Source organism: Erythrolamprus reginae, chromosome 2, assembly GCF_031021105.1.
Source record: "Erythrolamprus reginae isolate rEryReg1 chromosome 2, rEryReg1.hap1, whole genome shotgun sequence".
Taxonomy (NCBI): domain Eukaryota; kingdom Metazoa; phylum Chordata; class Lepidosauria; order Squamata; family Dipsadidae; genus Erythrolamprus; species Erythrolamprus reginae.
In genome coordinates this window covers 132,157,314-132,229,402 of record NC_091951.1, presented here as the reverse complement: position 1 = coordinate 132,229,402, position 72,089 = coordinate 132,157,314, and positions in this window count along the sequence as shown.

The following is a 72,089-nucleotide window of genomic DNA, read 5'->3' as shown; positions in this document are numbered from 1 at the left end:
CCACCTCCCTGCACCTCAGCAGGTGATTCTCTTGGTGGACTCTGTAGCAGGGCCCACCTGCCACCTTAGATGGGGGGCTTGAAACAAATGAGAGCCACCAGGTGACACACACATGTTGTCTCTCTCTCTCTCTCTCTGTGTGTGTGTAAGTGTGTAAATAATCCTACTTAAATAAATGAAAGTAATTTTCCAAGTTATTGTCCAAATACTGTACATATGAGAGTTCCATGAAGTATATATGAAAGTTTAACATAGAATAACAGGGGTTGAATATAGAGACCTTGGAAGTCTTGTAGTTCAACCTACAGTTAATACAGGAAACTACCCAATCTCTTCTTAAAAAGCTCCAGTGATTAACCACCCAAAACTTCTGAAGCCAAGATATTCCACTGATAGTTCTAATTGTGAAGAAAATTCTCCTTGTTTGTTCTTTCTTTGATAAAATTCCATCCACTGCTTCCTATCTTATCCTATCTTATCTTCCTATCTTATCTTCAGGTATTTTGGAGAATGATTCCTTCTATTTTCAACAACTGGTATTTAATGTTTTAAGGACTCATCTTCTCCAGGTAAGATTAATGTTGACATTAATATTAAATCATAAGAATCATCATTGTTCCGAAACAGTTCCTGCCTTGTAAAACACTCTTTTCCTTGAGTTCTTGAGGGCTTTTAGCCTCACCTAAGCCCAAAAAGAATTGATTATTCTTCCAAGTACTGGAATTGAGTGAGGTTGGAATTCACCCATGATATTGTTGTTTGCATCAGAGAAGATGTGTTGGGACATCAGTTTGGTTTGGTTTGTTCCATTTTTGGCTTTTATTACTATGGTAAGCCACCCAGAGTTGTTTTTCTTAAGATGGATATCTATAAACATCATCTTTCTACGGAGTCTACAGAGTCTACAGAGTCTATGGAGAGGGGCGACATACAAATCTAATAAATAAATAAACAAAATTAAATAAATTTTAACTCTAAACCTTCATTTAACTATTATGATTCCAGGATTAATATGGAGCTGAGCAGCACTAAAATCAGATCAAATCAATAAAATAGAGATAGAGCTGTCCTTAGAGACTCTGTCTAAAGATATCAGAGCTCTAATGCTTTAAGAACACATTTGTCCTTGTGGATCAGGACAAATATCCATCTGTTTCAACAGGTAGAAACATAGGGCCAACCAAATGTGTCTTTTTCCTAGAAGCTGTCCTTTAAGGTCTATTAGCAGTGATTCAATAAGATTAATTGCTGTTAATAATTCGGTCTTCCATAACTTTGTCAAGTCCCCAATCTTTTCTCTATGCATAAAAGACAGTTCTCCTTGTTGCATTTTCCATTCTCTGCATTTCTATAATTTTTACTTCTTTTGTTGTGGATTAGAAAGTCACAATCACTGTAATTTTTCCTTGTAGTGGACATATAGCAGCCTTCTAATCATTTTGTTGTATCTTCTTAAACTCTCAGGCTAGGTAAGTCAGTGTTTTGTAATAGTAAATCCAGAACTTCTTTGGAGAAGTATTTTTAAAAAACAAATTATATACACAAATTTGGGAGTAATCATTACTCTTTCTTGTTCTGTATTTAAACTTAGTCATACAAATACCATTCGTGAACAATGATTAACTTGTTTTTTATGCTCTGTACATTCCCATTTGCTTTTTGATCAAGGTTCTTTCAATTGTCTCATGTGGTTCCTCAGGATTCCTTTCAAGAATTTATGCTATTCCTTTGATTTCTTTATGCAGTGTTCTATGTCCTTGTCAGCAATGCAAGGAGAAAAGCTGTCTTGGAAGATTTTCTAATATGCAGAACCAATTTCACAGCAATCTAAAAAATCTGAAGTCTGCATGAATAGAATAATCTCTCTTAAGCATTTTTTTTAAAGCTGTAAACTTTGGCAAAGCTATTCATTTATCAAAAACATTGATAAAATCTCTTTTACTATTTAAAAGGTGCATTAAGTAAGAATCTTATACTGCTATCAATATACATTGACTTTAGTAAGTGAAATCTCTCACACGTTAATGATCAAACTATTAGAAATTTAACATTTATATAAAAGGAGTCCAACAATTAATTATGATTGGCTGTGATTTACACCTTTTCTCTCATTATTCATTAATGGATTATACAGGGTGCATTCCAAAAGTAATGCAATTAAATTTCCTGCGCTGCTCCTATTGGTCAAAGTGGGACCGAAGCACTTGGAGTAGGTGGGGGACACACTAAGCTTTACCACGAAACTGGTCTCAGTCCTCTCCAAGTCCATAAGGAGTTTGTTCCTCAAGGACAGACAGTTAACGCTGCCTACTACGTGGATGTGCTGGAAAGACTCCGAAAAAGGGTCATCAGGACGAGAAAAGAAATCTTTGCTACCTGGCAACTCCATCATGACAACGCACCTTGCCACAATGTGCTCCGAGTCCGTGAGTTACTGGCCATACACCAGGTGCCAATGCTGCCCCACCTCCCTATAGTCCTGATGTCGCCCCAGCAGACTTATTTTGTTCCCTCAGATTAAGGCAGCCCTGAAAGGAACCCATTTTTCATCCATAGAAGAGACCCAATAAGCTGTGACAAAGACCTTGTGAGAGGTCCCCAAAGACACGTTCCAGGGCATGTAGCGGTCATGGCAGAGTCACTGGAAAAAACGTGTAGAGACCCAAGGACAGTACTTTGAAGAATTTTGTTTCTACAAATCTGTTCAGTAAATTACTTTTTTAAAAAATGGCATTACTTTTGGAATGCACCCTGTATGTCATTTAGATTCCCATATATTTCCAAAATATGAAGGTTTAAAGACTAAAGGAATTTACAGACTAAATAATTTGTTACTGGTATAATTATTTACATTTAAGGACATAAAAACTAATGGCTGAACCTTTGACTGTTGTATAGGACTTGTAGAAGGTAGACACTATTCCATTTGTAATGATCCATATTTAAAGAATTACTCAGATCAGCAGCTGATCTGCTCGGCAGCGCAGCAGCAGCGAGCAGACGAAGATCGGGGTTTCCCCGCCGCCCACGCAAAGGGGAAACCCCGATTCGGCTCCTCGCTGCTGCCGCGCTGCCGAGCAGATCAGCTGCTGGGCGGCCGAAGGAACCTTCCCTGGGTCTTCCTCGCTGATGCCCCCGCTCGCCCGCCCGCCCGCTGCCCGCCGCCCGCCAGCAAGAGGGGGAGAGATAGAGAAAGAGAGAGAAGGAAAGAAAGAGATGAGAGAGGGAGGAAGAGAGCGTGAGAGAGGAAGAAGCAAGAGAGAGAAAGAGAGAGAGAAAGAAAGATGAGAAAGGAAGGGAGAGAGTGACGTCATCGGGTGGGAAAAATCGCGATATAGCGTTTCGCGAAGAACGAGATCGCTAAAATCGAGGGATCACTGTACTATAACTTACTTTCCCTCTTCATCATAACTTTACAGACAATTTTAGTAACTTCTTAAAATCCAGTCAGTTGACTGATGGTCATTTTGCCAACACTGATAGCATTCAAGTGGTGCTCCAGTTGTTTTTGGGATTGCACAGTGCCTATTATTATCGGTACAATCATTGCCTGCTTTTACCACAGTTATTTTCTTCTATTCTGCTGTTTCCAACTTTTTTTTTACTATCTTTCTTGTCAACATTGTTAAGTCTGGAATATTGTGTAGCAAATTTCTATATGTTTGGATTGCAAAGACCCAAAGCAGTTTATCTTCTTTATTTTCCATTACTTCATTTTATGGATCTACCGATTCTTGCTTGCAGGCAAGTAATATTGCTTGTAGATATTCCAATGCACAGTCATTGCTATTTCATCTTGACATTGTTTGTAATTAGTCTGTGCAATCTTCTTGTGGAAGCTGACCAAGGGATCCACAGTTTCTCAGATTCTTTGCAGATATGGTGTTGTCTGTTTCTGTCTTCTCAATTCTGGCTTTGTTGCATTGCATTTGTTATTAAGACTTAGTCTTCTGTAACTAGAATTAATCTCTCTGTCTCTTCAGCTTTTCTACTTTTAGCCTACATCATTTATATATATACAGGGACCAATAGGCAAAAAGGAAGCTGTGTGCTCCCTCCCATATTTGGGTATACCAGGGTGATTTGACAAAGCTGAGCAGAGGAGATCATGTGGTCTTGAGGTTAAAGCTACTGCCTTGCAAGGCAGACCCCACAGATTCAAATCCTAGTAAGGATATGGCTAGCTGAAGAGCTCAAAGGAGCTTGAAATAGATCTATACTTGTCTCCCTTACTTTTCATTATCAGCAAAAATATGTTACACACCCACACATACACATAGTGGCCACATTATGCCTTGTAGCGTCTCTTTTCTATTCTTTATTTGTTTGTTTTTTTATATTGTAGGTATACGAAAGGAGTATGTCCACCTATGCTGCTTGGCAAGTAGGATCTGATAAACATTGCTGCACTATAATAAATTGTCATTCATTATAATTCATTATCTGTGATAATGGAAGAAATTAAATACAAAAATAAAATCACTGTATAATGAAGCTGAACTTTTGTAATGTTTTGTAATTTTATTGGTGATGAAATATGCACGATTTTCATTGCTTTTTTTCTGGAATATTTTTTAAGCTCCCGACTATAGCTAATACCTATTGCATTGCTGAGTTGCATTGCTGAGTTCTACTAACAAAAGTTGATCTAGCTAGTTTTTCAAGTTTCATCAATATTGATTTCATGCTGCAACCTAAGCAAGAGTAGAAACATTTTAAACATCCATATTCAATGTTTTTATCAGAAATATTTTTTAGTGTATTTCCCCCCAATTTTTCACATGTTTGTTACCAGTAACTCACACAAAGCTGGAGTTTGATTTTGTATATATTTTGCAATAACCCTACCTGCACACACAACCTACTAAAATAACTAAATTAATTTCTTATGCTGTAGCAATTTATATGCAGTAAGAAACAGAGACAGTAAATCAACTAAAGGTTTTCACTAGGAAAGATCGTTAGATCATTTTCCAATTTTTCTTTTTTAAATAAAAAATGCAATATTAAAATTGCAGATTCTCAACCCTGGCTAAAGATTAAAATATTGAATAGAGACAGCATAGCTCAGACAGTTTTACAAAACTGAGAAAGCTCCTATTACTATTACTTGGGAATGGAGAAGTGTCAGCTGTCACTACAAATACATCTTTAATACAGCTGACAACAAACAATTGCTTTTATATCTGTGTGGAAAGGTGATGAATGAATATATTTCATCCTTGGGATTAATACTCATATTCATTCTCTCTCTCTCCCTCTCTCACCCCTCTTATATAACTTCAAAGGCGGCGGCGCCTTTGCCTTCTTCCGTGCCCCGCCCCTGCTCGGCAATCGGCCCGGCAAGACCTGCCTCTGACTCATCTTTCTTCCTGAGAGTTCCCTCGCGTACGGTTTGGGATGCCGGCTTTGGCGGTGTTTTCAGGACTTTTCGCCCCACTTTTTCCCTATGCCTCTTCCCTTCTGAGATGTGGGCAGCGCCCCCGGGCAAACTTCTACAAGATTCTTGCAGTTAGCAGCGCTCTCCTCACCTTCGCCTCCTTCTGCGCCCCGCCCCTGCTCAGCAATCGGCCCGGCGGCATTGCCAGCGCTCCAGGCAGGCCGTCCGGCATGAGCACCGGTTTCGTGCCTCTCAGGCCGGGCAGACAAGAGGTGCGGCGCTCCCACGGGGAAAGGAGAAGGCAGCGGCTCAAGCCCTTCCCCGTGCGCCCCTCCGGAGGAGCCTCTCTGGCGGTTGTCCGGGTGGGTGAAGGTGGCTGGGCCGCTGACAGGGACAGGCGGTGAGCGCACAGCCCGGAGCGAGACTTGGCCTCCGCTGCGGCTGCTGCCCGTCTGCTTCTCTCTCCCTCCTTCCCTCTCTCTCCTGATATGCATGGCAAAGGTGCGGGGAGGATCGGGAGGCTCAAGCCTCCTTCGGTGGTGGTGGCCGGTTTCTTATTTTTGGGCTTGCACGCATTAATCGCTTTTCCATTGATTCCTATGGGAAACAAAGTTTCGTCATATGAGCTTTTTGACTTACGAGCCTCCTTCCCACACCAATTAAATTCGTAAGTCGAGGTTCTACTGTATATCATATCAGAAAGATTTTCAACATAGGCTACCTTGTTTCACTCAACTATCAATTTGTGTGGAACATTTTACTGATTGAAACAGTTCTGCATAGTCCATTCTGTCAGAATGCAAAAGCAATGCCGAAATTAGTCTGCTTCTGTTTGTTCTTAATTTTTATCTTCAAAGATGTTCTGGAGAGCTCATTCCAGGTTTGCAATCAAAGTAATTATCAAATGTGCAAACAAAATATTGCACTGGCAAATCATGAGCTATATCAATTTTCTAATGTTCTCCCACGCATACAGCAAAATCCTGTCCACAGAGAGACTTCCTCAGTTAAAGCTGACAAAAAAAGGGGGGGGAAGGGGAGACTTCTCCCACCAGATGACAATCTGTGCAAAGAACTGTGAATTCTTCACCGAAGAATAACAAATGGTTGCAAAAATGCCATCTGAATTTTCTTCCTGCTACTTTTGGGTGGTAGCAAAATTGATGCAGAAGGATTAGGATGTGAACCAGGAAAGCGAATAAACAAATCCCTTAACAATTAGAAAGCAGATTAGGAGAATGTTATCAAGAGAGTGTGCCTTGGGAAAAGGGAATAAACATATTTGGAAGTAAAACATTTCCATAGAGCAATGAATGGCAAAAAGGGCAAGGGAAAGAACAAGAATAAGTTAGAACTAGGATACGTTGTTAAACATTACTGAGCAGATAGCATAACAGCCCATTGAAATGTTTTGTTTCTAGCTTTAGTGAAAAAAGTAGTAATGATGACTAGCAATAAATACCCAATCTTGAGAAAAGTGACTAGACATACATGTTTAGATTTCAATGTGTGGTAGAGAAAATGGTTCCCGGAGAAAACATTTTACTCTGAACAGTTTTTAAAACTGTTTTGCATCTGTTGTTTTTCAAGAGGAAGATACTTTTTCAGCTAAAAAAAGAAACAATAACAATAACAAAGAGCCAGGGTGGCGCAGCAGGTAGAGTGCTGTATTGTAGGCCACTGAAGCTGACTGTAGATCTGAAGGTTAGCGGTTCAAATCTCATCACCAGCTCAAGATTGACTCTACCATGGGTAAAATGAGGACCCGGATTGTGGGGGCAATAGCCTGGCTCTGTTAAGAAGTGCTATTGCTAACATGTTGTAAGCCGCCCTGAGTCTAAGGAGAAGGGCGGCATAAAAATTGAATAAATAAATAAATAATAACAACAACAATAACAACAACCATAGCAATAACAATTTATTATATTTGTATGCCACCCCTCTCCGAAGACTCGGAGCAGCTTACAACAAACAATATATAGTGTACAAATCCAAATCCAAAACCGTTTTAAAAGACCCTTATAATAAAAAGCAATCATACAACCCAAACAAACCATACATAAACCATAATAGATGAGTGGTATATATATTAAAAAAAATTATTTTTATTTTTAAAATAAAAAAATATTTTTAAGCAAGTTGTCCTTGGTGAGCTGGCCATGGCGAGTTGTCTTGCAGCACATTGGCTATGGTGAGTTAGCCATGTTGAGCTAGCCATGGCGAATTGGTCATGGCGAATTAGCTATAGCAAATTGTGATAGATCCTCCAGCATCTGCTGCTCTTGCAAGTGTGGCTGCATGTATGGGTATGCACCAGCCCACCACTCACATGGCCCAGTAGTGGGTCATAACCCACAGGTTGTGGATCTCTGCTTTAAAGCTGTTATTTCCTTCCCCCTATAATTCCTTAAGGTGATTCTATGGTGATAGTGGCAGTTCAGAAGAATTCAAGTCTTATAGAACATATTGCTTTCCTCATCTGATGCTTTTCCCACCCTCATTTAAGTTATGTTTCACTAGATTGCTACCTTTGTTGGGAAATGACAGAGAAATGCAAATGCAAAAGAGAATTAAAAAGTTCTCTTTTTGTCACTATCCAAGTCCAGTGGAATAAAGTTAATATTTCCATAATAGTGGCAAATATTTGTGTGCATACAGTCTAAAATGCAAATCAATTTCAATTTTCCGAAGCCTTTGATATGTTGAGAAGCATAATTTTCTTATTGAAGTAACTTTTGGAAACTAGTTAATATTTATAAAAACTATACACAGGGAACTAATGAAGCACAAGTACAATGAACAAACAAATTAAGCATTTATGAAAGTTCACTATTTCTTTTCCTTCCAGTCAGCTTGAAAATAAATTTTATTTACCCTCAATTCTCTCTCTCTCTTCCTTCCCTTCCCTCCCTCCCTCTCCCTCTCCCTCTCTCTTTCTGTCTTCCTCTGAAAAAAATAGCTATAAATTTACAATGTCAATATTTCCCTTTTGCTCTCAGAAGAGAAAAAAAAAACATTTCCTTGAATTAAAGTAGCTAATCTGGGAAAGATAAGTAAAGCTATGTAAACATTTCATGTAATGTCAAAAAAACTTTATTCCATTGTAACAGCTTTATTTAAAAATAGTTTATTGAATTTTAAATAACTAAAAAAGGGTAGAGAAGAGGAATGGGGGGAAAGGAGAGGGGGTACATAATGAAAAAGAATATTATATTATACATAAAGTAATCTACAGTATATCCATATATTATAAAAACAATTATATATATTTATACATTACAGGAAATGTGAGTCAAATATGCACAATGTATAACCAAATGGTAGAATCATAAGAAAAAAGAGAAACAGTAAGAAAGGAAAGAGAAAGAGGGAAGAGAAAGAAAAATTAGAAGAGGTGGGATAAGGAAAAGAGGGGGGGGTGTCTGCAATGGCAGACATTTTCGTAGTGTACAACTTTATAGTCTAGAGAGGTAGTGGATGTATATGGTTAAACATAGTAAATCAAAGGTAAAAAATTAAGAAAGTAGGTCTTCTTCATATAACGTTATCAATGGTTTAGTATATCAGAGTAGTTAAAGAATTATGTTGCAAGAGTCTATACTTGAATTCAGATTATTTGTAATCGATATTTGGTCATATTCTGTTATTTACTGTTTTCAATTGGAGCGTGAGAAGGGATGAAAAATTTCTTATTTTTTAGGAAAAAATGATAAGTATTTTTTTGTTGTTAGCCATTGATGACATTTCTCCCATACCTTGTAGAAATCCTTCTTATACCTTCTTATTAATTAAATACCTTCTTATTTTGAATTTCCATCGTAATTTTGGACATCTCAATGCATTCCATGATTTTTATAATAATGTTTAGTAAGGTTGGGATTTTATCTTGTTTCCATAATTGGGCATATGTAATTCTGGCTGCTATCAGAATTTGTATGGTTAGGTATCTGTCTTCCCTGTGGGAATTTTTGCCTAAAAATACCTAAAAGGAATAATTCTGGTTTAGGTATTAATCTTTTGCCTTTTGTAACAGCTTTCTAGTGCTATAGAAACTGATAGTCTTATGGAAGAAGAACTTCATGGTGGGGAAATAATCCCATAGAAGATCATTTTTGGTCTGTACTGAAATAATGAATATACCACTCGAGAGATTGAAGAGCAGATTGTGTAGTGGGAGATCAAATCATCTTAAGTATAGAGGGATGAGTTTGTGATGGACATGTTTTGAAGGGCACTGAATAATGATTCATTTGCTTGACATAGTCTATCTAGATTGTCTGGGGAAAAAATGTATATCTCAAGTATAAAAAGTTACTCCAAAACTTACCAGGTAATCTTTTCAGAATATAAGTGACTAGACATACATGTGTTGTAGAGAGGTTTTTAAAACTGTTTTGCATCTGTTTTTTTTAAAAAAGGAAGATACTTTTTCAGCTTTATTCTGTTTTTCCTTTATAAAATGTTTAGAGTTTATGAATGGGAATTTCCATGTTATTAAAATGATTCTGTTAATCTTATACTTCTTTATTCAAACTACTTTTCACAAAAATATATAGAAGCCAATAAAAAACCCAGGTCAAAGAAATCAATTATTTTGTTCAACATACATTGGGATATTATGCAGCGTGGTGTATGAATATGGTTTTTCATTTATTTTAAAAAAGAAATTTAGAAATCATGTAGACTTAAAGGAATATGTAAATAAATAGCTACAGCTATAGGCAAAGACTTTTTGGATGAACATCACATAGAGAAATACTCTGATCAAGTCTGAAAAGAATAAATCTTGAAATGGCTTGACTTGAAATGGTCAGATTGAAAGTTGTACTTCTTGTATTCCCTTGTATATTAGTTGTATTACTATTGTGTGCTTATATCTTATTTGCTGGCATAGAGATAACTAAGCTGTTATTACACTACCTTTATCTCCCACTGACTATGAAGTAACAACTGCTTTTGTCAGGGACCAAAATTACCCTTTAAAATTGTAATATCTACCAGTAGACCAGCTAGAATCATTATTCTAGATTTATATTGCTCTGCCAGTTTAAAAGCTCATCATAACAGTTATGTAAGTTATTTCCCCAGTTTTCTGTCTTTTTAATGGCTACTCTGAGGTAATTATAAGCTATAAAGATTCTAATTAACCAGGGGCTATTTAGTTAAAAGAGACATTGCTGGCAGCTCCTTACAATGAAAATTTTAAAAAAAATGTAGACTTCATTAATGTTGCACCAAAAGAAAATGAATCTTAATTGTACTTAATCCAGTTGTAAATTTCGTCTTATTTGGTGTGCAAAATCCCTTTGGTATGCTCTTCAAAGTTGTTCATAGCATACTCTGCTATCCACTGAAGTTGAAAACTATAAACTCTAGAAGGATATTTTTAACTTATTTTTTTAAGTGTATAACTTAAACATGCTGTTTAAATTAGTATACAATTAATTGTCTTTTTCTCTAGCCTTGGTTTAATACTTAGTTCCACAGTTATGCTTGTTTTAAAGACTGGAATGTTTATTTTTAAAACAACTTCTTGTTATTGATATTTAAAACATTAAAAAATGAAATGGAGAAAGGCTGCTTTAAATAACATACAGCAATTGATAAGTTCAAGGGCATGTTTCTTAGCTGTTTATTCATCTCCAGCATTGTTATTAGGACTCTTTAATCCATATGTTCTTACTGCTTCTGAAGTACCAAACTGATTTGAGGCCATTAACTGTGGTTGTCTATAGAAATTCTCAGTCATCCAGGTCATGGTTGTCCCAAAGGTGCTTTTTCTTTTTTCAAGAGGTAGTTGGACTTTCTGGTTTTTCTTTTTTCTTTTTTTGGATATAAATTTTTTATTATTTTTCCACACCCTACAGAAATTCAAATTCACAAGAATAAGAATAATAGCAGCAGCCCCAAAGAACTGGTGCAGTAAGATGGGACAAAAACTGCTGCGTCCCATAAAATACAAGTACAAATTAAGAGACTGCCCAAAGTCATATTTCTTTGGGCGCTCCACATTCTAGAGATGGAAATTTTATTGTTATTGTTATTGTTACTGTTACTGTTACTAATTAGATTTGTATATCACCCCTCTCCGAAGACTCAGGATGGCTCACAACAACATAAACAGTGTATAAATCCAATTTTTTAAAATACAATTTAAAACCCGTATAATAAAATAATCACACAATCCAATCAAACCATGCACCAACTCTGTGGGACTTGACAATTGGTATGTGCATTAATTTCCCCATGCCTGATGGCAAAAATGAGTTTTTAATAACTTACGAAAGGCGAGGAGGGTGGGGGAAGTCCTAATCTCTGGGGGGAGTTGGTTCCAGAGGGCCGGGGCCACCACAGAGAAGGCTCTTCCCCGGGTCCCGCCAGATGACATAGTCTCACAGAGTTGGCTTACTCCGGGTCCCATCGACTAAACAATGTCGTTTGGTGGGCCCCAGGGGAAGAGCCTTCTCTATGGTGGCCCCAGCCCTCTGGAATCAACTCCCCCCGGAGATTAGAACTGCCCCCACCCTCCTTGTCTTTAGTAAATTACTCAAGACCCACCTATATCACCAGGCATGGGGGAACTGAGACACCTTCCCCAGGCTTTTATATTTTATGTTTGGTATGTATGTGTTGTTTGGTTTAAAATGTATAGGGTTTTATATGTCTTTTTCTCTTTTAATATTAGATTTGTTCCACTGTAACATTGTTTTTATTATTGTTGTGAGCCGCCCCAAGTCTTCGGAGAGGGGCGGCATACAAATCTAATAAATTATTATTATTATTATTATTATTATTATTATTATTATTATTATTATTATTTAGTCAATGGGATCTGGAGAAGGCCAACTCTGTGGGACCTAATCAGCCACTGGGATTTGTACGGCACAAGGCAGTCGCAGAGGTATTCTGGTCTGATGCCATGTAGGGCTTTATAGGTCATAACCAATACTTTGAATTGTGACTGGAAATTGATTGGCAGCCAGTGCAGGCCGTGTAGTGTTGATGAGATCTGGGCATATCGGGGGAGGTCCATGATTGCTCTCGCAGCCGCATTCTGCACGATCTGAAGTTTCCGAAAACTCTTCAAAGGTAGCCCCATGTAGAGAGTATTGCGGTAGTCGAACCTCGAGGCGGTGAGGGCATCAGTGACTGTGACTCCTGGTCCAAATAGGGCCGCAACTGGTACACCAGGTGAACCTGGGCAAATGCCCCCCTCCCACAGCTGAAAGATGGTGCTGTAATGTTAGCTGTGGATTGAGCAGGACACCCAAGTTGCAGACCCTCTCTGAAGGGGTCAGTGATTCCCCCCCCATGGTAATGGATGGAAAGATGGAATTATCCTTAGGAGGCAAAACCCACAGCCACTCCATCTTGTCAGGGTTGAGTTTGAGCCTGTTGACACCCATCCAGACCCCAACAGCCTCCAGCATCGGCACATCACTTCCACTGCTTCGTTGACTGGACATTATGTAGGACTGTACTGCTGTTGTTGATACTGAAGGTACAATATTAATGTTAATATTTGCATTATATTATCAACTAGCTTAAAATAATAGCAGATAGTTCCATCTATGTTCACATAATCAAAATTGAATTTGAAGCCAGTGGTGTATGCCTAGATTGCTTCTGCCCTACCTATTCTCAAACAATATTTTGTTAATTAAAAACAAGCAAACTAACCAAGACAAATTTGCCATGACATTTCTTTATTTTAGTGCTTTTGAACTTTGTAATCTTCACATTTATTTGCAAATGTTTTATGGATGGACAAGCCTCCCATGGCAGTTCTATTGTGAATTCTCATACCAGTTTTTCAAAATTCCAGATGTGCACTCTGTCTAAAAGACTGTCAACTTCTATTTTAATAATGACATAATCTTACATCTTCATCTGGTAATCCTTTCATCTGTTCATTGCTTTATCCTAGACTATATCAGGCTACACTAAACAAATGAACAAATATTGAACTGATTTAGTATATAAATTGCCTGATTGATTTGTAAGGCCATTTTGGAGGAGGGAGGATTCATCACATTATAACTAAATATTTAGTTATTTATGATTGGTATGTTTGAAAGTAAATAATAATAATAATAATAATAATAATAATAATAATAATAATAATAATAATAATCTATGCTAGAAGAAAGCGACGAGATTTAAAGGCAGCACACATTAATGTATCTCCTCCCCTTCTCCAAGTAGTGAAAAATCAACATTCCAGACCATGTTTGTGAATTTAATTTTGGTGCATTATTAAGCTGGGCAAAATGGCAGTCAGCAAAGACTGAAAAAACACTTTCTCATCACATCCCAATGGCTGGCATTAGAATGCTGATTTACAGCCAAAGGCAGTGCCTGGCTGTGAATTTGATTGCCCACTCTTTGATCAATCCTCCACCCTGCCACCATTCCAAACAAAAAGAAACGCAACAATTTCATTGTGCTTCAAAGGTGAAGCTGAAAAGGGGGAACAATAGAGCACTGGCACCGCTCAAGTGAAACCTCGTGAAGTACCACTTACTGTGGCAATGTGATTTGAGCAAGCACTGCAAGAGGATGTGTTTTCATCTTTTCAGGAGATTGGATATTTTAGGGAAAAGTGGAGTGTGGTAAGCAATGAAAAGAATAGCAAAAACACCAGGCTGGAGATTATTGTCCCGTGAAAATAACTGCCCTGTCCCTTTAGTAACAAACAGTCTTAAGATTGTCAGAATAATGGTTGCCCATTAAAGAATTAGCCAGTGGAGGCAAACTGAGTATTTGTTTGAGGCAAAGACTGCTGTTCTGATCCTTTGGGATTTCAGCCATCTTTTCTCCTCTTTTTTCCTTTCTTTCACAAAGAAGACTAAATCAAGATAAGAGCATCAGTCCATTACAGGAGGAGCATCGTTTATTTGGCCAGTAGGAACTGCAGCCATATAATTTGTTCTTTCACTTAATCACCCTCTGCTCTTTGAAAAGGCTTTGTGTGTGTGATTGGAAAGAATAATGCACAAAGATTTTTCTTTCTCCTGTGGCATAAAAATATAACCAGGAACCTAGTCTGGATAAAATTATTTAACATATAAAGGGAAAAATACAACCGACTTTGGCATGAAAGCAGTGTAAAATTTATTTCCTGTTACTGCTCAGTAATTTAGATTATAAAATCTCAGACAGACTTTTTTTTTAAAAAAAACATCAATTTTTAAAATCTTTGTGGCACTAGGAATATGAGTAGATCCTGTTTATTTTCTTTCAGGTAAGTAGGATACCTTTATGAAATGTGTTATATAATATTATATGGGAAAGTGCCCAAGTAAGGTAAGTTTTATGACTCTGTGCTAGCACATTTTAACTGAAGATTTTTCCAAAATGCATGTTGTATGAGTAATGACAATAACCCCATGTAGAAATATAAATGCAACTCAATAAGACATTTAAGCACCAGTTATTTCACATAATTTTTTATCACCAATGTTGTATTTTCACTGCAAGCAAACTTAGTCACATTTACAATATTATCAGATCATAAAAAAGACATTATAATGATAATGTACTAATATGTCCCTAATGAGTGAGTTAAGTAATGATACCTAGAAACAACAGCAACATTTTATTAACTAGTCATTTCACCATATTCCAGATTATCTTCTAGATAATCTGTCCTTCTTCAAAATAGTCTTTTATATGGAAATTGTAGTGTCCCTAAGTTTGTACCTGAAAAATATATCATGTCTTAACCTGGGTATTCCAATATTTCTTAGTTTTTAAGAAAGAATTGAAGTAAATGGTTCTTTGTGCAGAATATCTTTAGATATGTGTGTCATCTTTAGAAGTATTGCACCATCTATATAGTCTTTTTGCAAATGAAACTCCATTGCACATCTTTTATCGTGGAATCAAGTTATTCAAAACATACTGTAAAAGAAGCTGAGCTAAGATATTGAGGCATGCATATTCTATTATTCTGTTCTTTACGGTTTGAATATGCTCAGCTGATTAATTCATAGAATTTATTTTTATTGTTGTTGCTTTAGCAATACAAAATAGCTTTATTGTTATTCCAGTTACAATTGACTTGAGTATATGGTGTTAATTTATCATGAATTTATTTTTACTTCTAGCATGTACATAATTGAAAGAAATAATAACTAAGAATGATGAATAATACAAAGTTCTATGAATATTCATTGATATCCAGCAAAAGTACAGAAACTGAAGTGGGAGAATTTCTAAAAACATATAGATATTTTCAGTTGATTTTGAATCATAATTGAACGGCCAGCCGATTCAGCGGCCGGCTGAAAGTTCCGTCGGGGCTGGAAGAATGTGGCCCCGGCGCATGTGCCAGCTTTGAAATGGGTGATCTCACATTGTGGAGTGAGATCGCCCAATACGCCCCGTGTTCGCGGCACAGGGGTTTGTGGGGGCTGGGGGTGGGCCAGAAAAGCCCTATAAATAGGGCTGCACCCTGGGCCTTCCTCCTTTTGCCTCTGGCTTTTTCCTGAAGCAAACACCCACCTGCCCTCTTCTATCTTGCAGTGTGCCTTCTGGGACCGAGTAGGAATTTTTTTAGGTCTCAACACTTTAATTGCATCTGTTTTTTTGCCTGCTCCACACTGTAGGCTGATGATGGACTGGTTAGGGGGTGCAGTTCAGATTAGTTCTAGATTGATTACAATTGGCTTATCCCTTTGGTCACTGGGGTTGGCAGGTAAGGGGTGGAAATGGACAGCAGTAGCAACTGCATGTTCTCCTTTAGGGTATCTTTTGGAAGATGATGGGCTGACCCTCACCAGGAACTCCAGGCCAGAATGACCTGAGCAACTGGAGAGGGGGTTCCCTTGGGACTCACCTACACCAATACCCAGATGGTGATTGGACGTGATCCTCCCAACATGCTTTGTAGGCATGGCCTTGAACAAGGTGAAGGTATGGTCCCTTCACGCTGCTGGGCAAGGAGCTATGTCCATAGTTGCCCAGGAAGGTTATTGATAGGAATTTCCGCCTCATTTTCTTATGGCCTCTGCAGGTCCTGGTTATTTGTTGATAATCAGTTAAAGTTGATTTATCAGTTAATAAAGTGACCCATTAATCCCAGCTCTTTGGTGTCAGTGTTCTTATTTCCACATCTGACACAACTAAGAATCTACTGCATAAATATCAAGATCTAGATTTTCAAATTGAAATAAATTTGTGTGACTTTAGAGTTCATGTACTGAATCCAAGTTTATGAGATGAAAGGAATGCAACCAGAAAGAGAAAACTATTTATTATAATGAATTATGATAAATTTAAGAATTGGTATTCATAAAGTTAAGCTAAAATGTGAAATTAGGGAAGAAGTGAAGTGGGCAGTCATCACTTGAATATTTGGCCTTAGAGGATATTGTTTAAATTATTCATCAGACCTCTTCTGTTTAATTTAAAATAATTCTTTATATTTTATTTTGACAATATATAAGTGGGTAATTGATATCAGTATGAAATAACTATTCCTTATCTTACTGCTCATGTACAGTGCATCTAGCCATATAAAATGAAAGGAAGCACAATGAATGGTAAAGATAGCGCCGGTGGTATTTACCCCACCGGCGCCTTTTGCAGGAGGGTCCGGGGAGACCGGACACATGGCGTAGCCGCCATGTTGTTTTCAAGTGCATGGCATGGTCTCAGGTGAGGGAGGGGTCCTTCACCTGGACTAGCATGGAGTTTATTTCTACGTCATTTTCCGCCCCGGAAGCAATTGTTTGACCCTGCAGGAACATTGCTAGGGTTATAGTTAATTATGTTGATTATGCTAATTTGTGCTAATAAATTATGCAAATTTATTTTAATAAAATGACCCAATTTTAAATCCAGCTCTTGTGTCCGTATCGTTACTCCGTCTCTTCTGCAAAATATGTTGTGAAAGAAATGTCCCATTCTTCTATTCAAATACTGCTCTTTGTAAACAATTATTTCCTTCCTTTAATTGCTTTTCTGACAATATTATAAAAGGGGGAATGAAAGTTGCTGGCTAGTAAAACATGAACATCTAATTAGATTCTTTCTGTATACAACACTATTATAGCATACCATATCACATATACATTAAGTATTTTTCTGATGTATAGCACAAGCAGGGATAAAACATAGGAGGAACATAGTAAATCCAATTGTGTAAGTAGAAATTGATCCTGGACGGAGTATTTATTTGGTGTAATCTATATCCTGACATTGTTAATCCAGAATTTAGAATAAATACTTGTAAACTCTGGATTTAGTGGCTGCAAGAAGAAAAATATCCTCTTTGGACTATGTGCATTGCTAGAAAGTAAGAAACATTTTGTTATGGAATGTTATTCTATATACTTTATTTACTTTACAGTATGTACTGGATCTACGGTTTCAATTATTTGTTGCTCCTTGATTTATCACTTAGGGGTGCCCTTAATTTCTTCCAAACTTGCCTTTCTAGGCATTCTTTGAACTGCACGTTTTTGTGTGCACTAATGATTACATTTAAAACAGCATAACAGCCCACATGTGAGCAAAAACCTATAGAAAACATAGTCAGGTAACCAAGAAGAATAATCTATGATGGTAATTGGCAAATTCCTTTTAACATTTAATTAACTGAATTTTCAATAGGCCTAAATGTTCAATGCTTCACTGGTAAGTTGTATTAAGAAAAAAAAGTGTCTATTTTTCCATAATTTTACACACAATTTAAAGAAAACAATAGAGCAAAAGAATAAATCATAAGGCCATAAAGTAATCATTATTTACATTTTGGATGTTAGAAGGTAGGGAGAACCAGTTTTCCTAGGAAAAAAATAACCCTTATTGCACATTCACAGATTTGGACACAGTTTTGATTCAATTAAAACTGTCCCTTGAAAAATTTAACATACCTTAACATATACTTCAATGTACTGTTTTCATATGTTATTCTAAACAATACTCTCTTATAGTATTGTTTAGCAAAAGATGTGATACCCAGAAAGAGAAAAAAGTTATTATATTTTGCAGAAATATATTCATCATAGTGGAGATTACTGCTTTTAAGATGCTTCCTTCTGCTAAATGAGTGATCAGAAAACTGCAGGAATTAACACAGTTAAAGCAGACACACCTGTTACAGGAGTAAAAGGGAAGTTTAATATGTTAAATTATCATTTACATGCTTGATTTCTTGATTGAAATTATATGCATATTTTGCTTATTTGGCCTAGATGGTACATACAAAATAGATACGTAGGTTTATTGTACCTTTCTTTTTAAGCCAAGTTAGAGAAATGCTCTATCATTATAATGATTTAGGACTGAGGTCATAAAGACTCCATCTTCACACACAATGCACACTCACACTAGGATATGAAATCAATAATATATTGCTGCTTTGCTTCTAGTTGAAAATTGCAGTCTATAGTTTATTACAAACTATTTGTGTATAATGGATATGTAAAGCTCGAGTTCTCGGAGAGCCTTCAAGTCCTTGGAGAGGGGCAGCATAAAAGTCCAATTAATAAAATAAATAAATAAATAAAACTAAGTTTTATATGAAAAGATAAATATTTTTCTTATATTTTCTAAAATGGTTTCATTGCGGCGCAGGCGGAGTAACAGTCGGACACAAAGGTGTGGGTATAAATAGGGTCACTTTTATTAAACAAATTCAAATTAACTATTTAGCCAATTAACCACGTGATCTGCAAAGGTGCATAAATCAAATGGGGGCGGAGTTAACTTTCCAACAAACTCAATTGAGCAACTCTAGGGCAAAAGCTCCTTGCCCGGGTGCAGGGTCAGGTAAAATTACACCTGCCCCCTGCCCAATGCCACGCCCCCACGGCGTGTGGGATGGCTCGCCACTGGTCTCTGATACGCCACAGGCAGCGAGCCACAGGAGCGACCCCCTCCCCAAACCCAAGCCGGTCGAGCCCTGTAATCCGAGAAGGAGATCGCCCCTCACCTCAGTAGAGGTGCCCCTAAAGGAGATCACACAGTTGCTGCTTACGCCCATTTCCGCACCCTTTTCGGCCGTCCCCCTCCCAGTGACCTTGAGGGGGGGGCGCTAGTTGGTTAGACCACCCCCTAACCACACTCCCACGCACAGAGTGGAGTAGGCGAAAAAACAGCCACAATTCGGCCAATTCCTTGTGACTGCAAAAAATTCCTACTCGGCCCCACCGAGGGCGACCCATCATATGCACCCTGTAACAGAGGGAGGGTGGGCGGGTGTCCAGCGCCGGCGGGCAGGAGGCACTGCGCCACGAGGCAGCCCCTTTTATAGGGCTGCCTCCCTCCTGCCCGGTTCACTGGGTGACCACGCACCCAAACGACGCGCTGCGGCCCCCGGGGATGACGTGGGGGCCGCAGGCTCCGCCCCAACATGGCGGCCTCCTTCCCCGGCCCACGCCGTAACCCTCGCCAGCGGTGAGTCGCCGGCGGCATTGCGGCGCAGGCGGAGTAACAGTCGGACACAAAGGTGTGGGTATAAATAGGGTCACTTTTATTAAACAAATTCAAATTAACTATTTAGCCAATTAACCACGTGACCTGCAAAGGTGCATAAATCAAATGGGGGCGGAGTTAACTTTCCAACAAACTCAATTGAGCAACTCTAGGGTGAAAGCTCCTTGCCCGGGTGCAGGGTCAGGTAAAATTACACCTGCCCCCTGCCCAATGCCACGCCCCCACGGCGTGTGGGATGGCTCGCCACTGGTCTCTGATACGCCACAGGCAGCGAGCCACAGGAGCGACCCCCTCCCCGAACCCAAGCCGGTCGAGCCCTGTAATCCGAGAAGGAGATCGCCCCTCACCTCAGTAGAGGTGCCCCTAAAGGAGATCACACAGTTGCTGCTTACGCCCATTTCCGCCCCCTTTCGGCCACAGCAGGGGGTGAAATTATAAATTTATTCCCCCTGCTCCCCCCCCTGCACATGAATGTGCAGGCACCTCTGCAGGTCCATTATGAATTTGTCATTCCCCTCATCTGTCAAATGTACCCTGTCCCTTCTGAATAAAGCTAGCTGGGATGCTCTGATGTTGGGGTGACCTAACACTCCACCCCCCCGTCTGGAGTACCCATTCCTTCGCTGCCCTGTTAACTCTCTACCTGGCATCCTCCACCGCCTTGGGCTCTTGGCATACCTCCAGCACCTCCGTGGCAATATATGGTACACACGCGTGTGTCAGGCCACCTTTCCCAATTCACCAGCAACAGGTGGTTGCCACCAGTGTGCAACACCAAACAATCTGGGTCCGGCCCCTCATAGCTCCCAACTTTCCAAATGGGAGAGGCCCGTCTCAACGGAGACCTCCGAGCTCAAGCCCCTTCCACTGAAGCCCCAGTGACTCAGCAACCTCCACATTCCTGAAGATAATGTTGCAGCTGTACATCCAGCCGACATGCCACGCAGTGGCCGCAGTTTGCCACTGTGGGCAAAGGAAAGGGCGGCTCCTTCGCACTTAGCGCGTAACACGGTGGAGCAGGGCCAGAACCTAGAGAAACGATAAGAATAACAAGACAGTGTTATCCACCCGCTCCCAAAAAAAAACAAAAAAAAAAACGCTTGTACTCAGGTGCTTGAATCAACGCCACGAAAACCCACTGACTTTGATCCGCCACCATATTCATTACTGTGCGGAGAACTTGCTGAAAACCGCAATCAGTACTGCTGAATACCACCCGATATCCTGCCAATGCTCCTGTAACGGCCCCCAACCGCTATTTGCTCAGTGGAGGCCCGTCTTACGGTACAAAGGGAACCATTCCCTGGCTTCCTCGCTGTACCTGGACTGGGTCCCTCACACCCAGGCCTCTGTCCTGTTAGATACGCCTGGCCGGTGATCAATCCACCATCTGCGTTACTGGAGACTCCGAGCACAACCGACGCAGTTGCCACAGCCCCCAATTTAACATCGATTTCCTGGCCCAGGGAACCGTACATGATCCACTACTGTGCGACCAGGACAGCACCTGGCATACCTCCGTGTCTCAAAGGCCATAGATTTGGCTATCGAGTGAAACGGCCTTGCCTCGCTGGGTGAGAAGCTGGGTCTCCCCCAATGCCGCTGCCCCTGAAACTGGGTAATGTATAGCGGCTTACTAATTTCTCCCCCATCTGCGTCCTTTCCCAGGACCATCCCTTGATCATTCCCCGTGTCCTCAAATAGTTAGCCACCGGGTCTTTTGTTAGGAGAGCTAAGCCCCCCCTTGTTGCCCATACACGAGGGCGTGTAACCGTGTGGTCCCCACCTGCACTCCTTTGCTTGAGCGATGGCGCCGCCCACCATTCTGGGTACCCTGTGACCCCGCCCAAGCCATGTGGCTGCCAACCACCTGCCCATACGCACATACTCCCTGCTAACAAACCGGGCCTTCTGTTGCTGTCTCGCTTCCCTGCCGCTGAACCAGCTGTGCCACCGTCGCAGCCCCATGTGCCTGTATTCCCCTCAGGCAGTCACCACACTCTTCTTCAGCCTTAAATTGTCTGGGAGACGAGCCAATAAGCTCCCTGGCCCTGCTCGTTCCCCCAGGGAATAGAATAGTAGCGAGAATTTTATGCAGGGAAGCAAAGGCCCCTGAAAATGCCTCCTTTACCGTTAGCGCATGCATTAGCTAGACCAACCTAACTTAATCATTATAACCATAGTATTAATGTTAACCTCCTAACACCCCCACTTCGATATAGCTGACTACAATTGAGGCTGGATCTTCTGCTGCTAAGTGAGTTTTATTTGATTTTACAACTTCTTTTGGCCAGAGTTCTTAAGTGAATCTGGCTGTCTACCTTTACTTTGTTAGTTAGAATGTCAAGGGTAGGTCATAAATGGTGATCACATGACCCCAGGATGCGGCAACCATCATAAATGTTTTGTCGTTGCCAAGGACCCAAAATTTGATCAAATGATCACGGTGTACTCTGCAATGGATTTAAGTGTGGGGACCATCCATACACCACTTTTTAAGCATCATTGTAACTTCAAACAGGCATTAAATGAACGGTTGTAAGTCATGGACTTCATGCCTTGAGTTCTGAGTCACTTCTGCTTAAATTAATCTTCTCCAGTGTTTCCCAATATCATGCTTTATAGTTCTATTGGAGTACAGTTCTGTCCATTTTTTGAACTGTAATCCAAGTTATGTTCTAAGAAGTCTTCTCTGTAGCAGCAGCAGAAAGATGGAATAAATCTTATATTAGAACTTTATTCAATTGTCACAAGACCTGGGTGAGAAGCTGGGTCTCCCCCAATGCCGCTGCATTTAGTTTATCTGCTAATTCTTTAATAGTTAAGAATTTAAGTACAGCTTATAGAAACATAGAAACATAGAAGACTGACGGCAGAAAAAGACCCCATGGTCCATCTAGTCTGCCCTGTAACTATTTCCTGTATTTTATCTTACAATGGATATATGTTTATCCCAGGCATGTTTAAATTCGGTTACTGTGGATTTACCAACCACGTCTGCTGGAAGTTTGTTCCAAGGATCTACTACTCTTTCAGTAAAATAATACTTTCTCATGTTGCCTTTGATCTTTCCCCCAACTAACTTCAGATTGTGTCCCCATGTACCTATGCACCGACTACTTCTACTTTTAATCGTCGTTGCTAGAAAACCAAGCAATATTACAATGCATTTCTCAACAATAGAACCTATGTGGTAATTCATATGGGAAAAGTGACCATTTCAGAATGGATTTAGGCAGTAATCACTTTTTTTTTCTTTTTTTTTCCCGAGTTGGAGAGGAGTTTTATAAAATAGGAAAGGGATGTAGGACCTATCCATATTTTTGTTCTTTCCAGATGTTGCTGTATTACAGCATTCCTAACCAGCATGTATAGTTCATAAATACTTGAAGGATGAAAACTATCAGAGGCACAATGGTTGTTCTGTGGTAGACCAGTGGACCACTTGATCCCTGAAGGTCTGGAATGGCCTATTGCTGATCTTAGTTGAATGAGCAAGACTGACTCCAAGAAAATCCTCTAATGTTATCATGGATATACAGAACTTTGAATCCGGTCTGAAGAAAGTTTCCCAAGGGAGAAAATTGGGACAAATGATCTCACTGAATTCTTTGCACCAAATGAGTCAGGTTATTGGATAGAATCCAGGACAGAATCAATCCCTGCTCATGTATGGTCAGCACTTGATTGTTGGGTTATGCCCAATTCTTGTTAATAATAAAGAAATAAAATAGATGTATTAGTACAGCCTTTATGCCAATGAGAATAGTGATAGTGCCAGATCACTGGTGAAAGGCTTTACGCTAAAGATATATCCAGAAACAGCTTAATTCAGATGAATGGCTTTGGAATCACCCTCAACCACAGCAATACACGAGCATGGAATAGAGTCAAACTAAATGTAAACTGCTCTAAACTCAACTGCAGAAAATACGACTGCAGCAGTCGAGTGATCGATGCCTGAAATGCACTACCTGACTCTGGGGTTTCTTCCCCAAAACCCAAAAACTTTAACCTTAGATTGTCTATAGTTGACCTCTCCCTGTTTCTAAAATGTCTGTAAGGGGCATACATAAGCGCACTATCGGGCCTACTAGCACTGTCCTATTGTCCTTTATTTTATCATTACTTGTTATGTTTGTACAAACTACTATCTTATACATGTTTGACAAATAAATAAATAATTAAAATAAAATAAAAAATAGATCAAAATTTCTACAAACTATAGTAAGATAAGGGAAGTATAGCTCTAAGTTTACATCTCATGTTTATGGCAGTTTAATTATGGAACGAATGGCCATTGCTTGTGGTTTGTGTGACAAGCTATATTTGCATGCTTTATGTTAACTTAATTAAATCATCTCTCCATAAATATGTATCATCTTGCAATCATATTGCTTTTGCCATAAGTTTCTAGCTTTATGCTAGAGAAGATCAACAAATTCATTATCATTCCCTTCATAAATGAAGGAGCCTTTGGAGACAATGTTCCCATGCTCTGGTGTCAGAGCAACCACCCGGCGGCACACCGGCCGGGCAAACCCGGCCGGCAAGCCGTCGATGCCCCACGCACCCTGCTGCCATTTACACGATGCCGCGGGGGTGGGGGGGAGGAGGGGCGCCGGCACAGCAGCCATCTGACCCCCTCCTCCCTTTCCCAAGCAAGCCGCCGGCGAATCCTGCAATTTTCCGGCCGGCGCCGTCCTGCGCGCTGCCGGCAACGAACAAAGGAGAAGCGACGTCGCCACGAACGGCCCGTGCACGGGCGCTGGGCGCCGCCGCACCCCCACCCCCGTAGACCAGGGCCGCCCCCGGCGATCGCCATCGATCCCGGGGGCTTACAAACCATCCACCTCAGTCCTCCCGTCGGGGAGAAAAGCGCGCTGGTCCCCCCTCGTCGTTCAGTCCTGCGGCGAGATCGGGGGGGAGCAAGAGATGTCCAGCGCCGGCGGGCAGGAGGCACTGCGCCACGAGGCAGCCCCTTTTATAGGGCTGCCTCCCTCCTGCCCGGTTCACTGGGTGACCACGCACCCAAACGATGCGCTGCGGCCCCCGGGGATGACGTGGGGGCCGCAGGCTCCGCCCCAACATGGCGGCCTCCTTCCCCGGCCCACGCCGCAACCCTCGCCAGCGGTGAGTTGCCGGCGGCATTATATGCAAAGTGCCCCATAAAGTACCTTCATTCATACATATAGCATTTATCAGGTACATTGCCTAAATGGCCACAGATAGAACATTTACATGAATTTATTCATAACAATAATCAATGGAAGTTATTAAAACTATTCTGCAATAAAATGGATGTGCATGTATTACTGCCAGTAACGAGGCCCACCCAGTACAAATGGGATCAGTGATCCATTAGAACTTTTTAGTGGGCTCCAGAGTATGGCGCGGGTGGGTGTATGCCCAACACATGTGCACGCGCCTCCGCATAAGACTTCACTTCTGCGCATATGCCCAAAGTGAAATCTCATACGAGGATGCTTGTACGGGTGAGATTTTGACAAGTTTAATGTTTCCAAATGTAAAATAATGCACTTGGGGAAAAGGAATCCTCAATCTGAGTATTGCATTGGCAGTTTGGTGTTAGCAAAAACTTCAGAAGAGAAGGATTTAGGGGTAGTGATTTCTGACAGTATCAAATTGGGTGAACAGTGAAGTCAGGCAGTAGGAAAAGCAAGTAGAATGCTTGGCTGCATAGCTAGAGGTATAACAAGCAGGAAGAGGGAGATTGTGATCCCCTTATATAGAGTGCTGGCGAGACCACATTTGGAATACTGTGTTCAGTTCTGGAGACCTCACCTACAAAAAGATATTGACAAAATTGAACGTGTCCAAAGACGGGCTACAAGAATGGTGGAAGGTCTTAAGCATAAAACGTATCAGGAAAGACTTAATGAACTCAATCTGTATAGTCTGGAGGACAGAAGGAAAAGGGGGGACATGATCAAAACATTTAAATATGTTAAAGGGTTAAATAAGGTTCAGGAGGGAAGTGTTGTTAATAGAAAAGTGAACACAAGAACAAGGGGACACAATCTGAAGTTAGTTGGGGGAAAGATCAAAAGCAACGTGAGAAAACATTATTTCACTGAAAGCGTAGTAGATCCTTGGAACAAACTTCCAGCAGACGTGGTTGGTAAATCCACAGTAACTGAATTTAAATATGCCTGGGATAAACATATATCCATCCTAAGATAAAATACAGGAAATAGTATAAGGGCAGACTAGATGGACCATGAGGTCTTTTTCTGCCTTCTATGTTTTCTGTCTTCTATGTTTCTATGTTTCTAATTTTTGCCTCTTTTTTTGTTTCTGCACACAGAAGCAAAAAAAGGTGGAAATTGCCAAAATCTCACCTACCCGAGTGTCCTCGTGCGAGATTTTGCTTCAGGCGTATGCGCAGAAGCAAAGTCTCATGCAGGGGGCATGCATACATGTGTTGGGCACACTCACACAAGCCTTGGGATCCTGGTACTGGTAGGAAATGGTAAGTGGAGCCCTTCACTGATTACTGCATATATGAATCAACCCTAAGATTCTATTTCAGGGCTTTGGATCAGATTGTATCTATGTAACCTCTCCTCTATCATAGATCCCATCACTTTCCTTACATTTACTAAGGGAAATGAAATGAAACAAGAAATGAAACTGACTGTGGTGCTTTCTTTAGGTGACAAGGTACTCTTAGGTATTAGGCATTGGTGATTTCTCTGCAAGGTCAAAATGGAGATTTTGCTTAGCACCTAGCAGATAAAGTTGGATGGGTTGTTCTGTTGATTCCAGCCTTCCTACAGATCCTGAGGCAATCCCTGAGGGCTCCAGGGAAGGAGGCTTGCTTATTTTCTGGAAATGTTTTGAAGCTATTTGGCCTGAAAAAGTGGACAGGAACTTCATGACTATGGCTTTCTGGTCCTTGGATACATGGCTCTGTTGACTAACTAAACTGCCTGTGAGGCATCACCCAGGTGGATTCTAGAAATGACAAATTTTCTTGGTCTGAGATGGTTGTTCCTTTGTCTATTAAACATTACTTGGTATATTATCATACTGGCTAATATTTATCCAGTATCAAACCTTCCAGTTTTAATAAAGACTTTACAGAACATGGTTATGCAAAAGCTTCAGAGGATCTTGAATGAAACAAATTATATGGACCCCTTTCAGTCAGAATTTAGTCCTGGATATGGAATAGCAACAGCATTACTCATTGTCAGGGCTCCGATATTGCCCTAATTAAATCATGAGTCTTGAGCCAAGCTTCAAAATAAATCCAGTTACCACATTTTTCAGTGTATAAGATGTACCGATTTATAAGGTGCACCTAGATTTTAGAGGAGAAAAACAAGGAAAAAAGCATTCTGAACCAAATGGTGTAGTATTATATTGTTTAATAAAATACCAGTGTAGAAGAATACTTTTTACAACCATGTATACTTTTTTAAACCACGTATACTTTTTAAAACCATGTATACCTTTTACAAACTTCAAACTTGACAGCTTCAAGACTTGTGGGCTTCAATTCACAGAATTCCTCCACCAGTCATGCTAGCTCAGAAATGGGAGTTGAAGTCCATAAGACTTAAACATGCCAGGTTTGAAGATCTTTGCACTCCTAATCTCTAACTCAGGTGTCTTCAAACTTGACAGCTTCAAGATTTGGGGGCTTCAATTCCCAGAATTCCTCCACTAGTCATGCTAGCTTAGAAATGGGAGTTGAAGTCCATAATGAAAGCTTTCAGAAGGCACTTGCAGTTATTCCAGATACACTCATCCACAGTTCGGCAGAGTCTCTGGCTGAGGCCTGGAACAAGGCTGCAGCGGAGGCCCTTGACTGAATTGCGCTGCTGCAACCTCTCCGCAGCACTAGACCCCGTAGAACTCCATGGTTCAATGAGGAGCTTCGGGAATTGAAACGCCAGAAGAGACATCTAGAGAAGCGATGGAGGAAGAGTAAGTCCGAATCCGATCGAACACTTGTAAGAGCTCATATTAATACTTACAAAGTGGCGCTCAAGGTTGCAAGATGCGTGTATCATGATGCCTTGATTGCATCAGCAGAATCCTGCCCGGCCACTCTGTTTAGGGTAACACGCTCCTTTCTTAACCAGGGGGGAGTTGGGGAGCCCTTGCAGAGTAGTGCCAAGGATTTTAACACTTTTTTGCTGATAAAATTGCTCGGATCTGAGTGGACCTCGACTCCAATTGTAAAACAGAGTCGACTGACAATGAGTCAGTTGAGGTGACTGGTGCTAAACGTCTTTGTCCATCTGCCTGGAGGGAGTTTGACTTGGTGACACCTGATAAAGTGGACAAGGCCATTGGAGCTGTGAGTTCCACCACCTGTCTACTGGATCCGTGTCCCTCTTGGTTGGTTTCAGCCAGTTGAGAGGTGACACAGAGCTGGGTACAGGAGATTGTTAACGCCTCCTTGGGGAGGGGGTCATTTCCAGCTCCTTATAAGGAGGCACTTGTGCACCCCCTCCTCAAGAAGCCTTCTGTGGACCCAGCCATGCTTAATAACTACCGTCCAGTTTCCAACCTTCCCTTTATGGGGAAGGTTGTTGAGAAGGTGGTGGCACTCCAACTCCAGCGGTCCTTGGAAGAAGCCAATTATCTAGGTCCTCAACAGTCTGGATTCAGGCCCAGCTACAGCACGGAAACTGCTTTGGTCACGCTGATGGATGATTCTGGCGGGCCTGGGACAGGGGCTTGTCCTCTGTCCTGGTGTTTCTTGACTTTTCAGCGGCTTTTGATACCATCGACCATGGTATCATTCTGCACCGGTTGGAGGGGTTGGGAGTGGGAGGCACTGTTCTTCAGTGATTCTCCTCCTACCTCTCCGATCGGTCGCAGTCGGTGTTAGTGGGGGGTCAGAGGTCGACCTCTAGATTTCTCCCTTGTGGGGTGCCTCAGGGGTCAGTCCTCTCCCCTCTGCTATTTAATATCTACATGAAACCGCTGTGTGACATCATCCAAGGGCATGGGGTGAGGTATCATCAATATGCCAATGATACCCAGTTATACATCTCCACCCCATGTCCAGTCAATGAAGCAGTGGAAGTGATGTGCTGGTGCCTGGAGGCTGTTGGGGTCTGGATGGGTGTCAACAAACTCAAACTCAACCCAGACAAGACGGAGTGGCTGTGGGTCTTGCCTCCCAAGGACAATCCTATCTGTCCATCCATTACCCTGGGGGGAGAATCATTGACCCCCCCAGAGAGGGTCCGCAACTTGGGCATCCTACTCAATCCACAGCTCTCATTAGAGAAACATCTTTCAGCTGTGGTGAGGGGGGCGTTTGCCCAGGTTCGCCTGGTGCACCAGTTGCGGCCCTATTTGGACCGGGAGTCACTGCTCACAGTCACTCATGCCCTCATTACCTCGAGGCTCGACTACTGTAACACTCTCTACAAGGGGCTACCTTTGAAAAGTGTTCGGAAACTTCAGATCGTGCAGAATGCAGTTGCGAGAGCAATCATGGGCTTTCCCAAATATGCCCATGTTACACCAACACTCTGCAGTCTGCATTGGTTGCCAATCAGTTTCTGGTCAGAATTCAAAGTGTTGGTTATGACCTATAAAACCCTTCATGGCACCGGACCAGATTATCTCAGGGATCGCCTTCTGCTACACGAATCCCAGCGACCAGTTAGGTCCCACAGAGTGGGCCTTCTCCAGGTCCCGTCAACTAAACAATGTCACTTGGCGGGACCCAGGGGAAGAGCCTTCTCTATGGCGGCCCCGGCCCTCTGGAACCAACTCCCCCCAGAGATTAGAATTGCCCCCCTCTCCTTGCCTTTCGTAAGCTGCTTAAAACCCACCTCTGCTGCCAGGCATGGGGGAATTGAGATACTCTTTCCCCTTAGGCCTTTACAATTTTATGCATGGTATATCTGTATGTATGTTTGATTTTTATAATAATAGGTTTTAACTGTTTTTAGTATTGGATTATTATTATATGCTGTTTTATTAAATAAATAAATAAATAAATAAATAAATAAATAAGCCTTAAACATGCCAGGTTTGAAGATCTTTGCACTCGTAACCTCTAAATTAGGGGTCTTCCAACTTGCAGCTTTAAGACTTGTGGATTTCAACTCCCAGAATTCCTCCACCAGCCATGCCAGACTCGGCTTTCCTCCTGGTTCTCTCCCACCCAATACCCATCCACCCCACGGTTCAGATTCACACCCCCTTCTGCTCTAGCTGGACTTAGAGCTGGCATCGATGTGCAACTGCATGACAACTCCAGGCTCTGAAGACATAGCAGCCACGAGTGGGAAGCCAAGCCCAGCTGAGGATGATCTAAGGAAGACTACGCACCTGGGATCGGCTAGAGTGCGAGTTCGGCTGGGGGCAGCTAGCTTTCCATCAAGTTCTTTTCTTTTAAAAAGAGAGAGAGAGAGAAGGGGGTGGGCGAATAACCAGCTTCTCTAGAGAAAGAAATGTGTATCTCCCATCAATTGCAGTGTAATTCTGTCTTTCTGTCTTTTTGACTTTACACTGCAATTGATGGGAGATACACATTTATTTCTCTAGAGATGCTTGTTATTCACCCCCTTTTCTCTCTCTCTCTCTCTTTAAAAATAAAGAACCTGGTGGAAAGCTAGCTGCCCCCATCTGAACTCACACCCCAGCCGATCCCAGGTGCCTAGCCTTCCTCAGATATTCCTTACATTGCAAGTAGAGCAATGGAAAAAACCCTGCAAAGACTTAGGGCTCAGAAAACATTCTTCTTTGCAGAGAGCAACAGTGAAAGAGCTTGCAAGCAGGTAAAAGCTGGGAACATTGTTATCACCTGGTTAGGGCTGAAAGAAACTTACTCAGAGCAAGTTAGAGTAATGAAACAAACCCTGCAAAGTCAAAGACTTGGGGCTTGAAAACAATCTTCACAGAGAGTAACAATGAAAGAGCTTGGGTACATTAATAGCACCTGGTTAGGGATGGAAAGAAATATCTGGAGCAAGTAAAGCAATGAAAAAAAAACCCACTGCAAAGACAGGGTTTGGAATAAATTATTGGCAGAGATCAACAATGAAAGAGCTTGCAAGCCGGTAAAAGCTGGGAACATCGTTAGCACCTGGTTAGGGCTGGAAAGAAACATTTGGAGCAAACAGAGAATGCATTCTTGGCAGAGATTACCAATGAAAGAGCTGGGAACATCGTTAGCACCTGGTTAGGGCTAGAAAGAAGCTTACTCAGAACAAGTTAGAGTAATGAAACAAACCCTGCAAAGACTTAGGGCTTGAAAAGATTCTTCATAGAGAGAAACAATGAAAGAGCCTTCAAGGTAATAGCTGAGAAGACCATTAGCAGCTAGTTAAGGCTGGGAAAATCTACATTCAGTGTATAAGACACACCCTAATTATCAGCCTATTTTAGGGAGAAAAAAAGGTTCATCTTATACAGTATTTATTAGGAGCTTCAAGTAGGCAGGTTCCCAACTGAAGCCAGCTATGACCAGATGACATTGCCTGGCTGACGGGACCTGGAGAAGGACGACTCTGTGGGACATGTATTACTTGTTGCTATCAAAGCTGACTCCATACAGCTGAGTAATCTTCCAAAAATCAGTTGGAAGCAGAATTATATATTGATTTACCTCTGCACAGAATATAATGTTTACTTCAAATACAATCAAAGATATTCATCCTCATAGCAGGGGGGAAAAATAAACAGATAATCTTTTTAATTTCTTTTGTATTTTTTAACATCTTCACTTTCTAATCAAGTGTCCAAATCTGCTAGTCAAAATTTGTGTTCTTCAATGCCTGTGTTTTAGCACCATTTCTAAATCAAACTATTGTTTAAAAGAGAATATAACTGGATAAACCTTATGGATAAAAAGACAAAAAATAATAATAAATAAAGATCAATGATTTTCATCGCTGGGTTAAAAATACCACTGCTTCTCAAACTTGGCAACTTTGACATGTGTGGACTTCAGTTCCCTGAATTCTAGAAGTTGATGTTCTCATCCTAATGTTGCCAAGCTTGAAAAAACAAAAACCTGAAAGAAACAAAAGACTGGTAGGTTTCAGGATAACACTTTTTTAAAAAGATCGATATAAATACACCAGGAATTTCAATCTTCCCACTATATTCAGATACTTACCATAATGTCATGCCATCAATCAATCAGAGTAGAGCTGGAAGGGACCTCGGAGGTCTTCTAATATACTGTAACCCTCTCCTCAAGCAGGAGACCCTATACAATTTGAGACAAGTGGCTGTCTTTCTTTATATTTTAGATATTCTTAGTACAAATATGAATTTTAACACTTTGGCATGATTGCATTGAAAAAAATATGTGTGGATATTGTGAAGCATCTCCTAAGTGCTCACAAGAGTTTTTGCTGTCATAGCTTGTCTTCCAGTTAACAACCAAGCTGATCTCTGAACTGAAGAGCTGTCCCATAAATTTAACATTCTTACTAGAGGAATGGCACTATCAATGAGACATCATGTATGATAGCCATGGCATAATATATAGGATAAACATGACAAAACTTAGTAAAGAATCTAAAATGTAGCTCATGATAATTGTGATGGTAGCAAAAATGATTTTTTAAAATCCCACAATATTCTTTGCTGCAAAATAGGAATAAAACTGTGGAGTTTTGCCACAGTGGCATTGGCCCTGATACCCTCTGGACAGCAAAGATTTTGCTTCCTGAATGCTTTTTGGTATATATTGTAGATCTGGGGCTGCTAATCATACAATCACCTGTAATTTAACCAATCACATACAGTTTTATAGAAATCTTTTGTTTTTACTCAATGGCAATATTACACAAACCATAATTACTTTTTAAAAAATAATTATATGAAACTCATTGAAATTATTGTATTTAATTAAGAACATTCACTTTTTCCAATACCACAATTTTATGCATGGTAATGTGTTGTGGCCTGTCCACGTCCCATGCAGCTGGTCACGTATCCTGAGTATCGAGAGACAGGTGTGGCACAGTACCCTAGGTCAATGTACATGGCACCCAGGTTTGATAGCTAGGAGGTTGGAGAGGATGTGGTGTCAGAGGCTGAAAGCCAGCCAGCACCTTCTGCACCTCCCAAGTGCACATGAGTAACTCTTCTTGATACTAGGGTACGTAGAGCCAGAAAGCATGAGTGGCTAAGCAAGAGGATGTCTCTGTCAAAATAGATCTCTAGAACAATTGGCCATGCCCTTAGGCTATTTAAGGCTTAGTCACATGACACTTCAGTACAGAAGTCAACTTTTGTTATTTCCAGATGTCCGCTGAGATTTCTCTTTTTGGATATTGTACTGTCGGGCTCTCTGGTAGAATCCTCCCAAAAATTCACAGGTACAAATTTCAGACACACACACGTTTGAAAATTCAAAACAATGTTCTTTATAATGAAAATTCACTTAAACTAAGCCCTCTTTTGGTATAGCAAAGAGCACTAGTCTCCAAACAAACTGGTAATTTGTACAAGTCCCTTATCAGTTCTGTGATACTTAGCTTGCAGCTGTGAGGCAATTCACAGTCTATCTTCTTTCACAAAGTGAAACACACTTTGCTCTGGTTTAGTTTCAAAGCGGGGAAAAATCAGCACACAAAAGGTCAAAGTCAGTAAAGCAGTCATGAAACACAACGATCAGATAATCCTCCACAATGGCCAAACCCACAGGCTGCTATTTATAGCAGCCTCACTAATTACCACAGCCCCACCCAACCACAGGTGGCCTCATTTTCTTTGATAATAATCTCTCAATTGTTGTTGCCTATGCATCGTTCTCCGCATGCGTGGCTGTATCATTAACTCTTGTTCTGAATCCAAGGAGGAGCTAGATAATTGATCTCCTTCTGAGCTGTCTGCCACACTCTCCTCCTCCCTGTCACTCATGTCTTCTTGGTCAGAGGAGCCTTCATCAGCAGATTCCACCGGGGGCAAAACAGGCCTGCAGCATGTGGATGTCTCCCCCACATCCACAGTCCTTAGGGCAGGAGCTGGGCCAGAGCTAACCACAACAGACTCAAATTAGCAGTTGACACCAAAAAGACTTATTTCTTGCTTTTTGCTGGATTTCTAAAGCCAAACCTCACTGCTCCTAAAATATAAAACTACATGCTTAAACCTTGTAAAATCAGTGTGTGTGTGCCTATTTCTTGGGAGGGGGGGTGTTTCATCACTGGAACATAACACTAATGTAGTATAATCTTCCCATATGCATAGATCCTCAAAACTATACTTCAAATTCTTTCTCAGATGATATCTCTATTCCTTATTTAATATAGTTCATTCCTCTGCTTTAATATAATAATTACGATCATTTATTTTGAGAGGAACATTTAAGAATGTTTATGCACTTTTATTTTTAGCAGGACGTTTAGACATTTAGATATTTATGAACACTTATTCTGAAGAGGGAAAATAATAATGGTATTCTTTTTTCAGTTCTCTTACTTTGCTAACTGGAAAACTTGTTACAGATAGCACTGTAATAGGAGTGCCATTTTAGTTTATCCTAGCCAAAAATATATACCAAAACATATATTTTTATATGAAATTGTTTTAAAACACTGTGAACAGTGACAATCAATGACTATCTGTAGCAATGTCTCAGTCATCCAGATTATGGTTGTCCAGAGGTGCTTTTTCAAAAGATTACTGGAGTTTACAGTATTTTTTTTCCTCAGAAACAAGAAAGCAAAGTCCACTTGCCTTTTGAAAAAGCACTTTTGCGATATCTGTACCAATGGCCATCTGTAGGATTACTGTAGTTTTAGGGACTTCAACTGATTTTCATCCATTCATCTTGGTTCAAACTACTGAACCATTTTTATCAAAAGAAGTTTCTATGGCAACACCTATTGTCTTTTATCACAACCTAATTGTTCTAGGGTTTGTGAATTGCAAGCTGGGGTGTACGTGTGTGTGTGTAATATATTTTTGCTGATAATGAAAAGGAAGGGAAACTAATATAGATCTACTTTGAGCTTATTTGCTCTCATCAGCCAGCCATACCCTTACCGGGATTTGAACTTGCAGCCTCTGCCTTGTAAGGCAGTGGCCTTAGCCTCTAGGCTACGGGCTCTCCTTCTTAATGGTGTGTGTGTGTGTGTTTGTGTTTTCTAATAAGTGAATAGGAAAAGCGGGGAAAAAATTAAAAGCATAATCATCTCTATTGTAACTTTTCCTCCTATACCTCCATATTTTTTTCACTTCCCCTTCTTCTTTTTGTGGCTTATATAAAGCTTGCTTTCCAAGTATAAGACCTTTGGGAAAGAAAGCTGAAGTAATTGAATTGGATTAGACAAGCCAGCAGAACAAAGTCACATTACATGAGATTCTTCACTCTTCCCCCACCCCCTTAGAGTTGAGATGCTGAATTGTAATTATGCAAGGATTAGTACATGCTTAAGATGCGGTCTACTCTGAATACTTGTATTCATTATGTATAAACAAAAGCAAGCAATAATATATGCTGTTTAAACTTACTTTTTAAAAATCTATAATAGATTTCTTTTAAAGCTGGAAGGACTTGGAAAAAAATCCTGCACGGGGACTAATCAGTCTTATTGGTTTGTTTGTTTTTTGTAAAGAACCAAATCCTTGAATCTCACAATGCTAAGAAGAGCTTAAATCAAGAATACATACACTTGATCTAAATTATTTTGCTTAATTTTTTTTCCTGTGAAGTATTATTGGACAAATAAGGACTATTGTTAGTCAAATCTGTCCACATATACTTTTTCATTAGCTTCTATTGTACATAATTTCTTTTCTAAAAGGTTATAAGCCACCAAAATGCTTTCTGATTTAGTTTTATAGGGATGAGTGAAGTCTGGGATCTTTTTAATATCATTTTATGAATATAACAGTGGAACAAATTTATAAATTTTGGGGTCTAAAAGTTTTCAAAACAAGAGACAAAGTTCAAGTGAAAGTGATCAACCAGTGGAACAGCTTGTTTGAGAAGTTGTGGACGCTCTAACACTTGAAAATTTCAAGGTGAGATTGGATTGCCATTTGTCCAAAATGGTATAGGGACTCCAGCCTGAGCATGAATGAATGAATGAATGAATGAATGAATGAATGAATGAATGAATACATACATACATACATACATACATACATACATACATACATACATACATACATACATACATAAATGGAACTGCATTTGTATTTACTATGTGACTGAACATTATTAAAAATTGTGGTGGCTAGCATGAAAAACATAGTCAATTTGTTGATAAAAGTAATAAGAACATGGAGTTATTATACTTAATCATTCTGATTCTGCTAAATATAAGTCTTCTTTAATCATTGGTATATATATATACTGTTACATTATAGAAATAAAAAGATAGTTTTTGCATAGATTACATATGCCATATCTCCTTGTATTCTCTCTTGTCATTTCCTTAATGATCTCTACAGTGAATGGATTGGGGATTTTTAGACAAGTTGGTCATGATATTAAACAAAATCTAAAATTTGTTATGTAGTCAACTTTTACCTTCAAAAGCAGTATAAAAACTTATGGTTTTTATAATATTTGAATATGTTTAATAAAGAGAAAAGGAGGGGGATGAAAAGGACAAAAACAACAAGTCAAGCATTCAGTGACGATTAGGTTTTACCATATGTATATTGCGGCGCAGGCGGAGTAACAGTCGGACACAAGGTATGGGTATAAATAGGGTCACTTTTATTAACTCAACTTGGATTAACTATTTTACCAAATAAGCCCACGTGACCTGCAGTGGTGCAAAATAAAATGGGGGCGGAGTTAACTTTCCAACCAAACTCAACTGAGCAACTTCTGGGCGAAAGCTCCTAGCCCGGGTGCAGGGTCATGGTAAAATTACACCTGCGCCCTGCCCCAAGCCACGCCCCCGTGGCGTGTGGGATGGCTCGCCACTGGTCTCTGATAATCTCCATGCAGCGAGCCACAGGAGCAACCCCCCCTCACCGAACCCAGGCCGGTCGAGCCCTGTAATCCGAGAGGGAGATCACCCCTCACCTCAGTAGAGGTGCCCCTAAAGGAGATCACACGTTGCTGCTTACGCCCAATTCCGCCCCCTATCGGCCAACCCCCCCCCAGTGACCTTGAGGGGGGGGCACTAGTTGGTGAGACCACCCCCTAACCGCACTCCCACGTACAGAGTAGAGCAGGCGAAAAAACAACCAGAGCTCGGCCAATTTGCTGTGGTTGCAAAAAATTCCTACTCGGCCCCACCGTGGGCGACCCATCATATGTACCCTGTAGCAGAGGGAGGGTGGGCGGGTGTCTCCGAGCTGCCGGGCGAGGGAAACTGCGCCACGAGGCAGCCCCTTTTATAGGGCTGCCTCACCCTCGCCCAGCCAATGGGTGGCCAGCGCCACCATACACATCATCACTGCGGCCCCTGGGGATGACGAGGGGCCGCAGGCTCCGCTCCCACAATGGCGGCCTCCTTCCCCGACCCACGCCGCAACCCCGCGCCGGCTGGTAAGTCGCCGGCGGCATAGTATGTACAGCTGAATTCATTTTCATTCAGAAGTAAAACATTCATAGTTTGTTAAAAATATATCCAGTGTTTCTCAATATCAGGTTGTGTGGACTTCAACGCCCAAGTTCTCCAGACATGTTATTTTACAGTACATAGAGTTTTGCAGAGCTTTAATGATATTTTAAAACTCCCCATTTTGTTTTTATGAAATATATATCCTACATATTTCAACAAGGAATAGAAACAGTTCCAAGAAAAATTTGATTTTGAATTTTCAAAGGTGTTTGTTTCTTCATATCAGTAATATTTCCTGGATGTGAAATCACTAGGGCAGCATAGGCCTATGCATAACCTACTCCCAGATTTCATTTTAATTAAATATACATATCATGGCTTGACTAGCAGCATGTCCTACTGAGCAGGACACCTGCAGCCTCATTGATATCTGGGAATAATATAGTGTCTGTTTCTATATTGATCTTAAACAGTAGGAAGCGTAGGACAAGGAAATAGTATATATTGTTCCAACATGTTTAGATGTTGTTGCCCCCTGACCCTTGAATTTACAAATACTGTGTAAAGTTGAAAAGTATTTTATTATAACATTGCACTTTTTCTATTATGTCCATCGGTACACTTAGTTTATTAAAAATGATAGTGTTAAAGCTGAGTGTCTCTAGGAAGAAGGCAGGAGGCAGCTTGCATAAAATATATCTGTTTATTCCAGGGATTCTTTGGTATACATCATGGCCTTTTCTACTAATCCATTGGTGGCAGGGTGAGCAGGGGCAGTTTTATCATGACCCCCCCCCCATCTGACATAGATAAGCCAAAATTTAAAAAATTTGGGGTCTAAAAGTTTCCAAAACAGGAGGCAAAGTTCAAGTGAGAGTTTAAAGAGAGACAAAGTTCAAGTGAGAGTGATCAACCAGTAGAACAGCTTGTCTGAGAAGTTGTGAGTGCTCTAACACTTGAGAATTTCAAGGGGAGATTAGACTGCCATTTGTCCAAAATGGTATAGGGACTCCAGCCTGAGCAGAAGTTTGGACTAGATGATCTACATATCCATCAGTACACTTAGTTCATTAAAAATGATAGTGTTAAAGCTGAGTGTCTCTAGGAAGAAGGCAGGAGGCAGCTTGCATAAAATATATCTGTTTATTCCAGGGATTCTTTGGTATACTTCATGGCCTTTTCTACTAATCCATTGGTGGCAGGGTGAGCAGGGGCAGTTTTATCATGACGCACCCCCATCCGAGCTAGATAAACCAAAATTTATCATGACACACTCCCATCCAAGCTAGATAAGCCTCAGATGCAGGGGGTGGCCATTGGTTTCCCCTTCACTCATGCTCCAGACTTTTTTTTTTAAAGAAGGCATGAATTAATGGTGATGAAGGAATGGCTGCTCTGTGGACATATGGTGGTGGTAATCCCCAGTCTTAGAACCAACATCCTCCAATGCCTCCACAGAGCTCATCAGGATACAGTATGAATGAAAGCGCTTGCATGTAGCTATGCCTAGTAGCCTAGGATAGAAGAACAAATAGAAGAGTGGGTTCAGCAGAGGAGACTGCTTTTAGAACAGTTAAATTGCTTTTAACTTCTGAGGCTGTCCTTGTTCAATACAGTGATAGTCTCCCCCTTTTGTTAGTCTGTGATGCCTCATCATACAGGGTTGGAGCAGTATTAAGTCACATCCCCCAAATGGCTCAGAGGTGCCATTGGCTTTTTTTCTCACACAGTCTCAGGCAGAAAGGAACTATATCCAGCTTGACCGTGAGGCTCTTGCCTATGTTGCTGGCATAAAGAAGTTCCATTATTATCTTTATGGGTGGCACTTTCATTTGCTGACTGACCATAAGCCCCTGCTACACATCATTGCAAACAGTAGGCAGATCCCTAATGTCCTGTCTCTTAGGATTCCTACTGGTTGGAATTTATGGCCTCTTAGTCATATACACTCCATTACCACCTAGGCTGGCAAATGGGCCGTGCAAATGTTTTAAGCAGATGCCCATTATCTGGGCCCTTTCAGGATCCAGCACCAGCAGACTCTATTTTACTTGTGGATGAGTTGTCCTTGTCTGTTACCACTTCTCATATAGCATTTAAGTATGTGAAGGATCCTGTCCTTCTGCAGGTTTTGGACTGGATGCGTAGGGAATGGCCATTGGTTTCCCTTTCATCCATGTTCCAGCTTTTCTTTAACAGAAAGCATGAATTAACAGTGATGAAAGGATGCCTGCATTTGGGGCATAGGGTGGTGGTACATGCATCCTGGGTACGTTGACTTACAACAATCGTGTAGGCAGACCACTTCTAGACGGTTACAACTTGGGGATCCTGTGATTGTAATGAACGTAGGGACTGGGCCTAAGTGGGTTGCCAGATACCTTTGTCAAATAATGGGACCCTGTTCCTACAAGGTTCTGTTAGAGGATGATCAAACCTGGTGGTGGCACACATTTCATCTTCATCGCTAAATGTTAAAGCCGAGTGTCTTAACTCTAGGAAGAAGGCAGGAGGCAGCTTGCATAAAATATAGCTGTTTATTCAAGGACTTGATTAGAACAGTGACAATGAAACGAAGGCTTCCTTATTTATGGGAAAAGCTGTGAGGGGGGGGGGGAACGAATAAACTATCCAGGTCTCCTGCAAGCTGATTAAGTTCAACCAATCAGGCAGCAGCCAGGGCAGTTAAGCCATGATTCAACAGATAGAAAAAAATGCAAAGGAATTTAGTCCATATTTTTCTCTAGTGTTTTCCCTTCTCCTTTCAGACTTACAATGCATGTTTCATATGTAGCATAATTCCAAATGTTGTTTAATTGAGTGGCATGACAATCATGAAGAAGTTTGGTATTGAAGAAATCACAGAATGATGAATATGTCAGGTAGATGAAAGGAATCGGTAGAATGCACTATTAAAGTGTGTTCTGCAGATTAATTCCAACTATTTTTATTCAATCTATAACATAAAAATATGCAGACATCTATAAACCAAAAATGAAAGTGACCATTTCAAAGCATGTCCTATGGTTATTTTTTATATTTTTCTGGGAAGAAGAAAGGTTGTGTAAGTTTGAATGTGCAAGTTTTGCATATGGTTTCAATATGATTCCTCATATTCTTAGTCTTCCATCATAAGGTAGAAAAGAAGTCAATTTGTTATGCTTTAGGACTAATTTTGAATATAAACAGCTTAGGAAAGAATAAGAGGAGAAAGAGAAAAGTACTAAAAGTGTTTTCATTGGCTGTCCTTTTATCAATACATTTCCTCTTAAATTTGGGATATAATTTTCTCATATATGTGCTCATATATCCCACTACAGTTTAGGATATAATTTGCTCATTTGCTTTATCATCAAACAGGGGCATACTGTATATTCAATATTAGTAGATTGTTATAAAAATGTTATTCATGGATTAATAAATAGGCACTTTCTTAGTAATATAAATGAAATGCACTTTTGAGATATCCTTACAGATAGATGCTCTACTTTTAACTAGCATAATGCCTATTCTGCTTTACTTTGCTCTGTAGAAAGTCAATCAAGATAAATCAACTATCGTCACCTTTTCATAGAGGGGATTGCAGTGCATTCTTGAAGTGAATGTTGTTTCAGTGAATCACCCATAGTATAAACAGTCCAATAGTTAGATCTACCTTTAGAGCATCTTTAGAGCATCAGGCCATTTGTTGTTTCCCCGGATGCTTGCAATGTTTGAGTGCATTTATAAGCATCTTTGTTAAAATGTTTTGTACATTTTTATCCAGCTCTCAAATCCCAGCTGTTATTTTAACAGGTCAATTTGCAAGATGGGTCATCACTGCACAATACTTTGGAGTGCTATTATCCACTCAGAGTAGCCACATCATTTTCTTTCAGCAGTCTGATAGGTTTTTTTATTGTAAGAAGTGTTATAAAAGTTTTTTTTGCAAAGTCTTATGAAAGCGGAAGGCAAGGTGTCACCACATTTGTGGAAGAAAAAGCATCTCTTAATTTTGCTGTACTGTAGTATTATTTTTAAGTAAATCAAAACATGCTTAAACATATCCTTAAAGTAATTCAGGAGCAGTTTTGTTAGCTTTGAAGCACGTATATTGGAATGAGACACAGATTCTGAATAACAAATTTGCCTTTACTGTAACTGTAAACATTCTCCTGTGTACATATAGTATATGTACAAGGTTAGATGATACAGTGGTATCTCTACCTAAGAACGCCTCTACTTAAAAACTTTTCTAGATAAGAACTGGGTGTTCAGGATTTCCCCCCCTCTTCTTAAGAACCCTTTTCTACTTAAGAACCCGAGCCCAGAAAAATTTCCAGGAAATTTGAGAGCGGCACAAAGGCCCGGCCAGTTTCCTGCCATTTCCCCTTTAATCCCGGCCATCTCGGGCTTTTCTGGGCTGCCAGAGTAGCCTTTCATTGGCGCTTAAGGAGGCTTTGGCAGTCCAGAGTAAACGAAGCACAATTATTCTAATATGTTCTTTATATTAAGTTATGTAAGTTTTGAATGAACCAATTTCATGACACATTGCTTCAGTTCTCAAGCATCATCATGTAATGAGTCAGTGACCATTTGAAAGAGGGGTTATCTAAGTTTTGAATGGCTGACACAGGAGCGATGTAGTCGCATCATTCTGCCAGCAACATTCAGTTCTTTGTTTACCCTCAGAATGGCAAGTCTTCAGGAAAACACATTCTACGTTGGGAAGCACAAGACCTTGCTCTTTGTGCTTGGTCTGTGAGACCCCCACATCTAATTTATTTATTTTACTAAATTCAGGATATTTCTGTTCAAAGACTTAGTATTATAAAGGATCTAATAATAAGAGGAGTGGAAAGTGTTTTTAAGAAGATGAGATATCTTGAAATGTGATGGACAAGATTGTATTACAGAAAGTAGTCAGGGTATGATTTGTTTTGTTTCTCAGATATAATAAATCTTTTTAGATAGGAACATTTTTCATGCTCCTGTCTAAATTAATACTCCATCCTATTTGTTTTCTTCACTCTTCAGACATCCACATATGTATTTTTGTCCTATTATTCTAATCAGAAAAAGTTACAAATCAACAAAGAATATAAGACAGTTCCTATGTCAAGTTCACAAGTCAAAAATACATTATATAGAAGGGAAGGAATGGGGAGGGGAAGGCAAAATACAAAAATGTTTTCTTCTTATGACAATTATATGTGATGCTAATCCAAAGATGTAATAAAGGTGCTAGTAGTGGACAGGGAAAGAGGCCAAATCCAGAGGAAGATGAAACTAAAATATTTATTTTTTCAAAAGAAAGTTGAGTGGCACTGTTTTCTAGACACTTCAGGCTGATATAATAAGTTACATGTCTTTCAGAGAACAAAGCTGGATGGAGATGGCTTCTCAGCTGGACTAATAGTGCTGACCTTATTTTGGACAAGCTTAAGCACAAGTATTATAAAACAATGCTTTAAAGGATTAAAGATAAGCAGGGGTACCTTTTTTGTTTTTGTTTTAATTTTGTTTTTAGGCTTGTGTAAAGGGTATACATTTATGCAATGCAAAGTACCAAATTTATTTTTGAAGTGGATAAATCCCAATCTAATACTAAAGTGAAAGTCTTGCATTTTGCAATTATTTACATGTGGATACTTTTTTAATTGATTAATTGATCAGGGAGGGATTTAAAAAAAGGATAAGAGGAAGGAATCGGTGACTATGAAACTAATTGGGGTAAATTAATATGTTATATGGTTGTAAATGTTTGCTTATTTGAAAACAAATTCTATAATTGGAAATATGGTCATATTTTCATATAATTTACTGTAAAAAGTAATATAATTTTGTAACTGAAAGGTAATTCTGGTTTACTTTAAAACTGCCTTTGTTGTTAAGAATTTAAAATGACTGAATGTTTTACATAGGGAAGGCTAACTTTTTTCTTTTTTGCATTTATCTCAGTGGTAGCATAGAAGAATTTTAATCACCAGATGGATTTTGTTGACATTTTGATCATGAGGTTGAATAGATGACTATCAGGAATCCCTTTAGCTTCATGATGAAAGGACTGGATAATTGTCACTTGTTGCACTTGGAACTGGGAAGCAACCTTTCATCTGAGCTCAATATTGCAACTTGATTTGTTAAACCAGTATCGGTGCTGATGAGTGAAGGACTTGGGCACTAAAAAATTCTGTAGCAACTATACTTTGATCAAAAGATATTTCTCTTCTGTCTACCTGACATTTGCTATAATTGGCTTTACCCATTTTTTCACACTTCAACTGTGCAGAATATGTAGCACATCAGTAGCTGGCTGTCTTCTTTTGATAACAGTCCTTTCTTAATAAATCACTCATCTTTTCTATAATAACAAGTTTTTATTCTGCATTTTCTTCCTTACATTTTCTTTATTTATTTCATGTCCTATTATATAACCTATTATTATTATTATTATTATTATTATTATTATTATTAATTAGATTTGTATGCTGCCCCTCTCCGTAGACTCGTGTGGCTAGCTCTGGCCCAGCTCCTGCCCCAAGGAATATGGAGGTGGATGTGGGGGAAACATCTACATGTCACAGGCCTGTTTTGCTCCCGATAGAGTCAACTAGTGAATTATCCAAGGAAGGAAGTGTGGGTGTGATGGAAGAGGGAGGCTTGGTTGATAGCCCAGGAGGAGATCAATCTTCCTTATCTTCATTGGATTCATTCGATTCAGATGAGGAACTTATGACAGACCCACGCATGTGTAGATCTATGCATAGGAGAGAACAACTTAAGACATATTACAGGAGATAAGAGAGGCCATCTGTGGTTGGGTGGGGCTCCAGTAATTAGAGCTGCTGATAAAATAGCAGCGTACTGGCTTGGCCATTGTGGAAGATTATCTGATCGTAGTTCGTCAACACCATGAATTGTTGTATTCAAGACTGTGTTTGGATTCCTGGATTCCTGGACTCGGGCTTATACTTCATTGTGAGTGTTTATCACTGTTGGTACAACAGTAGCTGTGACCCAATTTCACAGTTACTGAGTTAGTAATTGGATTTATTACTGGACTTCATTCTTGTATTGTATTTCAACTGTGCCTTGTTGCTACAAGTAATCCCTTTGAAGTTTAAAAGGGAGTTTTTTCTTCTCTTCTGTTGATAAAGAACATTTATTTGCCTTCTATCATGTGTGTGTGTCTGCTTGGACTAATTAATCTGTAATTAAGGGCGGTTGGCACACGCCGGCAGAACAATAACCTAAAGAAAAATCCTTTAGGATCAAAGAAAAGTCCTTGTCTTTGTCCTACTAGATACTTACGTTCTCCCCAACTTACAAGTCTTGTAGAGGTCAATATCATGTGTGAAGCCATCCATATTTGACAACTTAGCTACTGGAAATCAAGACAGAACAAGTTATGCAAGTTAATGACTAAAATGGAGAGTGAATGTCAGAAGTGAGCAAGAAGATACTGGGGCCAAATAGGCATGTTTTTTCTCAAAGAAGAAGCTTTTAGGGAGACATAATTCAAATTTTATGCTAGGGCCGATACATATGGGTTACTTTGTTCTTTGTTTTACTCTGGATTTCATTATGCTTACTTTCCTATTCAACCTGATTTCAGATTTTAAAAATAAAGGAAACAAATCACTTCATGAACAATGGACAAATAGGATTCCCTGAAACTGAACCCACACACGATAGTTGCTGTTGCAATTCATACACAAGTGGTCTCTATTAGCTCTGGTGATACTTTACAAGAAGTGTTTATTGGGCTGGGCATCCTTGCAGATTCACAGCTACTCCTTGAGAGACAGGTAAAGGTCTCTGGCTAGCCCTGTTTTAATTGGTGTGACAGGATACCTGGAGCAGGGAGGCCATTGCCACAGTAAGTTCCACAATTGGATATTGTCCTAAAATGATTCTGATAAAGTCTCTTTATGTGGTGAAATATAATGTATAGTTTACAGTAACAATCATAAACAGGCATTATCTGATGTATACTGAAATGAAGAATTACACACCAGCCTTTTATTTAAAAAATTAAAAACAGTTGCTACCAACCTGCCTTCCACTGAGGACCTGAACACTGCACAAGTCAAAAAGAGGGCTGAGAAAATATTTACAGACATCAAAATGATGCTATAGAGCATTGCATACCAGAAGAACTAGACACAAGAACAGTTTTTTCTCAAACACCATCACTCTGCTAAACAAAACTAATTCCCTTAATACTGTCAAACTATTTACTAAGTCTGCACTACTTAGTTCCCATCACCCATTTCCTCCCACAAATGACTGTAACTTTGTAGCTTGTATCCTTACAATTTATATTGATTGGTTCTTAATATGATTGACTGCTTATTTGTACATGGACTGTCATTAAGGGTTGTACCTTATGATTCTTGATGAACGTATCTGAACGTATCTGAACGCATCTGATGAACGTATCTGAACATATCTGAGTCTACGGAGAGGGGCGGCATACAAATCTAATAAATAATAAATAATAATAATAATCTTTTTTTTATGTACGGTAAAAGCATATGCATTAAGACAAATTCCTTGTGTGTCCAATCACACTTGGTCAATAAAAATTCTGTTCTATTCTATTCTTAACCCTTGATTGTCAATGTATTATTAAATAATTTATCATAAATTAAAGTTTAAGAAACTCCAACCCCACAAACGAGAAACATTATTGAGAAAAAAACATATTGGTAATCTGAATCCAATATAGAAATTACATTGTTATTATTATATGTAAGAGTCAATAATGAAACATTTCATGATACTTTTTGTGATTTATTTCACATCACTTCACTGGACATCTGATGACCATATTACTGTCTTATGCCTAAGAATATTTATCAATGTAGTATGGCTGTATTATTTTTATCCTCATCTTTTCTGCTACCTGCTCCTATTATTTATTTATTTATTATTTATTACTTAGATTTGTATGCCGCCCCTCTCCGAAGACTCGGGGCGGCATACAAATCTAAGTAATAAATAATAAATAAATAAATAATAGGAGCAGTACCTTTAGTACCTTATGATTATATTAATTTATAGTTTGTATGTACACTGAGAGGTTATGTACCAAAACCAAATTCATTGTGTATCCAATGACACTTGGCCAATAATTCTATTCTTTTCTGTTCTGTTCTATTCTCATGCTTAGTTTAGTTTAATTGGGAAGAGAAAAATTCTATTAATGTACTCTGATTTGGGAAAATAATTTGTTTGCCTGAACTTCACTGAAAGAAAATATCCTGGGACAAAACTGAGCAAGTAGCAATAAGTCAATTTCCTTGTAAATACATATACAGAAACAAAATGTTTCATACATCAAATGAGTTGCTTTCAGCAAATCCTTTAGCCATTTGTTGTCACCATCCTTAAGTGCTCTACTGGTCATATAAGTGCTTTGGGTAATCTTGCAACTAATGGAAAGCAAATGAGCTGTAATGTCCACAATATGCCACAAGACCTTGACAGAAAATGGTAGCCAATTATAGTAAATTCAAAGAATTGTACATCTACATGACTTCATATATAAATCTATCTTTTCCTCAAAGAAACCATTTAGGAAGTTGCCCCCACTAGGATTAAACAATCTTTAAAAAATACATTTGGAGCATTTTGGCAAACGTACAGAAGATTGGGGGAAATGGGTAGAAATGAGAAAAGTACAGCCAAGAGCACTTTCATGTCATTGCTATACCCTTCTAAAGCTTTTAAGATTTAAACTTCAATCTACAAAAAAAGCAGATTGAGGAAACAAATATATGAGGGACAGGTAGACAAAGATGAAAGGTCACAACCCAATAGGGGAAAACATCAGTCTACACACACACACGTACACACACACTTCTGAAAGTGTGGATAACAGAAATGGTCTATTAGAGGAAAATGCTCAATGTATCCTTTGGTATAAGGATTTTCAACAATATTTTCAACAATATTCCATCAATCTGTTTCTTAAAAAAACAATTTGCCTCTGGAGCCATGTTCAAAATGGTATTAATCCTATATTTTCAGTTAGGAACGTCACTACATCATTAATTGGAGAAGCAAATAAAGTCCTTGCTTGGGTGTTTTCTTAGATCATATAAGAGCATTTTACCTAAATTTCAAAGAGTAATATTCTGTTCTCCATACTCCAGAATTCATGCTTTGAATTCACATAAGAATGTTGTGAACACAAAAGGGTTTCATCAGCATAATCTCTCTTTTATAGTGCTATTCCATGCCATTTATGAGGAGTCTTTGGTGTTCTCTGAGCTTGCTTTCCTGCAGGCAGTTCATAACTCTATAGGTAGGTCTTGACTTGCAACCACAATTCAACCCAATTTTTTTTTTGCTAAGTGAAACAGTTGTTAAGCGAATTTTGCTCCATTTTAAGACCTTTCTGTGTAGTTAGCAGTTGCTAAATTAGTAATAAGGTTATTAAGTGAATCTAGCTTCCTCATTGACTTTGCTTGTTAGAAGTCATAAACAGTAATCACATGACCCCAGAACACTGCAACCATTATAAATATAAGTCAGTTGCCATTTGAATTTTGATCATCTTATCATAGAAATGCTTCAAACAGTCATAAGGGGGAAATTGGACGTAAGTCATTTTTTCCACGCTGTTGTAACTTCAAACAGTCACTAAACAAATGGTTGTAAGTTAAGGACTACCTGTATTAGGTAATAGCATCAAAGAGAGTGAGTGTTCGATTTGCTCTGAATTTACATATAATAACTTGTTTTACATACATTTTGTATGAGGGTGTAGTTTTTTCCATGGTAAATCCTTCATTAGGATATTATTCTTTTTGTATTTATTCCTGCTGATTTGGTTGTTGGCTTCTGGAAATAATATGTTCTGCTCTGCTTCTTTTTCCTTAGCATTTTTGTCTCATTTGAATGATGCAAATATGGTTTATTTCTATCTGTTTATTGATGATTAATTTGTCAAAATATCAAACTTCCAGGAATTCTGTAGCATTTTGGATTTGACTTGATTTAGAATGCTCACAGTTTTCCTGATGAAACTGGTTGAATCTGTCCATGTGTTGTGAAATTCATTGTGTCTTCTGACTGCTAGTTACTTTTCATGGATACACTCTGTTTCTGCCTCTATGACTGACAGTGACAGTGACAGTTACAATCCCTAACTGGATATTGTAGATAATTCCTGTTGCTTTTCTTCTGGGTCTTTTGGGGTAAGCGGTGCAGTAGACTAAAGATGAAGATACTTATCTTCCACTTGGAAGGTTAAGAGTTCAATTCTAGGCGGCAACACATGTTTCTCTATCATGGAGTAAAGAGAAAACATCTGGAGAGTTGGGGGTGGGGTCTCGTGACTGCAGCACCAGAATATTTCCCTCTCTCCTGGGAAATGTCCCCAAGTCCCATTGTCCGGAGGTTCTGGTCCTTTTGGACCAGACCGGATATCTCCTGGAGGGAGAGTGACGCTTGGGACGCTGCCAGGGGCCTGGCAGGGGCCGGCATGCCCCACTGGGTGAACTGATTTGATCTAACTGGACTGATTGATTTGATTGAAATTGCATTTGGACCATCTGATCTGACTAAAATTACATTGAATAATATAAATTGAAATTAAATACTTTTAAGAATTAAAATGTTTTTAAGAAAATTAAAATTAAAATACATGTAAGAATATTTAAAAGTTACTAAAAGATGTTAGCACTTTCTTTTTTTTTTCTTTGCTCTTACAAAGTTATAAATTACCAAAAAAATTGAGTATACTTAATGAATTGGATTTTTTAATATTTTAATCTTATGGGAGCTTATACTGTATATATATGAACAAATATACAAGCAAGTGATAAAAGTGTAAAATGGAATAATTATATAACAGGAAAAAAATTCATGACTTATAAATGAAAAAATTGAAAATAGCTTTGATTACTGCGCATAGTCCGCGGAGAGGGGCGGCATACAAATCTAAATAATATATATAATATATATATATATATAACTTAGGTGACATATTTGATAATGTTTATGATTATCTTTAGATGACCTTTTTAATTTGCTTCTTTGCTTTTCTTTCTCTCTTTTTTATTTTATTTAATTTATGGTGATAAATAAAGTGGGAGGAAGGGGAAAAGAAAAGGAAGGATAATTACAATAACAGGAGTAGGATTAATATGGGATAATAGCTAGCACTAATTATGCTAGGCATTATATAGGAAAGACAGAAAATCAATAGATTAGGGAAGATTGTCACTGAGTTCAATAGTGAAAGACATTTAGAATTAGGGATAATATATAGATTAGGGAAATATATAGGGAAGATTATGGCATTGCATTTAGCAGTGAAAATAATTAGAATAGGAAAGATTATTGCACTGATATGACAGTGACATAGATTAGGGAAGATTATCATACTAAGAACAGCAGTGGAAAATATCTAGATTAGGGAAGAATATTAATACTTTGGTTCTTTTTTTGTTTTGTTTTGTTTTTAATGGAGGACACTTTTTGCATAAAATAATGGAGCAATAACAATTTATATTTATTTTGATTTGTTAAAGTTGAAATGACATACTGATAGAAGTGGAATAAATGAATTGAGTAGGGAATGTATTTTAAAATTTCCAATAACAATCCTTCCTCCTATGTATGGATTAAGATATGATATAAATAGCGTTTTTCCTTTTCCTATTCTTTTCTTCTCTTTTTTCTTTTCTTTTCTCTTATTTTTCTTTATTTTTATTTTTGTTTCTTTCCTTCCTGGGCTTTTAAAGAGTCGTAAATTTGGATATTTTCTATTGCTAAGAGCAGTTATGATAAAATGAGGTTTTTGGTTTTATTAAAAAAAAATGAAAGTAGGAATGTGTTTTCTAAGAAGGGACTGAAACACGATGGCATAGTTAGGAAAAACAGCAAATAGCCAAAAGAAATGTATATAGCTATAGCACTTTAAATATAAATGAAAGCGAAGAACATTATCTAAAATCCATATGATAGCATCTGGAAAGGAGGTAGCACAGGATGAATGATATGTACCAGAAAATAATTGGATGAATAATTTGAAAAATTTGATTAATTTGGCTAAGAAATTGGCATTTGATATTGTATTGTATTATATTTTAATTTGAGGTATGTAAATTGGAATCTCTGCAAGGTGTGAAAAACAATTAAAAAAAATTATACCCACAAAAAAAGAGAGAAAACATCTGATGTGGATGCAACATAGATGTCAGGAAGGCCATCCAGCCAGTAAATTCTCAGCTCCATTCAGTTGCCCAACTTTATCCTGAATAAACAGATTAAAAGGCCATAAAAAGTGAAAAAATGTTTAGGAGGGACTTTACTTGGTTTGTTCAATACAGTGATGCCATTGATTGCAATAGTCTTGGATTGTTTTTGAGAACTTTTTGTTAGACGATAGTGCTACCCTATTCTTTTTTTGTTTATTTTTTAATTCAGTTTTAAAAACAAAATACAAAAACACATGTATCACACATAAAAATATTTACAATCTACAATTCTGCATCTTTGGTTTATATTCTTTATGCATTTATATCACTCTATTTTCTTTTCCTTTCAAGCCAATTATAAAGTTTTTCCCATACTGCATAAATTTATTTATTTTATTTATTTTATTTATTTTATTTATTTTATTTATTTTATTTATTTTATTTATTTTATTTATTTTATTTATTTTATTTATTTTATTTATTTTATTTATTTTATTTATTTTATTTATTTTATTTATTTTATTTATTTTATTTATTTTATTTATTTTATTTATTTTATTTATTTTATTTATTTTATTTATTTTATTTATTTTATTTTTCTGTTTGTTTGTTTGTTTATTTATTTATTTATTTAGTTAGTTAGTTAGTTAGTTAGTCCAATACAAATTGAAAGTTAAAGAGAATAAAAACATGTACTGTAGTAGTAATTATGAGGGGAAAGAGAGAAGATATTTTCTTGATGATTCTGAAGTTCTGAGGTAAATCTATTCATTGTTGCACAGTCCAATATTTTCTGATCACCATGATCTCTGTCAGTATGTTTTCTTCTTTCCATGTTTGCCCAAAAGATAATCTGGCCACTGTTAGGATATGTACAATTAAATAATAATTTGTTTTTTTATGCTGTCCTCTAATGATCCCTAATAAATACATTTCCAGTTTTAATTTTACTTCATACTTTATTATTTCTTTAATCTAATTTTTAATTCTAGTCCAATTTTTTTCCCTCTCTGGGCACATCCACCATAAATGGCAATACGTACCATAGGCTACTTTACATTTCCAACATTTATAGTTTATATTTGGATATATTTTAGTTAATCTGGCTGGGGCAAAGTGCCAACGATAAAACATTTTGTATACATTTTCTTTATATGGAATTGATAGTGCCATTTTATAACGTACCCTCCATAATCTTTCCCAATCTTCCAGTTTAATGGTATATCCAAAATTCTTCATCCATGCTACCAAATTTTCTTTAACTGTTTCCTCCAGTTTTTCAAACTTTAAATGGTAGTTATGTGTGGTCCTGTCAAGATTTTATTTATTAAATTTTGTTTTTTATTTATCCCAATTCCACTAAGTCTTTTTTGCATCCACTCTGAATTTGAAGATATGCTAGCCAATCAATAAACTTCACTTCAGTGAAGGGCTACCAAATTTTTTACTACCACACTGTGGGCGTGGCTTAGGCAGGATGCCCTGCATTTTCTTTCAACATCTTTCAGTGCAAATTGGGTGCTCTGGGGTGGGGCTACATTCCCCCACGCTCTGGGCAGCAGCCCACCTCTGTTTCTGACTTTGTGTGTGTGTGTGTATGTGTGTGTGTGCATAAAAATACCTTAAGACAGCATCCATGGATGGGTGTGTGGTTCCTCCTGGCCCGGACGGTGTACGGCTGCTTGCTGATGAGTGTGGCGACTTCGACAGCATCCATGAGCAGGAGGGCCAGGCAGATGAGGGGCATCTTTTTTGTGGGGGGCCCGCAGGGCTTTAATGCGGGAGAGGGAGGCGCCTCTCACAGGAAGACCATCACCACCCCCTTCTTGCTCCAGTGGGTGGAAGTAGATCAGGATCCTGTTGAGCATGCCAGCGGTGCAGCTGCCCCAAGACCTGCCTATCTTCCTCAGTGCTGCTGCCGCCATCCTGGGAAATCTGGAGGAGCAAGGGGCGGCATCGGTGAAGGGCGAGCTAGCGCTCGGCATGGGCGACTTGTCAGCACCAGGCACTCTGCTCTTGGTCTGGACGATGGGCATTTTGGGCTTCCCTGAGTTCCTGGTGGATGTACAGCACGTGCTTCCCTGAGTTCCTGACCTGGCTGGCCACATGGGGCTTCTCACATTCCCTCATACCATCGTTTCCTTCAACCTCGGGGGCTTTAAAGTAAAGTGACCAAATGTTCCTTTTTTTTAAAAAAAAAAAGTGACCTTTTGAAAATGCTGCGGGATGCGGGGCAAATTGCTCAAAAGCGGGACTGTCCCACCAGAAGTGGGACATCTGGTCACCTTACTATTATGCCATGTCTTTTGTACAAACTTGATGAAATCTCACTGGTCAAATAAATATAATGGGTGATCTAACCCTGCTCTATATGATCCCTACTTTAAAATATCTCCTCTCTTAACACTTGCTTTTTTCCACCCACTGTTCCTTTTTTTTTCTTTGAATGTGGACAGAATCACATAAGTGATTTTCTTCTTTTAACTGTTCTAAATCTCCTTGATCTTCCAACTCAGACTTAAAGAAAACCACAAACGTTCAATAACGTTTAAAAGATATTTTCTGCCTTTTGAGTGAGCAAGCACAATCATGGGAATACTTAAACATCCAACCTATAATTCAAGCTGATTGACACATTAAATTATAGCCTCCAACTGCACCATTGCTCTTTAAGATGTATGGTAGTCTCGGATGTACCATAATTAATGGATGATAGAAAAAAGGATTGTAATATTTACTTTTGTTGCAACAGCAGAAGTACAATTGGGATACACTTATTGGACTTCAACAAAGAAGGATAGAAATCAATACTGCCACTTGCCTTTTCAGTTTCTTCATACTCTAACCATCTACAAGGCAAACTTTTGGTATTAGGATTCAAAATCCTGATGTAATATTAATCAGATGAATAAAAAAATGATGCAATTGATGGTCACCATTTTTTTTAAAAAAAGTGTAAAAATCACGTGAGATTTCCCATGCATTATAAGTGAGGTGTCCATCATCTACCAAATTACGTTATACATTTTTTTTTAAAAATAGAGCAATTGTTTTGCAAACAGTTTCTTTCTTTTGAGGTAGAAGTTTCAAAAACTACAAAGCTATCTTTATTTTATTAAAACACACTCCACTTTACATTTCTTTTCTTTGATGCCTGAGATTCTTGGAATGCAATATATGACTTGAAACCATTTATTTCTCAAAAATGTATATAAAGAATAGGATGCAAAGACAAATAACACAATCTTATTTTATCTCTGCCAAACTGATATAATATTGTCCTTATAATTAATTTAATCATTAACTGTTGCTGATAATTTAACACTTGTTATAAAGATAAAAACCAAAGTGATATAACTGGCAGATATTCTATAGCATTGCTGATATTACCACCTTCTCTAGTTATGTGATCATCTATTTCGGGTGATGGGACTGTTCTCCATGACACTGACAATGATCCACACAAAACATTCATTGATTCATAAATAAAATATGTATAAATTCCCAGAGTAATTTCAAGGTGTAAAGACACAACCAAAATTGGGAGGCAAAGGGAAAGAAGACACCCATGCAATATCCCTAAGACTTCCCATATAAAATGATTGAAAACTCAAAATTGAACCAAAGATACATGCTGCATCTTTTTTTTCTTGCAGTATCATGGACTTAACATAAGGAAATTATGCTGTGCATGTCATAAAGATGCTTAGAGCAACACACACACATACCTAAAAATCTGCAATTTTAAGGCCCTTTATCCCACCTTTCATTATGGCATTTTATCCCATAATAGCTCATGGGCAGTTTAAAAAAAATAGACAAACCCTGCCATAAATAATGGTCTACAGTATTCCAAGGCTTTCAAAGAATGAGGATGAGGGGGCGGGGAGGAAAAGGGGGAGGTCAGTTATTTGAATTCAATAAAAAAAGTCACTGTAGGCATGAATCAGCATTTAGATACAATTCAGGCTGGACTGATTTTCTTATGCTTTTGCTTTCCTTTTACTTGACCAGCAAAAACTTTGTAGCAGTTGGTCTCCTGCTTGATTTCTAAGTCCAGAATATACAGTTCTACAATGCAGGAGGACTTGCATTGTCTATCTGTCAGAATGTGACAACCCATATTCTCTGCTTTTGGTCATTCACTTCTTTGTAGACATAAGTTTGATTTTGTTCTTGATACAATATGCTTCTTTAAAAATAAAAACCACATTCTCTCAGGACTCCTGGTTTTCCTGACTGATGGATAAGACCAAGTATGACAAATCTAAATTATATTTGCCAGCTTTGTATCTTTCATTTTAAATTAATGTTTATTTGTATTGTCTTGCTTTAGGTCAAAGGAGTTATGAGGCTTGATTAAAAGGAACACTTCGGAGAGTTATTACCCATTAGCAGTACTTTTAAATTATCTTGGTAATTTATTTATTTAGAATAATTCTACCGCAGATAAATAGCAAAATGAGAATGCTTTGTTCATTTTCAGACATTTATGTTTCAGCTCTATATATCTTTTTAAATGGTTATAAATTGTGCCTATATAAAGGAGAAAAGAGGTAAATGATACTCTTTTTTAATATCACTATGTTCCACAATGACACCATAGAAATAGCAGAAATGTGAGAATCTCTCAACATTGTAAACAATCTCAAAGTAACAGCTGAGTGTAACACCTATATTATACAATTTCAGACTACTCTACTGTGAGAATGACCTGTGCCTTTAATACACTTTAGGCTTCACCAACTTTTAAAAACTTTCTTCCTGGTTGATCTTCCTAGTTTGGCTTTAACTACTGTTATTACTATTTTCCTAAAACTACTATTCAGGAGAAAAATGGTATCTTAAGATAAAATAAACCAATTTTATGTTTGTGTCAAGTCTGATACAAACCAAATAAGTGATCCATTACTATACATAAGTGTGACATTTGCTTATTATCACCTCTGCAAAACAATTTATTTCTAAAGATAATATTTCCACTAAGAAACATAGGCCTCCCTTACAGATAAAAATGATGCTAAATCCAAAGATTTTATAAAGCTTCTCTATATATTTTATAAAGCTTCTCGATATGTATGATGTTATTAAGAGGTTTTTAAATTATCTTTTAAATTGTCTCTTTTTAGATGTCCATTTTTTTCTGTAAGCCGCCCAGAATTCTTTGAGAGTTGGGCATATATAAATAAAATAAAATAAATAAATAAATATAGCCCCATATAGCCTCAAATATAGACATATTGTATATATAGAAATTTGTGAAGAACTGATAAAGAAATAGGAGACCAGGATAGATCTATTTCGAGCTTTTTAGCTCTCATCAGCTAGCCATATCCTCATAGGATTCAAACCTGGGTTAAAGGTTCTAACCACTAGGCCACAGGCTTATTATATATATGGTGATGAGTGAAAATGAAGGGAGGCTAGAATAGATCTTGAGCTTATTTTTCAACAAACATATACATACATACATTCATGTATATATATAAACAAATGTTCCAAAAATGTGAGTTACATGTGTATTTATAAATAAAGAGACAACAGCCATTGCGATTTCTGAATCTTTAAAAATTTATTAAAAACTACTAAAATTAACTAAGCTTTCCTTAGTCCTCTACTAATGTTGTCAGAGTGTTTTAATCCCCATTGAAGACAGTTGATTTTATATAATGCTGCTCAATTTGCTCATTGCCCGCATCACAGGCCCACACCCTTCCTTCCCTCCTGTAATTAGCTTTGTTGTTGCTAGCTTAGGTGGAATAGGTAAACAGGTGGAATTGCTGTCCTTCTTTATCTTTTGCGTATTGCCTCTTTCTCTCCCCAGGGGGTAGAGTAGGGTTATGAGGCATTACTTTGGGTGTACGTATCACTTCTTTCTCCCCCTTGTTATTATTCTTCTAACATCTTTTTAGCCCATGATCATGTATTGGGTCTGCATTTTTATACACGCGCCCCCCTTGTGTTCTTCCAAGCGTGCTCTCTTGCATGCAGTTTGAGTTTGCCTCACTATGTGTGTGTGTGTGTGTGTGTGACATGTTTATTCATCAACAGTATATTTCAAAAAAGATTTCAAAGTTTTCTGGAACTTTAAGTTCTTGCCAAAATGTCCTCCAATTTGGCAATAGCACTTAGATTTATATACTGCTTCACAGTGCTTTACAGCCCTCTCTAAGCAGTTTACAGAATCAGCCTATTTTCCCCAACAATATGGGTCATCATTTTTCCCACCTCAGAAGGATGGAAGTCTGAGTTAACCTTGAACCTGATTAGATCTAAACTGCCAAACCACTGGCAGACGGTGATCAGCAGAAGTAGCCTTCAGTACTACACTCTAACCACTGCACCACAGTGGCTCAGCAATATATGGTCAAATATTTTCCTAAAACCATCTCTGCCTCATTGACAGAATATGTCTAAATTTTTAAACATTTTTTAAATCTTACTTTTCTAAAGTTTCTAAATTTTGATAGATATGCTTTTTAACACATAGTAAAATTATTTAGAACACCTGTACTACTCAAAATTCTGTGATGCACCTCATACCGCAAATAAATAGATAAATTATAAATGAGAAGAAATGTGTGCATTTAAAATATGCAACAAACCAGGGTGTGGAAATGTTGCTTGAATGGAAGCATGAGATAGCAGGCCAGAACATGTAGTTAGTAAGATTAGGAAAAGTAATGAAACAAATTGACAGACTTCTCACAATCTTTTCTGAAATAATTCCCACTGAATTTCTCTCTATGTAAAAGTGAGTTTATAAAATCTTTCTATGCCTGTTTCATAAATAAACTCATAAATAAATAAGTGATTTCACAAGACGATTTCACAATCCTGTCCCAAACAGCATGAACTCTGATATCATTTTCTATTTATTGACAGCATTGGAATATTAACTGGATTTAACTTCAGCTTGTCTTTTCATCATCCTACTATGGAATTTAAGCATAGGATCTTCTTCTTTACTTCCTGTTTTATAGTTTCAGGTGTTGAGGATGTGCAATCAATAGTTTCAAGCTAAACATTAAAATAACAGTGCATCTTGCTGTAATATGTTCCATATTTTTGAATAAACTTCTGAGAATTTCATGTAAATGTTGCCTATATAATATATGGACATGTTGCCTACATAATATTTATTTTATTTTATTTTATTTATTTATTTGTCAGACAATTATAGAATGGTAATATGCAGTAATGGGCAGCCAAAATTTTTAGTGCTATACTGTGGGTGTGGCTTATTTTGTGGGTGTGGCTTAATGGTCATGTGAATGGGTAGGAGTGGCTTGAATGATCATCATTGTTCAAGTGAACTGTTAAGTCCTCGACATACAACCTTACCAGTGTCGCTCGCTGGGGTGACAATTTGCTTCGCATTTCCCGCACTCTCCTTTCTGGGTTGCCCCCCTGCCTCAGGCTGGGTAACTAGGTGAACGGGTACTGCCACAAGCATAAATGCTGCTAGGGCCACTTCCACACACACCTTCTGCTTGAACCTCAGGCGGGAGGTGACCGCATGAGGCTGGAGGGGAGCCGAGCAAGAGAGAGGGAAGCTCGTCCAAGGCCAGGAAGGAGGAAAGAGGAAAAAAGCAAGGAGCGCAGACACAGCAGCAGCAGCAGGGAAAGAAGGCGAGCCAAGCCGAGACCAGTAATCCAGGAAGTGATTGAAGCTGGAGCTGCGCTTATATCTTCATTTCCGCTGGTGGAACTGCGTTCCACCCCGTCCTGCCTGCTGCCCACCCCTGGTAATATGTACAAATAAACATTAAATAGATAATGATAAAAAGTAATATAGAAGACAATAGAACATTAGGACAGGGACGGTAGGCACAATGGTGCGCTTATGCACGCCCCTCACCATAACATATGGGAAAATATATGGAATACTTATTATTTTTTAATGGACAGAAATTTTGCCTGTTAGAAATCTGTTCCTACAAATGAACAGTAAAACGAATTTACTCTAGTACTTACTCAAAGTAAGGAATTATTTTGCAGATTCTTTGAAATAATGTGGATAGGTTCATAAGAGATAAGTATAAGGCATTGTGATTCCATTATCACACCACCTTTCTAGTATAGCATATTACTAGACATAGTCATCTACTTTACTTACATATTAAAATGTGGGGATGATTTCTAGCGATTGCCAAGTATTCAGACATCAGAAAACCTCCCAAGAGCAGAGGCAGGTATGTCGGCTATCATTAAATGCAATGCAAATATCCTCAGTGAGAATTTGTGCAGATGCGTGTGTACACATGTTGATGAATATAATGTGTGAAGCAGCATGATTATTAGAGGAATGTGACAGTAATAATATTGCTGACAAGACAGAAATGCCACTGGAATGAACTAATTTATACTGTTCCTATTAGCCAAAATCTTCAGCCTTTCTCTGCAATTCTGTGTGAGACAGAATTAGATCACAATGGCACCTCAGACATCAGGCATTCTACTGGGAAAGGGCAATTCTGGGTAAGTGTTAATTTGATCTTCCATGTCTGTGTACAATTCATGAAAGGAGTGCGGAAAACAGAAAGAGGGAGATACTTCTAGGAGAGAAATCATGACAAAAGAGGTTGTCAATTGGCAAATGGTTGTTAATAGTGTTTTGTCTTAAGTGATTTTAACTGACAATTTGATGCTTTCTCTCCACAGTTGTCGCTGCACAAACCTTGAGCTGCAGAAAAAGCATCTACCGAAGCACAAACACGTCTCATAGTTCCTACTATCTTATTCGTTTGTTTGTTTGTTCCCATTTGTTTTAACATTTGCCACTTTTTAACATTCATATATAAGTCGTATTCTCTCCCTACAATATCACCTCAGGGAAGAATTAAAAATAACACCTTGCCAAATCTACTTGAATCTCAAAGAAGGCTTAAGCAGTAGCACTAATAGCACTAGACAAAATGGGCAGAAAACAAACAAACAAGGATTATGCAAGGGTACTTGGTGACGAAGGTTGCCAAGCACCATGTGTAACTGGTTTATCTTTCTGCTGCCATCCCATGTCATCACTTTTCAACTCAGTCCTAAAGGAAAACATTATGAGGAACTCCTCCCTCAAGACTTTTTTTTTTCAAATAAAGAAATCAAGGCAGCTATGAAGATTACTGATGATCAGAAAGATGAGGGAGAATAGTGTTACTAGCACCATCTGTCATCTTGCCACAATCACAATGCAGTGAAGCACACAATTAAGAGAAATGTAATACTTTGCGGATGTGATAGAATGACAAAAGGCTTTTTTTTTTAAAGAAAGGAAAAGTTTTAGAAAATTGGAGGTCATATTATGACACAGTGTGGAATATAATGAATAGAACTGGGGCCAGTATTCCCCTGAATGAAAATAAATGTTTAGATAAAGCTAGAGGGTGATTATAAATGTATCAGGTTGGTGGTTCAAGCTTGTCTTTTCTCACATCACTGTTTACTATTACAAAGACTCCCTATACACCAATTTAATAATAACTAACATTCTGTGATATTCATTTCTCTTCCTTCAATATAGTTGCGATCTGTTTAACTTAATCTATCGATAGCCATTTCCTCTAGGTTACAATGAATCCTGCTTTATAAACAGCCCATAAATCATCACAAAGAAACCTTAGAATTCTAAAGCTCATCAGATTCCCCGCCCTTCACCTTGGTGTATTTTCCCCCATGTCATATGTAGCAACCATTCTTGTTTTTTCCTTCTCTACTCTTGCATTATTTGTTTTGTTAAGGGAGGTGTGATTTTCACAGAAGGGGTTGCATCTTTCACTTGTGATCATACAAGAAGGAAATTTGGTTTTCAACTGCAAAATACATTAGGATATGTGCCAAGTTTTTTTTTCTTTTCAAATATGTTCATTTTTCTATGAACTTAAAAAAGCGACATCTTAAACAAACAAACATGCATGCATGCATGCATGCACATACATACATACATACATGCATGCATACATACATACATATATACATGCATATATAGTCTGCCTTCCTGGTGATATTCAATAAGCTGTCATCTGACACTTGAATTTATTCCTGTTCCTATTAGAACCAATATACTGGGTTACAATTGTTATTTAAAAAAACAAAAAACAAAAATGCCATTGAAATAAATTGGCATTATGTTAATTAACCCCATCTGCTATTAGTGCAGTCAAAGCTGTGGCAATCTGTTCACTAGATATTCAGCTACTGATCAACAAGCTTTCTGTAGCAGAAGCACTTCAAACATTGTGGTCTTTTCATACCAGCTGTCCAATATTATTTAATCTTCCATGTATTAAAGAAGATGTAACTGTTCTTTTAATCATTTAGAAATAAAGACATAACTCTTATTCCCACAGATCAGTTCTTGAATCTTACCCTCCTATTATTATGGCTGTTATTACCAATAGTAGTAATAGTAATAGGATTTAGTAAGAATTGCTGTAACATTATCTTCATTTATATTTTAATCTTATCATTTTTCAGTTCTTTCTATCTTATTATTTGTGTATCTTTCACTTTGTTGCTTAACAGAATGTATGATATTTATGCTCTTGGGATTCCTCTCATGATCAAACCACATGTTGTGATATTTATACATGGATAAATAACATTGTGGAGTCAGAGATTGCTTTTGATTTGGGGGGTAAAATTCTTGAGACATGTTGTCCTTTTAGTGCCGCCCCAAGTCCTCGGAGACTTTATAATTCATAAATAAATTATAAATAAAAATTCAGCAATTTCATAATTAAATTATTTACAAATCATTAGATGGATGTCTCCTAGAATTTTGGGGGGAGGAGGAGGAGAGTTGCCTGTGGCTTTGAGTCATAATTTTGTATCTCATCTACTGATTATAATTTCTCTGAGATGCAACTCAGCTATGGTTAGGTCAGTGAAGGGCTACCAAAATTTTTACTACCACACTGTGGGTATGGCTTATGCAGGACCTGCATTTTCTTTCAACATCTTTCAGTGCAAATTGGGTGCACTGAGTCGTCCCCCCCAATCTGGGCAGTAGCCCACCCCTGAGTTAGGTGCTTGGGAGTATATAATTCATCAGATTTCTCTGTCATCCCTTAGCACACTTTAACATCAGTGGTCCAGCTGGCTCACTGCTATATTTTCTAAGGTGAGTTAAATATTAAATTGATTACTTACATATCAGGATAATAGTTATGACTTTGGAAAGACTTAGGTAAGCATTCTTGGATTTATGATCCTGCTAATTATCCATCCTTATATTTTGTGTTCTTTTCCTGACATCATGTACACATGCTAACTGTTATTTCAGTCCCAAGTAAACTTCAGCCACTAAAATAGATTCTTTTAACTCTACTTTTCAATTTTCTTTCCATGAATCTCTTTATTTGCATGAAATTTGCTCTTTGAAATGAAATGTAAATGTGTTGCATTTTTATCACCAAGTGTAGAATTATATAGAGATTGAAAGCTGTGGCATTATAGCATTGCTGTTCCTAAATAATATAATAACTTTTAGGTCTTGAATCTGATTCTGGTCACTGCTTAAAATAAACTATATTGTGGTTTCTGACTAGCTGTTCCAAAACATAATCATTTACGTTTATAGAAATTGATAACTCATTGATTGCTCATGTCCAGAGTGGGTTTTTTTTCTGGTGTGAGGGTGATTGAAATCTGCTGTTACCCTCACAGTTTTCTTTCTGATTCCACTTTAATTGCAGTGACCATCTATAGTTAGATGGTGAGCTTTGGTGTGGTGAATGAAGCCAGCAAAATAAAGTTCATTTTAAAAAAAAGTCTGAATTGTTTAACTTAATTGGATGAAATTTATAGAACTAGTATCTATGATATTGCAGAATTTTAATTAAATACATACATTTTGATAGATGCATTTTAATTTTGTTTTATTTGTAAATACCTTTGACAGCTTTGAAAAATATGGGTTTTTGTAAAGATATTATGGATTTTTTGGGGGGAAAAACTTTTCCAATTAGATTGACCCAGACTGAATCAAAGCACTCAGGACAGGTGCTTTCTTTATATTTCCCTATAATGATACCATGCCTGTCCGTTCAGCCTGCAGCCCACCACTGGATTAAGTAAACAGAAAGTAAGTAAATGATACCCAGACAACTAATTTTATGCAAGAAATCCATTCTACTAAAAACAAGGATGTAATTTGAAACTTGTAACCTGGTCTATATATAAAGTGAATATAATTGCACACAGCTGGGGGAGGGGGCTTTTCTGAGCAAAATAAATAAATAAACATTAATTTTTCATTTGTTTATGATCAGGAATGTTCAAATTAGTATACCAATTCAATAGGTATTAAAAAAATTACAGTATCTAAAATTAACATTTTTTAGTCCGAGTAAAATAGACCCGGGAACAGAACAAGTATACGTTTTTGCGCCCAGCAAAAACTAAGCAACCCCCCCAAAAAAATATTCATGGAAAGAACCCCTCAAATGTTGCAAATTCATTTAATTTCAAGTTTCAGATATGCAGGGAAAATTTTTATACGGTCTCAAACTTCATTTCGGTCACATACGACCCGAACAGAACACCAGGGTTAAGAGTGAAAAAATGTATTTTCAGAATTGAAAATATGATAAATGCATCGTTAAAATGTAGGCAGACAGGTACTGTTTACACATTATGTAGTAAGGAAAGAATCATTGGGTACAAAATGTATACACTGAAATTGCCTGATTTCCCCCCCCTTTTTATGTAATCAACAATAATTTTGCTGATTTGATGCCAGAGTTCCTCTTTCTAGTATAACTACAGTATCCAAAAATGACAGATGTGCCCAGGACTAGAAGTGCCCTGAATCATAAAAATATAAATTAGCTATTACTAAATGTTTCTCTTTCATGAAATTGAGGGCTTAACTGAAATATGATTGGAGTTCACAAGTAACAAAATATGAGGTCAAGAACTTGCTATCTCGATAGTGAGCTGTATATATTGTATTTACTGTGGTAAAAAAGCTCCAATATTTATAGTTAGTGTAAAAGGTGATAATAGAGATCAAAACACAATAAAACATACCAAAATAAATTGTCTCTTGCTTAAATTGGACCCAATGCACAGAAGCCTGGGGATGTTTCATGAAATGCTCAACATACATAAAAGAGAATGAAAAAAGGGGGAATTTCTTTCCCCCCCACAAATTATAAGGGTCAGTTAATCTGCTGTTCAGTATAGAGAAGTTTGTTTTATAGATGTGTATCTTTCTGCTATATTTGAGGTGTAAATTCAATTCTATGGTGGCTGAGCACTGTGAGGTTTTTGGTATGAGATTTTCTGAGCCTAACAATGTGTGTCTACTATAGAGCTGACAATCTATGTGGTCTGCTTGTTGTAAAGTTTCAAATAATTACAGTAACCATTTCAACAGAAAATAAAGGTAGATTTTATTGGTTTACTTTAAGACTCCATTTCCTACCTGTTGAAGTTTAGAAAACCACAGGAACAAATCAAGGTAATTTTTAAAGAAGAAAAAGCAAAAGGATTTTTAATATGCCTTTCTGTGTTGTTGTTTTTCTCTTTCTCTCTCTCTGTGTACAGACTGAGATACCATCTCCTATCACTGTAACCTGCCCTACACAAATCCATAAATTTATTGTTTCTACAAATGTTACCCTCAGGTAAAATAAAATAAAATAATAAAACCTTATAGTAGCCAGTTCTTCAGGTGAAATTTAAACCTCCAAATTCTATTTAGTTAATCAGTTGCTATGTAGTTAATCAGTTGCTTTTGCATGTTTTATATTTATTTTTTTATTTTTTTATTTTTTTATTTAATTGTTTATTTAATTATTTATTTTTTATTTAATTATTTATTTTATTAGATTTGTATGCCGTCCCTTTCCGAAAACATATTACATGGTCTTTAGGTATGTATATTTCTTTATTTTTATATTTTATGTTTATTTTACTCTTATATGAACATTGAAATCATTTTAAATGTAGTGCATATTGATATAAATTTGTATCCTTGGTATATGTCTGCTAGCTTCACACGAAATTCTTATGTATATTAACAATAATATAATATTCATAATATATTAAATTATTTAATATAATTTAATTTTTAAAAGACTCCTAGACAAACCTCTTTCTTGATATTTATTATTTTAAAATGACAAGAACTAAAGGGGAAAAAAATGTAATGTTGTAATCTAATGCCATGCAGAGCCAGACCATGGGGTGATATTTTCTGTTCTTTGGAAATCAGGAAATGGTGATTTTACTGTTTATTATACATTTTGAATAGACTGAATTTTAAAGACCTACAATTTTTTCAGATTTTTATGTCCAAGTCTGGATTCAGTGGTCTCCCAGAATCCAAAGGAGAGTCCCAACTTTTTTTAAAAAAAGTTTCAACCCTAGACCTGATGTGATTTGTTTTCTCCTCCACTTTCAATGGTTGTTGTTGTTGTCATTATTTTTCTCTCCTTCTATTATCTCGTCTTTTCCTCCCATTCTCCTTCCCGTTCTCCTCCTTCTCCTTCTCCTCTTCCTCTCCCTCGTCCCCCTTCACCTCTCCCTCTCCTTTCTCTCTTCCTTCTCCAAAAAACTCTTTATTTTATATGAAAAGAAAAAGAAAAAAAATCCAAAATCACCCCCCCCAATAAATCCATTCCATAAACCTACATATTTTATATTTAACAGTTTGTGTGTCAGTGAGAGAGAAAAATTGTATTATTAGTATCTCAATCAAAATGGTTAACAAAATAGGGAAATTTTACATTATTTATTTCAAATAGTACTTCCATTGATATATAAATTTTAGTTTTTCAAATATTTATTTAACTGATAAGAATCGGTATCTTCCATTCTTGTAGTATCAATTCTTTGGCAATGATAAAAGTATTTTCTATTTCTGCATTAATGTGTTAATTTCTACACTGTTTATGGATATGTCATTACATCTTATTATTAAGTGAGAAAATGCTGTTCCGGAGAACTTAGATATATCGTTCTATCCCTCAATGTAAAAATACTTTTTTAATATGTAAAGTAGGCATTCTTGATATAACAACAAATAAATAAATCACAGTGAATCAACGTTGTTCCAGCTTCCTGTAATTAGCCATTTTAAGAACTGATAACCTGAAAAGTAAGCACAAAAATATAAATTGAAATTTATATTATTAATTAATTCCTTCTGGTATGGTATGGAGATAATTGGTAGCAATTGTGTCCATGAAACTTTTTTGGTAGCAAAAATCTTGGAAGCTCATACTATATAGCCGTGATGAACGTACGGCATGTGTGCCACGGATGCCATGCAGAGCCATAATCTGAGGACACACAAAGCATTGCCCTATGGCAGCACCAGTGTGCATGTGTGCACTGACCAGCTGACTTTTGGCCTTCTTTTCGGTTGTTTTAGTTCTCCCAGGCTTCAGGAAAGCCTCTTGAACCCTGGGAACAGTAAAAAATGCCTCAACAGGCCAACTGGAAGTTAACTTGTGTGCATCACTCCCAGCCTCCGTTTTGCTGTTAGAGGTCTTCAGGGACTTCTTTAGCTTTGGGAAGTTGCAACAAGGTCTTCCACACCTTGGACCATTTCCTCTGCAGCCGGCAAGGCTTTCCTAAAGGCCTATGCAACTGATAACAGAGTTCTGGATCGATCCGGAGCTCTGTTATCAGCTAGAGAGGCCTTTAGGAAAGGCCTCTGCAGCCTTTCAGATCGATCTGGAGATCTGTTATTAGCTACAGAGGTCTTCAGGAAAGCTTTGCTGGCTGCAGAAGAAATGAGCAGAGTTGTGAGCACCTGGTTCCAACTATCTGAAGGTAAGTAGTAGGAAAGCTCAACTTCTGTTTCATTTCTAAACTTCTGACTGGCCCATTGGCCCTTTTTATGCCATCCCCAGGCTTCAGGAGGCTTTTCTGAACTGTTGGGAGAACGAAAACAGCCCAAAGGGCCTACCAGAAGTCAGAGGCTTCAGTGAGGCCTGTGCACATGTGCAGGGGGGCAGCACAGGGATTGTGGGCATGTGTGGGGGGAAGAGGTGTGTTTGTGTATGTGTGTGTGTGTGTGTGTGTATGCAGAGAGAAGAGCATTTGGGTATGGGCATGTGCACGCTCACACAGTGTTCAGTTCTGGAGACCTCACCTACAAAAAGATATTGACAAAATTGAACGGGTCCAAAGACGGGCTACAAGAATGGTGGAAGGTCTTAAGCATAAAACGTATCAGGAAAGACTTAATGAACTCAATCTGTATAGTCTGGAGGACAGAAGGAAAAGGGGGGACATGATCGAAACATTTAAATATATTAAAGGGTTAAATAAGGTCCAGGAGGGAAGTGTTTTTAATAGGAAAGTGAACACAAGAACAAGGGGACACAATCTGAAGTTAGTTGGGGGAAAGATCAAAAGCAACATGAGAAAATATTATTTTACTGAAAGAGTAGTAGATCCTTGGAACAAACTTCCAGCAGATGTGGTAGATAAATCCACAGTAACTGAATTTAAACATGCCTGGGATAAACATATATCCATCCTAAGATAAAATACAGAAAATAGTATAAGGGCAGACTAGATGGACCATGAGGTCTTTTTCTGCCGTCAGACTTCTATGTTTCTATGTTTCTATGTTTCTATTGCACATGTGTGCACAACCTTTTGGCACCCAAGCTCAAGAAGATTCACCATCACTGCTATATACAGTACCTTGGAATGCAAGGGGTATCTTGCTAGCAGCCAAACAGAGGGAGCTTCTCACCTTTCAAACACTGGTTATTTCAAGTTCAGACTGAAGGAAATAGGAGGTCCTTGAGCTGCCTAAAGTGTTTGCTTTTTCTAAATCCATTAATATAATTTGATTTGAATCTCTGCACTATCACCACTAATTTGAAATATTGAAAGTCTGGGAATGATTTTTGTGGTTTGAAATTTGCTCATATTCACTCAGGGCTCTCATGGACTTGTGCCCAGAAAACAGTGCTGGATTTGTTACAAGGGGAAAATAGTCCCTCAAAGTATCTGCTTGTGGAGCTGGGGTTTTCTTGGTGTCCTGCCAGAATTTTGAAGGCAAAGACCATGTTTTCCCACACTGAGCACTGCATAGTTTTTTTAAAATTATTATTATCCTGCTGTTTCTTACCAGAAGCTATTCCATTTTATCTTTAAGGACTATGGCAGCCAACTTTCAATGTTCAGTTTGGTTTTTAATTCTCTGTCTATGTGTGCATATGTAAAAATATACACCTTGTAAAAGGTTGGTAGTACAGATGCAACTTATGAATAGAATGATAGAGTTGAAATGAACTTTGGAGGTCTTCTAGTCCAACCCCCTGCTTAGGCATTAAACCCTATACCAATTCAGACAACTGGTTATCCAGCATCTTCTTAAAAACTTCCAGTGTTGGAGCATTTACAACTTCTGGAGGCAAGCTGTTCCATGGATTAATTCTTCTGTCAGGAAATTTCTCCTTACTTCTAAGTTGCTTCTCTCCTTGATTAATTTCCATCCATTGCTTCTTGTCCTACTGTCATGTGCTCTGGAGAACAGCTTGACTCCCTGTTCTTTGTGGCAGCCCCTGAGATATTGAAACACTGCTATCATATCTCCCCTAGTCCTTCTTTTCATTAAACTTGACATACCCAGTTCCTGCAACCTTTCTTCATATGTTTTAGCCTCTGGTTTCCTAATCATCTTTGTTGCTCTTCTTTGCATTTTTTTTTTACACCGTGACGACCAAATCTGTATGCAGTATTCCAAGTGTGGCCTTACTAAGACATTATAAAATTATATTAACACTTCACATGATCTTGATTTTGTCCCTCAGCTTATGCAACCTAGAAATAGGTTGCCTTTTTGGCAGCTGCTGCACACTGATGGCTTATATTTAAGTGGTTGTCCACTTGGATTCCAAGATCCCTCTCACAGCTACTACCATTGAGCAAGGTACCCCATATACTGAACCTGTGCATTTTGTTTTTCTTGCCTAACTGTAGAACCTTATTTTTCCACCATTGAATTTCATTGATGCCAATAGTGTGTCTTTCTTTTCTCACATGTTAGAAAGTTGTGGGAAGTTATAGAGCCATAGCTTTTCCTGTTGTGGTCCCCAGCATACCTTAGTTTGCCATCTTCTTCAAAATGAACTGGATCAGTTACAGTGGCCATGGTGGAACAGTTGAGAAAATATGGTATTGTAGGCTTGTTAGTTAGTTAGTTAGTTAGTTAGTTAGTTAGTTAGTTAGTTAGTTAGTTAGTTAGTTAGTTAGTTAGTTAGTTAGTTAGGTTGGTTGGTTGGTTGGTTTTTATGCCTCTTTTCTCCTTAGACTCAGGGCGGCTTACAACATGTTAGCAATAGCACTTTTTAACAGAACCAGCATATTGCCCCCACAATCCAGGTCCTCATTCTGCTGACTGCAGATTGCCAACAGTTTAGCAGGTTTAATCTTACCAGACTCAAAGTTTATTCAGTCCCATTGTTCTGAGGTCAATAAATTAGGACCCAGATTGTTGGTGGAAATAGGTTGACTTTGTAAACCACTTGGAGAGGGTTGTAAAGGAATGTGAAGCAGTATCTAAGTCTAAATACTATTGCTATTGCTACTGCTTGTTATCCTGGAATGCAATTCAGTGGAACAATAAGCAAGGGAAACTATATTAAATTTTTAAAGAGATAATATATCTCTGTTTTAACTCACCTGCACACTTGATATAATGCTTGTTTAGTTTTTCTTCTTGGGTGCCTCTAATCTAGCATACACACATTTAAACTGGCCAAGGTTTGTTCATTCCTTGGTTTTTTTTCCTTTTATTTTTCAACTAACAGATAAATTGATAAAAAGCCAACCACATATCTATCCAGTAGGCAAGATTCCAATATCTAACAACCTAATTTTATTTAAAAAAATAAAAATGTATTTGTAAGGTTGATTTCTTTTCTGTATTATGCAATAAGTAAGAACCTCATTCCCAACTCATTAGGAAGTGTTCCAGATTTATGATTCCACAGCTCTGTATAGGCAAATTAACTTAGTATTAAAAGCATTCTGTATCTTAATCCCATGACTCATATTTCAAAGTGGTTTATCATCATAAAGGATATTTACCTCTATTATATAAGTGCCAAATACAAGGATTATACCAATCAACCTTACCAAAATGTTCCTCTTTGTTCAAAATTGTAAAATAGATTGGAGTGGAAGAATGGAACATTTAAATCAAAACCAATTTGGCAACAAGTGAGAAGAGTCAAAAATCCAGAAAGCCCAAAGTTTAGGAACTGGGCTTTTGGAGATGAGCAGCTATATAAATTTAATACATAAAATAAATATATAACATGATGGCCCTGAAGAGAACAACATATTTTCAGGAACATAAACATTAAATTACATCTGGAAATTCATTAATTTTCTTAATTTAATTAATACAAGATAAACCAAACAAAGCCAATTTGTCTAGTGGTTGAGGCACCAGGCTAGAAGCAAGAACTGTGAGTTCAAGTCCTGCCTTAGCCATAAAAGTCAGTTTGGGGGACCTTGTATAAGTCATTCTCTCACAGTCCAACTCATCTCACAAAGTTGTTCTAAAGAAAATTGGAGGAGGAAGTTATCTTGAATATGTCCATTGCTTTGAATTATTTATAAAAATAACAAAGACTGAATACAAAGGCAGCGTACTAGGTCCTACTCTTTTCATCCTATACATCAATGACCTCTGTGATAATATCGCAAGCAACTGTGTGCTTTTTGCCGATGATGTGAAACTTTTCAACACCTCTGACAACACACTCACTCTCCAAAAAGACCTTGACTTTGTTTCAAATTGGTCCACATCGGGAAAAAGAACCCAAACCTCGCATATGAACTGAATAAACAAATTCTCGCAGCCAACCCACACTCAGTAAAAGACCTTGGAATACTAATATCAAACGATCTAAGTGCTAAAGCCCAATGCAACAATATCGCCAAAAAGGCTTCCAGAGTTGTTAACCTGATCCTACGTAGCTTCTGCTCTGGCAATCTCACACTACTGACTAGAGCCTACAAAACCCATTCTTGAATACAGCTCATCAGTCTGGAACCCACACCACATCTCAGACATCAACACTATCGAAAACGTCCAAAGATATTTCACCAGAAGAGCCTTTCACTCCTCCACTCGAAACAGAATACCCTACGAAAATAGACTATCTATCCTGGGTCTTGAAAGCTTAGAACTGCGGCGCCTAAAACATGATTTAAGTATTGCCCACAAGATCATATGCTGCAACATCCTTCCGGTCAACGACTACTTCAGCTTCAACCGTAACAACACAAGAGCACACAACAGATTCAAACTTAACATTAACCGCTCCAAACTTGACTGTAAAAAATATGACTTTAACAATCGAGTTGTCGAAGCGTGGAACTCATTACCGGACTCAATAGTGTCAACTCCCAACCCCCAACACTTCTCCCTTAGACTCTCCACGATTGACCTCTCCAGGTTCCTAAGAGGCCAGTAAGGGGTGTATATAAATGCACTGATGTGCCTATCGTCCCCTGTCCAATTGTCTTTCCTTATCTCATATATTGTATATATTCTTTCCTTATCTCTTATATTATATATATTTTCTCCCTCCCATCTACTTCTCTTCTTTTTACTTTCTATCGTTATATATATTACTTAATGTCTATTCTCTTCCATATGTATTGTATATTGGACAAAGAATAAATAATAATAGTAATAAATAAACAAATGAAATTATATGAGAGTTCATTTAAAAGCCCTATTCTGTTTTTCAGGAAAGAAATGCGAGTTCTGTGAACCACCAACGAAGAAGACAAGTGTAGGTAAAATAACCATAGAAAAGATTAGAAAAAGAAGTTGAAATAGTAGCTTCATGTCAAAAGGTCCTTTACCAGCTTTTGCCTAATATACAATAAAGATTTTTAGATTTTTTATTTTTACTTCTAAGCAGAGTAGGAGCATAGAGATTAGGAGCCTAGAGATTAGCCAAGTCATGTTGAGTTAAATGTCTGTGAAATTCTGTCAAGTTCAACTTTTTGCTAATGAATCTGATAGCTACATTCATCTAACCCCAACTGAATGAAAAAGAGGATCAACCCAATTTTATGAGTAGATTTTTCTCATCGAGGGTTGGTTTGGTTTTGCTTATATGAATAATTATTTTATTTATTTTATTTATTTATTTATTAGATTTGTATGCCACCCCTCTCCGTAGATGTGTACAAATGTTCTGATTTCTGATATTTATATTTTTATTTAATGATTCAATGTATCTCAGTATAATTGTTTTTAATCATAATTTGGTCATGAGAAGTCCTAAATGAAAGAATAAGGGAAATTTGCTCCACAAAAAAACTTTACAATTGCATTCCTATTCACATATGCATACCTACACAGAGCGAAATCACCGTAATGATGAACAAAGTAGAACTGATAATGGCAACATTACGTTTTAAGCAAATAAACAATTCCATTTGTTTTTCAATCTTCTTTGATAATCATGGCTATATTGACCTAACTTACTACTCTAAAATCCCATGTAATTACAGCTTTGTCTCTGTTGAGCTTGCTTTCAAATTAATTGCAATCCATGAGGTGGCAAATTAATTGTGTGA